Below are 72,089 nucleotides of genomic sequence, written 5' to 3'. Positions count from 1 at the left end.
TACCTCTGTCACAAAAAGTGCAATAAAATTCTAAATCTCAGCTTTGCCTTAAAGTCACTGGTGGCAAGGATTTAAAAAAATAAAAAAGAAAGAGAAAACCTTCTGATGACCTTTCTTTTGCTGCCATGTTGCTTCAGATCTAAAGGGTGATTAGCAGCCACCTGAAAAACATATGCAAGGAGGGTGGCATAAAGACTCTATTTAACATTGTTGTGAAGCAGCAGGGGACAGAGCTGCAGCTGCAAATGAACCTGTTCTTTGCTCAAGTGAAAGTTTTGGCACAAAGATCAATACAGTGAGACCACAAATGAATTGCAGTTATGCTAATATAATATGGGAGGATTAATGCAAATTTTTCTTGTTTAAAACTAGGTTTTGGAGCCCAGTGTTTAAAAATGGTCTCCTTAATAAGATGCCTGGATTCCATCTGGACACCGATATCAGCATTTTAGAGGCAGAAAGCAGACATTTATGCCTTGGTTCTCGTTTCAATGTGAGGTCGTACCATTCTCTTCTGAAGACTGGATTCTCTGTGCAGTGATGGCTGGAGCTAACTAACTTTTTATTGTGTCCAAGCCACAAACAAGAAGCAACAGTGGTAAAAAACACTTTTGTTAGCAGCACCCAGAGAACACTCTCCTCTTGCAGTGTCAGCTGAGATAGAACTAAATGAAAGGAGTCAAAGTTAGTCAACAGAAAATGTCTTGTTAAAAAAATCTGATTTTGTTCTTTCAGAAGAACAGTTCTTTCTGATGAAATTATTTGTACTTAGAGGTAATGTATCTAATGCTCCTACACAATATAAATAAGGTATATGTTACCATGGATAAAAGTCAGGTACCTAACAAATAGTGAATTTGGGGATGTTGCTAGGGTTTGACATTGGGAATTGACAGCCTGTCTAAACTATTGAACATTTTCATAGATCATCAGAATACCATAAATATAAACTCAACCGTTGATTAATTGCAGAATACTAAATTATGGTAAGCTAATTACATACAGAGATTTGGGTTACTTGTTCCATTCAAATAAAATATGCTTTAATAAAATTAAATCTGAAACTATGTATGCCTTGGTTCTCGTTTCAATGTGAGGTCGTACCATTCTCTTCTGAAGACTGGATTCTCTGTGCAGTGATGGCTGGAGCTAACTAACTTTTTATTGTGTCCAAGCCACAAACAAGAAGCAACAGTGGTAAAAAACACTTTTGTTAGCAGCACCCAGAGAACACTCTCCTCTTGCAGTGTCAGCTGAGATAGAACTAAATGAAAGGAGTCAAAGTTAGTCAACAGAAAATGTCTTGTTAAAAAAATCTGATTTTGTTCTTTCAGAAGAACAGTTCTTTCTGATGAAATTATTTGTACTTAGAGGTAATGTATCTAATGCTCCTACACAATATAAATAAGGTATATGTTACCATGGATAAAAGTCAGGTACCTAACAAATAGTGAATTTGGGGATGTTGCTAGGGTTTGACATTGGGAATTGACAGCCTGTCTAAACTATTGAACATTTTCATAGATCATCAGAATACCATAAATATAAACTCAACCGTTGATTAATTGCAGAATACTAAATTATGGTAAGCTAATTACATACAGAGATTTGGGTTACTTGTTCCATTCAAATAAAATATGCTTTAATAAAATTAAATCTGAAACTATGTACTTAGGATAGAAGTTCAGGCATTTGATAAAGAGTGAGAAAATGTCTCCTTCAATGATGTGGCTCTGAGAAAGTGCTAGGGGTCATGGTGAGTGAGCAATCCGGTATCAGTTTCCAAATATGTTCTGTAGCAACAACAAAAAAGACTAAATGTGATCTGCTAGTATATGAACAGGGTAGAGGAGTGTATGGAGGTGAATTATCTCTGCCTACAGCATTGGATGGATTGTTACTGAAATATTTCTATATTCTGAAAGTCTCTGTTATTTGAAGGTTGTCTAAAAGCTGGAGTGTATGCAAAAAATACCCATGAAGCAGTGGACCAAAGACATGCAAAAAATTCCATGTGTAACAAAGTTGGAGGCTGGTTTGTTGAAAGGTGACTTGATCAGAGTGTACACAGAGAAAATACCACAAGTTAAATGTCTGTTTAATGCCTCAAGGGGAAGGATAATAGAATCTGATTCCTGGAAGTTGAAAGGGGCACAATGAAGTGAGAAAGAACAGTAGAGAACATGGGGTGCTGGGACACACCATTGCAGTACTTGTGAGTTTGTGTCTCAAAACTATTCAAAACTTTTCTCTATTCAAAAGTAGAATAGAGAACCTTCCTTTGAAGATGAGACTAAAAGTGCCTGGCATATTTAATTTAAGGATGTATGTTTGAGCAGAGGATATAAAAGAGTGTACTAGGGCTTGAAGAACTTTATATGGATATGAACTGGTCATAGGTAAGTGCAGGCTGGAGATGGGTGAAAAGTTTCTAATTATTATAGCAGTAAGGTCCTAAAACATCCTTTCATTAAGAGCAACAGGGATACTCTGGGGAGACTGTTTAGTTTATTCGGACAATTTTGTAATACAGTGGCCCACAGTAATGGATGTTGGACTTACTTAAACATGGAGGTTCTTTTCACTTGTATGTTCCAACGAAGCACAACAGAAGAGGTCAGGCTGGATGGAGCTTTTAATCTTTACACTCTGCAATTTAGTATGATGGAGTGTTTCCTGTGCACACACTTCCTGACAAAGACAAATGGCTGTGTTGCAGTCTTCCATTAATTTTCATCAGGACAATACCCCTTTTTGTAGCGTTTCATTCCTGTGTGTTTTGAAGACTAGACCATGAGAGGAGAGGGCACTCAAAACACTGTAGTCTGAGACTCAACATTGCTAAAATGCAGACAAATTATTGCAATGGTTCTGAAATTTTTAAAAACTGAAATGTAGTAAAAATATGCAGTCAGAAAGTATTCTTGCAAACATCATGGCTATCAAAAGACTTCGACAAAGGTAAATAACTGTAAATTTCTATGTGTACCTGAATGATCCAAATGTCTAATATCAAAAAGCAAGGCTGGCATGCAAATAAACATTTTCACATGAATTCTAGTTTTTGGTTTTGATACAGCAGAAATATCTACAGAAACTGCCCTCTTCCTCTATTTCGACATTCTTATTTAAACTCCAGCTTGAGATCAAACTCAGAGATTACTATAGATTATATCAGTTAACTATGCATTTTCCCCCCATCATTTAAACAGTTGGTCCAAATTTAAGCATGTGCTTAATTTAATGAAATTCTTTCCTTGTCATTTTCAAAAAAGAGTTCTCTCAAAACAAAATCTGTCTGTTTTCGTCTGTGACACAGGTTAAAATCTACATCTTCTCTAAGACTTAAATGCTCCTTCTGCTACCTGGAGGTCTAGTTTAATACCACTGGCTTTTCAAATGTCATGCTCAAAATATGCTTTAACTTTCTAATGATGAGTGAATACTGTTGGAGGTAAGCCATCAGTGTAGCACTAACCATAGGTTTGACTTAGCCAATTAACACACTTCTATATTCAGCACCTCCACCCCCAAGAATATGGTGATCATTTATACTAGCCTGTGCCTCACATATGAGGCTGTCAGAATTTATTTCCTATATCTCAAGTCTGTAAATTGTTTGAAGAGTATTATACCACTAGAATCATCCCTAGAACTAAAATTATTTCACTGAAGTGTAGTCATAATAGGAAAATACCATTATGTGGAAACACAAGAAGATGCTTGCATTAACCTTTTGAGTGGCCAGGGAGATGTCTAAAGGCCTTGGGCAGGATACAGTTTAATGGGCAGATTAGGCAAAAACACATCATCATGAGGATATGACAATGAATACAGAACTCCTGTAAAAAAATGTGAAGATCATATCTCAAATAGAAAATGCTTAAAACTTGTTTTCTACAGATTTAGAAAATCCACAGTTTGAGTGGATTTCTTGTTCATCTTACAGCATCTCAGCTTTAATTATAATGAAGCTGATGACCTTTGTGATGTCCTGATAGTCTCCAAAATGCAAATCTTCAAACAGAAATGCTGAAAGAATAATAAGTGAGAACTTCCGCTTCTTTTTCTCAGCATTGGTTCTAAAGCCCAGGCATCTAATTTAAATATTTAATTTACACCCTCAATGTTAACTGTCCTTTCCTTTTGCATGTTACAGGTAGCAGACTTATTCTGCTGTTCCACAGAGGCTAAAAAAGTTTGCAAAAAACCAAAGCTGAATCTTTCGAATATTAAAAAACATATATAAAGGCTGCAGAGTGTACAGACATAGTTTCTTGTGTAAGAAAATCCTTCAGGTCTTAATATGTCACAGTAACCCTATGAGGAAGGTATGGAGGAACTTTTATTTCATTTTGAAGTGGATACTTAGATTCACAAAGATGTCAAGTTGGTGAATTTCAGTTTAAACTGGTTATATCTAAGAACCTGAATACATTTGAAAGCTTGGAGCAGAAAGACTTGTGTACTAGAAGCCTGCAGAAGAATACAGGTGCTCCACCTGTGTCTCCTAAGAGACACCTCACACCTAATTGATTTCTTTTTTACGTCTGCTAGTAGGAGTAGAAAATTGTGCTTAGTATGGTCAGTTTTCAAAATGCTTGCTTGACTAAAATTAATTAGATATCACAGCATCCTCAGAATAACTTACTGTTCTCTGTTTATTAGCTAGTAAACTGAAAGGAGGGACTGAAATTACTTTGCCAAAGCCACACATCAAGTCAAGATTAGAACTTGTATTTCCACGTTCTCAATTTTGTGCTGTAACAGTCTGATTATACTGCCGGTAGTTTATCACCTTGCCAGTGCAGTATTGCTCCCCTAGGTCTCCTTCTTCCTAATAGTGGTTAACTTTCAGACCATGTTAAATGCTCACTGGAAATGCGGATGAGGGGGATTGGCCAAAACTGTTACTCTGACTTTTTTTAAAGAGTTTTTAAAGCTAACATATTTTTTTTATTCTGTGGATGCCTAGAGCTAGGCACCATTATACACCCAAATTAGGGTAGACTTGAATTCTTCAGATTTAAGTACCAGAATGCTTAATTAAATCACCAGAGGAATTGTTGGTGAGCATCCCTGAAAACCAAGACACTTTTATTTAGCTGTTTGAAGGTGGGCACTTAAATCTAAAACTCATGACCTGACTTTTACGTGATAAAACTCATTATCAAGTGAGAAAATAGTTTTCTATACAGTATGTTTCAGAGTAGTGCTGGGGGATTTTCTTTTTTTAAAGAAGAAAAGACAGATTTCCAATATAGGGTGCCATGTTCTTAAATCTAGTGAACTAAGAATAAATGTGAGTTTTTTTCTTAGACTAATTTAGTTTGTCCCTAGACTTGGTAGGCAATACAAGATGCCTGTTCTTATGAGAGCAAGGAATATATCTGAGAAGAATTCTTCTAGACAAAATGAGGCCATTTGTTAACACTTTCCCCAGAAAACTGCTGTAATCTTTATCAGTAATGGCGACTGGCTTTTGCTATGTACTAGAGCTGACCCACTCCTAGTACAGCAGTTCAGTAGAAAGGAAGCAAACACATGAAGGTAACGGAAGTTCAAATATGCAATTATAGCCCCTATGTGTTAATTAAGAGGAAAGATAATGCTAAATGGAAACAACAAGGCAGATTTGGGGCCAAATGGAAGGTTTCTGCCCTGTATGTTCTTCCAAAAACTGAGAACTAGCAACTCAAAGTTTTAATGCAGAAGCAGTGCTAGAATATCATAGGTGGGCCCTCAACTGTGATGGGCTGACAAGAAAAGAATAAGCACTCTTGAAATCATTAAATAAAATCCTAATAAAATTCTCACACACCTTAGGTCTGTGGAATGACAGCATTAACTGTCATCCCTGTGCCTCCTGCCATCAGGATGTCCAGTTAAAGACCTGTCAGCTTGTCTTTCACAAAACTGACATCACAAAGCATCAGGTTAAGGATGTGCTTTTTACTTGTCCTTCAGTTTTTTTCAAGAGGCAGTTATGAGAAAAGGAGATTGTTACATGTATTTATCTGCCCCAACCACCCCAGGCACTATTGCTGAAAAAAAAAAACAAAAAGAGGAAGAAATGAGTAAAAGCATGGTCACACTCATTAGGCAATTAGTCCTGTGACAAATCAGGGCAAGCGCCCAGGGTCAACTGCACAAAAGCTGGGGAAAAAGAGAGACTTGCACGCACAAATTGAGTGCCAGGTATTGCAGGAATAAAAAAGAGCTTATGCCGTGTTTACAGGACCATATGAAGTCTCTGCATTGCTAACTCTTCCTTCCTCTGGGCTACGTAAGGTCAGCTGTGCTTAAGAGGGATTAAAGTGGTGGTTAGACCTCTCCACTGTGCCTCCGCTGCAGTGCATTTCCCCGTCAGTGGCGCTGGCAGCCTGGTGATGTGCCGTCGGCCCCCGTCAGCCCGCGCCCCAGGGACCGCTCTGTGTGTGGAGGCAGCGGGAGGCGTGAGCGGCAGCCCTGCTGACTGATCCGAAACCAGGGACAGCGGTTGCCAGGCCAATTTCATGATGTCAAAATGGGATTTTGTCAAAGACGATGAAGATCTGGGATAAAACCTGCTCTGTTTCACTAGGACATCAGACCAAAGCCAGCACAGCAGAGCACACAGACTCACTGGTGTGCATTTACCAGTGCAGGTAATAACTTTTCCATTAGTGTACCCTTGGCATAGGCACGAGTAGGGGAGATGCTGTCCACCATAATCCAGCTTTTTCCATCATCCCCTTGCAAGCAGGATTCCAACCATAAACAGCTATAAGCACAGCATATAAAGCAGCCCTGTAATTACAGTGACTTAGTGGTCCTTTGCAGTGTGAATATAATCAATTGTGGGCACACAGCAATACATCCCCACTGCATGCAAAGTGAGACAGGAGGCTGTGGTACGTGGCAGCAGATTGTGGCTGCCCCAAGGATATTTTTGTTTTTCCAAGCTTCTTCCTGCCCAGGATGATGGCTAGTGAGCTCTTTGCACCGTCCATTACAGAAATGGCTTATTTCTCAGTGTTATTGAAATACTTGACGAAAAAGGAAAATCTAATTAGCTAAAGGTTCCTTCGTCTGCCCTGTGTTTTAAATAATCTTGCACACAGGGATTTCACCTGTTTTCCCAGCCTTTGCTAATACAGTCTGATTAGATATGAAAGCAGCAAATTCAGTGATTAGATATACCAGTTAAATGAAATCACATCAATATCTCTGCATCCCTTTTAGGCTTACTTACTGTCATACCTGAATAGATGTGGCTGGATATTGCAGCAAACGAACATCCAGATAATATTTTACATCCAAGGTTTCATTCTAAGGCATCTGCTTATTCAGTAAGGCATCAGAATTAGATATTTGACTTATGACACATTTTGATAGGCTAAATTTTGAGCTAAAATAAGTCAGCACATTTCCATGTTACTCATGGACCATGGACCAAAACTGACTTGAACAAGTAGAGAACCTATCCCACTGCTTTTTCAGGCCTTGCAGTAAGTTGCTTATGAAAAAGCTCCTAGCCAAGAATTATTCATACAAATCGGAAAATAACTTCAAACATAAAATAAATCAGACAGAATAGAAATCGCTCTGCTCAGTGAACACAATGCTGAATTCATCATTTCTGAGGGAAACTTGCTTTAGCTAGAATTGTCTGCCCAAGTGCTATCTTTGCCGGGTAGCAATATCATTGCCCCAGTCCAATAGCTGTCCAGGGCATTCTTCTAGGTGCTGGGAGATGTAGATTCAATTTCAAATACACTGAGGAAGACTGTCGGGGCTGACAGGTTCCTTTTGGCTTCAAACCAGTCCAAAGGTATTACAGCCCCAGCAGTGTCTCCCTGTGACACAGCCAGCTGGAGCAGGCAGCAGCTGGACAGGTTCCCACATGGTCCCTGAATAACCTATGGGTTGGTTTCAGGGTGCTGGATTAAATGGCTGGGTGTGTTATGGTTGACTTACAGCTAAAATGGGAACTTACACTCTTTTACTGGGATGCTGAGGCATTTTACAAAAAAATCAGGATTGACTCTTATTTTGTCAGGACGTTTGGCAACTCTGCTTGCAGCAGCTGGCTCATAGGATTTGTCCCCTAATGGACTGTTCACAAGTGCCCAGCTTCTACTAAAATCTAGGTCATTCGTTCTTGCCATTGGTTGTTTCTGTCCAACCTGCCTTTCAAGGCCTTTGTAGCATTATTTCCAGATTATTAAAATTCCAAAAATCTACTTTTCTTAAAATTAGCTATAATTACTTCAGTTGGTTCAGAGTAACTTCACCAAGGTAACAGAACTAAGATAATTTGAACAAGCAGGTTTCTCATTTGCAGACTAACCTCTCCTTCCTCTGACTATCACTTCACTGAAGTGAATCAATGACTTTTGACTTCCACCACCACAAATATTCCATTTTTAAGCCAAGCACATTTATTATGTCTATTTAAACACCAAGCACACACTTATCTGAAGCCAATAGCACTTTCTGCTTATTGTGAATTCTAGCATGCAGAGAAAATCCAACCACTGAGAAAACAAATTATTTCATGGAGGGCTATCTGATCTCTCAAGAAATAAATGCTGTATCTCTTCGTTCTGCTTTTGTGTCTATGTCTAGTGCTCATGCCATTTATAAGGTGAACTCTCTATTTCTATACGACTAGGCTTCTTCTTTATTCCTTGTTTCTGATGTCTTATTACAAGGTGTCAGTTAAAATTCTCTTAAAAATCAGAAACTCATCCCATATGTGACCTTTTGTTATATTCAGTGACAAAGACACCTGCCGTCTGACCGTGTCATCTAGGCATTTGTCGCTGTCAGCTTGGGATTCCAAAAAGGTTTCCATTTTCTTTGAAACACTGCCCTTCTCACTTTTGCAGTGAACCAATGCCTTGAGAGACCAGCATGGGCTATTGACACCTTCACAGTCACCATAGATCAAAATTGTAAATGTTTTTTTGCAAATCAAATACTGAATCAAATACTGCAGCTGTCTCATGAAATTCTACCTCCTTGGGAGAAAATCTACTGATCTTTCAAAAAGCAGAGAGCCAAATCCTCTTCTTGAGTAAATCAAGAGATCTGTCAGCTCAACAGGTGTTACTAGATGGAATTTTCTGGCCTACATTATGCGGGAGGTCAGACTAGAATGGTCTAATAGGCTTTTTTCACCTTAAAACGTCTCTACAAGCCATTTCAGTGGAATCACCTGAAATTACATCAGTTGAGGTTCTGACCCATTTCTTTCTTTCGTCCTTTTTTTCTGGGGCAGGAATGTTTTCTATGCCTGTAACTCCACTTATTAACCTTATTTTTTTTCCTTCTTGGAGGAAAAAGGAAGGTTCCCCATACTCAGATACACTAAGTTTAATTATTCCCCAAAGATCAGTAGTTTTTTGAAAGGAACAGATAAATGAAAAGGTCACAAATTCATCCTGTATTGGCTCTCCTGAATGCACACAGTGTGCCTAACACCTTCTGGAAACTCTCATTGTATACTCAGTTTAGTATGTTACACACATTTTGTCTCAGCATTTCTTTTATTCAGTTTATCACATTATTCTGTTCTCAGTTACAAAACTGTGTGATCTTGAAATGGTTTATAATGGGATATTTAGATTTTTTTTTAACATGCTTAAGTATTTCAAGTGCACTAAGAATTCTGAATCTAGCAGTGGCTAGACTAACACAGTTATTCACAAAACATTTGAAAATAATTTCTTCACTCTGTAGACCTCCAGAGACGAACGCATGCACACAAAAAGTAAAAAAAATGGAATAAAATTGAAGTCAACATTTAAAAATACAATTTAAGATTAAAAAAAAAAGTTAATGCTACAGTTGTCGCCTAAACAAATAGCACAAATTCTGTAAAGTCAGAGTTAAAGTTGAATGTAAAAGAAATGGAAGGTATAGAAATGCACAGTTAAGGCATCCAGACAATCTTAATGTGTGGCAGTGTAATAAGATAAATATGCATTAAAATCAATCATCTGCTTTGTTATTGGTCCCAACTTGTATTAATTTGACTTAGCAGACCTATTAAATTTTTTTTCCTTTTTTTTATTTTCATTATGTCACTCTAGGGTAGAATTAAAGTTATTTTGATATCTTATCTGTAAAAAGTCTGATTTACCATGTTTGGTTTTTTTTTTTGCATCAGAGTAAAATAATTCATCAAGCACAAAGAGCAGATGAGAAGTCACTGAAAGGAAAAGACAATTGTATGGAGCAAAGAGCAGAGCATGGGAACGAATACATGATACTGTGCACTGATCAACTTCCCCTTGTCTTCTCTCCCCAGGATAACAAAATCAAACACCTTTATGGACACTGGTCAGAGATAATCTAAATATCTTCATCTTCACCAAGGAATTATGAAATTAATACCTAGTATATAAGATATGCGTAAAATGACTACTTAATTTAAATTTTTACTGCTTAAGTACTGACTAGAGGGTTGTGATTTAGACAGCTTGCAATTTCAGAATCAAAGTAAATAACTTAATTAAATATTACATTACAGCCTCTGGGGAACATTGCCTACATTTTAAGCAGAAAGGGGAAAAAAGTTTGAACATATTAATGAGCAGGTGCAAAGATTTATGCCTTTACTAAAAGAAACAGTAAACATTGCTATGATCAGATAAATCTTTTTTATCTAGAAGCATTAAGAACAGGACACATGCATCCATTATATCTAAATTTTTAATAACTCTTGGTATATTTCACCTTTATTCATGCAAATGCCTTTTCTTCTTGCTGTATTGTAAACTTCAAGGTATAGTTTTTAGCTAGTTGCCACCTGTTGTACAGTAACACACACCATTTATTTGGACTATATTGCAAAAAAATACTGCAGTTCAGCTCACAGATAAGTTAGAATTATGTTAAACAAATCATTTGTGTTTCCCTGGTTGATTTTGCATCAGTAGTTCAACAGCAATTTGCTCTTTTACTAGCTAAACAAAATTTTTGTCACCAGGTGCAATCTTAGCTCTTTGGGCTTATAAATAATAAGTTTCTGGACTGTAATATATATAAATATTTTACCAGTTAGAGAGCTTATTCTCCTTTTTAAAGTAAATTTTGGAATTAAGTTGGTACAAAAAACATTATCTGGTATGAAGAAATTCTGTACGTATATAGATTGCTGTTCAGACTTTAGTGTCCTTATTAAAATACATGGGGGTTCTTTCCTTCCAGGGGTAAAAGAGACACAAACAATTGCATAATAAATCTCAACATTGTAGATGTAAACTTATTTTTTTCCTTAAATCATATGAATGTGCAGGATGTCACATCTTACTCCAGGCCTTATTTTAATTCTTTGACTGTTTTGAGTATATCACCATGGTGAGTTAAACTTAAGCAACTATACTGTAACTGAATTCTCACTGGTGATCAACTGTGGTGGTTGTTTAGTCACAACAACAGCAACTGCTCAAAAGAGGGAAGCTTAAACCATAATTATTATTCTTTTTGTTTTTCTTCATTCTGTTCTTAGTCTTTCCTTAAGAAATATATCCCCTCTGGTCTGAAAACCTATTCTCCATGTCCTCTGGTTTGAATATTGCAGGTGCCCTGAAAATAAATTAGTTTAAGGAGAAAAAAAAAACAAGTCCAAAATCATTGATAGCATAGTCAAGCATCTCTTGCTACTTTACCTCAGAGGCCCTTTTTAATTTTTAATATGCTTACTGCTGTTCCTGGTCTTTTGGACTACAGTGCTGTTAGTAAAGAAAAATGCCATTTGGTATTAAAGGAATGCAAGGAATAAGCAAACAAAGGAACAAAATGGCCTTTTATGAAATAACTGTAAGGCTTTCCAGCATAACACTGGAAAATAATTTGCAAAACCATTTTTCCTACTCCTTAAAGAACCTGAGTGGAAATTCTCGGTGTGTGCACTGCACACTGAATTCTGAATGTATATAAATGTGCATTTTTCATGTATAAGTATTCATTTGCCAACTTGTCTCTGTGTTGCAATACTAAGGTACTATTTAATTGTAGATAGGTAGCAATGAAAAAAATTCTCTCTCTTATTTTAGTTACAATGCAACTGCAAACATCTGTCATGAATAATGATCATGATCTAGGGCCTCTCATGATGTGAATGAACAGTTTTACAGTTAATATTATAATGATTCACTTTCAGATAGTTCTTTGCATCCCTGATGACCCACTATAAAATCACTAGACACAAGTTTGTAGTTTTAAAGATGATTACTACCAAAATACGGGTGTATAATTCTGCGTATGACCCAAGAAGAAATCTTTTTAGGAACCCAGAAAGGAGAACATTTGTTCTTTCATGTGGAGGTAGTGTTTAGGCATCCCTGTTGTGACCAAGTATCTGACCATGATGTGCAAATGAAGAGCAAAGACCTGTTATTTACCCCAAAACTCCTACAGTCTAAGGACAGCCCTCACAGCCTTACCAACTTCCCTGCGGAAGGGAAAAACTTACTCCTGAGACATGGATAGCTTGATATAAAATGGGAATATATTGTCTTCCTCTGTTAATTCTAAGAAATATAAATATGCTGTCTAAGAACCTTTATTTTATTAATTCTTATCGTCATTTAAGTACAGGAATTACAGAACCTTTGTTCTCTGACACTGAGATAACCTTGGAAAATCACCTTACCTATCAGTTTTCTCATCCATTGTCTGTCTTTAGAGAGTAAGGTTTTTTGTTTCTTAGTGTTTGAGGGTGATAAGTGAAACTGGCAGGTAAAACTCCTAGCTCAGTGCAACCTTTGTCTTAGGTTGGATCAAAAATATCCATTATCATTCCACTTACTACCACTAAGACATGCAGTGAAAACTCTGTGTGCCAATAAATACGGAGGCCAGTACTTTCACAGTGGTCTTGACATTATAGCAACAGCGACATTATAGCAACCCATAAGCCAGGCGCATCTAGAACTTCAAGACATCTTGAATTTCAAGAGTGCCATCATCTGCACTTAAGAGTCATTCAAATTTAAATCATGTTTAATTTCTTACATTGTTTCCCTTTGGTCTGTGGCAAAAAAAAATGGATTGCATCTGAGAGTACACACTACATGGCTGGGTAGTAACGAACTTTGATCCATCTAATAGATTTGTGAAGGACTCTGGGTTTGCCAGCCCAAGTGCCAACAGTATTTCAGTGGAAGCTTTGAACTTGCACATCATGCTTTTGTCATTTATTTCGGCTGTTGTGTGGGTTTGGTACCCACAACAGTCATTTCCTCACAGTTGGTATCTTCTAGTGATCTGCAAATGCTACTTAAAATCACTGACAGCATCTTCCTTTGTCTGCAAAGCCTCCTGGTTTTGGGTACCAGTTTTCTTTTGTTGTTGTTGAAACATATTTTGCTCCCACCTCCCTCACATTGACTATGTAAAGAGGCACATCTGCTTTTGTTTATTATGCCATTCATGTCAGCTGTGTTTTGCTGTACATTTTCTTTCCTTGGCTACCTCCCAGCCTTTGTGTTCACAAAGGGGAGTCGAACAGAACCTGCATTGAGCCAATTACCGCCCTGTCTTGGGGACTCAGCCGGCAATACAGCCGCAGTACATGGAGCATTGTACAATCCTGAGAAATGTCAGCCATTCCTTCTCCAGGACAGAAGAAATTGCCAGTACAATGAATAAGTGTTTTAGCAGACACCAGAATATTCTGAAGTAATTTTCTTGACTGACTTTTCCCAGTTCCTGTCATGAAGAGTAAAAAGATAAATTCCTATAAAAATTATTCAGGCCCCTTCAGTGGGATCAGCTCAGTGCCTGTCCAAAGCAGGAATGTATTAACTGTACACCAGGGTAAGTTCCTGGTCCACACAGAACAAACATCAGTGCTGCATCATTTGGGGTCATATTTATCTGCTGAACTTCTTCACCACACAGTGTTTTTCCAGTTTGCTCAGAACACAGGTAAAAGTGTCACGAATGGGTGATTTAGAACGCTTAAGGAGTCACTGCAAAGGTATCAGCAAAAGTGGTTTTAATATGATGTTGTATAAGTGTGACTTATCAAAGTTCGAGGGCAAGGTTCACTCTATTAATTACTGCATGGAAGAAGCATACAAGGGAAAACTGAGTTACACTTGAGTTAGAATGATTCACAGAGAGACTGGAGATGCAAAGAGTAAGGAAGACCCTCCTGTTGAGTCACAAGGTTCAGAGTAGACCCCCTTGCTTTCTAAACTGATGGAGCTTACGTGCGGCTAGGTCCAATCTTAGTCTCAGACTTGGTCAACGGTTTATGTCTAAGGGATTGCACATGCAAAGTATATATAAGGTTTCATTAGCATCAATTCAGCACGCGATCAAAGTTACCAAGACAAAATCAAAGTTACTATACTGCAAAGTTATGCGTGACATCAGTTGCTTACCAAAGATTTGTCATTGGTGAAAGGTCTGTCTGCCTTGAGGAGCAAGCTTGAGAGGTGTCCCAGCTCAAGGGGAGATCACTGCCATGCAGCCATGCTGCCTAGCAGGGAGAGCTCAAAGAAGGCTCACTTAGGCTGGCATATTTATAGGATAAAGTGGTTGGCTTGTAGTCAAGTTACACGCAATAGAAAAGGTATGCAGGAGACTCCTTGTACCCACAACTTTCTTTGTTCCTTGATAAATGAGTCTTGGAAAAACCACCTGCTATTCATGTGTTAATCGCATGATCAGTGTTCCAAGCTCATATGCATCGATGGTCACTGTGTCACTCTGCTCCTTTGCGGGTTTTCAGAGAACAGATTGGAACACGAGGAGTTCATGGCCCAGCTACGGCTCAGGCCTTTACCTCTTCCGCAGCCTGCACCAAACCACCTCCAGTATGGTCAAGGGGTTGAGCACATCCATCACATACAGCCACGATACCTTCAGCTGTCATTGCTGTCAGGCATCACAAACTTGCAGGATCAAGCCCAGTTTGCACACAGGCAGCTCTCTGCAGAGAAGATGGTGGCAATGACTCACTACCTGCCACTCTTGGCACCCACACAGCATGTCACGGTCAAACGTGCACTCAGGCAAAAGCAGATGTTACCTGGCAGAAGGGAGAAGAGGGGAGGGCCCTAAAGCAACTCGTAGTGCTGGGCTCCTTTCCTGTTGTACCGCACCTGTGGCACCTGCCCCATGACATCTCACTGGCATATGACAAGGATGGCCATGACAGGTCCTACCACCCAGGCACTGCACCCAAGCCCTGAAACATCGGAGACAAGTTGTGTGACTGTTACAGTGTATTCATCCAAAGCCTGCTTCTTCCAGGTAAATGGGGGTGCGACTTGACTGCTTATTAGAAAAATAATTTTCCATGCACTGGTCTTTGCTGCAGGAAAGGGAGAGTGGTACCGTGCACTCTACTGACCTGCTAGCAGAGAGGGCCAATGTCATCTTTCAAGCACATGCTTGTGCAATGCTGCCAGGCCAAAGCATGCCTGGTGTTCAAATCGCCTAAATGAAGAAGTTAGAAATGTTAAAAAACTGACATCAAACAGTGGAAGGAAAAATTCATCTGATCACTTTTTATATTGCAAGTGTATTTTATATGCATTTTAAATGGATTACTAACTGCTTAATAGGGGTTAGCAGTTAGGTTTACAGATGTGAACATGTAAAATTATACGTGGAGGATAAAATATGGAAAGCCTTAAGCTCTGATTACAGCTGTAACCAGCTGGATCTGTAGCAGTATGAAAAACCTGAATTCTCATTTCACATCAGCAGTTTAAAGGAACCATGTATGCATGCATTTGACCATGTGGCTGCCTGCACCTGTCTTCAAAAAGTGGAGGTGTCTTTTTCACCTGGCTCACAACACGGCCAGGTAGTTGTCTGGGTTATGTGTGTGCCTGCAAAACCTGCACCACGTTATTCAGTTGTGCCAACAAAAAGAAAATGTGGAGCTCACACCAGGGATCTGATGGACTAACATGAAAACTTCACATAAACCCATGTCATTTTAGATTTCAGGTAGTTTCAATTTCATACTTATTGTAAAAAGAAAACAAAATTGTCTTCTAATACTTAGTCAACATTCTTATAAATGTCTTTCTACCAAAACAGTTTGAACTTTTTGTGGCTACAGTTAGAAATGCTGATGTGTCTTTAATAACAAGTGTCCAGACATTCAAGATTTTAACATCAGATGATCCCATGTCATGTAACTTCCTATTCTTAGCACCTTCCTTTCTTTATGTTTTGTGAGCCACACAAGGAACTGCACTGGTATCCCTATGGTCTCCAGTGTACAGAAGTCATCAGAAAAGACATGGCAAGATACAAACATAAAACATATGCAGACATACTCCAGAGATGCAATGGCTCACAGCTAGGTAGCAACACAAAAGAGGATTAGAAGGTTTCACACAAGGTTCAAGAAGTTCAGCAAATCTGGCTGTACAGAAGAGTGGAAAAAAAAACCCGCTGCACACGATGTTTCAGTTCCAGACAGCGACTGTAATTATCATAATGAATAAGCCATAGGTAAATGCATAACATCTCCCCAAGTGCTTAGAAAATATCCTGGGCCAGGGATTTCTCATTAGAATCAAGAAGTGCAGGTACAAGTAATAAAGATGATTTTATCAGAGGAAATGCTATTTCCTGTTAGGTACTTACAGCATCTCCACAACATTAATCCCAGCCTATTGACAGGGTCCACTCTACATTAAAATCAGCAGCCTGGCAATTAGAAAAAAAATGCTGTGTTGGCTTGCAAAGAAAATGTGATTTGTGAAGCTCTCAAGGTTTCAGTCCAGGAGTTTTGTTTTAAATGTGCTGCCTCCAACACTTTGAATACTCAGATGAAAACAAAGTGCTCCTCTAATGTGACATGTCATTTTGCATAGTGTTCTATTGGGTCCATTGCTCTTATTATTGTCTTTCTAGGGATAATACCAGTGCCTGCTTGAGATTTGGAAGATTAGCATTAATGGGATAGAAAAGAAGAGGGCAGCTGTTTCATGATGGCATTTAGACAGATGATCTGTCTGCTGCTTAATCCATGTATCACCTACATAGCCACTCAGCATAAGGCAACCTGGTAAAGAAGTTTATGTGAGAAAAACCCTCCAAATCTAAGAGTGGCTGCTTATCATGCTCCCTCTCCTGCACACAGAGAAAAATTACTGTTGTGTAATTTCACTAGCCATACTGGCAGCTTTCTTCAGCCACTTGCTGTAGGATAAAGTTTGGCTCTAAAACTGCAGTGTCTACACTCATGTTTAATAAATTCTGTGATAGTAAATTCTCAGGTTTGTGAGGCAGAGAAAAGGCCTTTCTGGTTAGGCACTCACACTTTGGGGTACTTATTTCCGATGACTCATAGCAGCTTGTGAGATTCTCTTGTTGTGATAGGCATAGTCACAATAATTGTGATACCAAATTGTGATAGCTGTGAAAAGCTCCCTAGGGAGTCAAAAGCTCAAATACGATTTCATTTTAGTTGGGTCTGTAAATCTCAGGAGCCCTCTGTAATCTCAGTCTCTCTCTTATGAATTTATCATGAAGTCTGCTGTCTCTTGCTTATCACTATTGCCGGGTGTGATCAAGTTCTGTAGACAAAAAGCATCTTGTAATCAAGTAATGCTCAGATTTTGTTGTGGTTGTGGTTTTTTTTTTTTTGTTTTTCTATTTGTCTTAATGAAACCATTTCAACAGAAAACTTTAAGCAACCATAGGGCAAAAATGTAACCAGATCAGAAGTCAAACAGCATAAACAAGGTTATTTAGGGCAAAGTAGAGGTCAGTAAAGGAATGGAACGATAGGAGTTTTCACTGAAGTGGAAAACTCTTAATTATACAGCAGATTTCCAGGAAAGGAGACTGGAAGCTATAATTTCTCTGCATTCAGTGCTTTAGGTCCTGTACCAACCCAACATTGCCATGCTTTGTATCTTTTCAGAATACAGAATTTCACCTGCAGAGAAAGCATGTAACCTGGATTGACTAAAGTGTGGGGCTGCACACAGAGACCACTCGTTCCTTCTTAACTCCTTGCAACCTTTTTGCGAGAATTGCTGCACTTCAAAAACCTGTGTACCTCTCTTAAAATCCCCAGCCCTCTTCCTTTTTACTACTTAATCAAGGGGACAGAATATACTAATGAATAAGAATTGTGAGCCTAATGAGTAAGAATTGTGTTTTCCTTTCTGTAATGATTCGTTTACTTGCAGCACGTTATTCAGCTACTGCACGGCTTTGTACACAGGGCTCCTGGCAAGGAAAAACCCTGGTAAACAAGGCAAACAAAACCAGGCTTCATGCTGTGTGGAAACCAACTTGTTTATGTTGGTACGCTTAGTAGATATTTTCTTTAAAGCATACCTTTGGTTTAACAGGATTTAAAATTCTGTGTATGATGACATTCTCCTCTCATTTCTTGTGCTTTTGTTAAATTTTAAGAAGTTGCTTGAATAATGCATGATATCATATGAAGCACAGAGTAAATTTGTTAATCAATGAGTATGAAATTAGAGATGAAAATAAGATAAAAACACCTTTTCAGTCATGAACTCCATATCCCTGTCAGAAGGGGCTTTTTTCCCTGTAATTGTCAGCACTTTGTCCTGTTCCCTTTTCAATGTAGTAAGCACTGGGAATTTCATCATTGCATTTGTGGGAATGAATTGGAATTTATTCTTCATATAAAACCTGCATTTTTCCATGTTTTTTGTTCAGTATTTATATTAGATCTCTTTTGGATATGCCTCCACAAACAACATTTCCTACAGCTTATTCTGTAGAAATGTGTCCACTCTTCCATTGGCATTAAATCCCTCCAAATGTAATCTGAATCTGCTATTTATGGTTCAGAAATCTGTGGGAGTTTTGCTTCTATACAGTGAGATCTGCTAAATAATTAAAATTTAAAATGCTTTTCAGAGAAGCCTTTTTGAATCACATCTGTTACTTCTTGTAGGAATCGTCCCTCGCAGATGTTACTTTTTTTTCTTGTTTCTTTTAGGGTGCTAATGACATCTTAATCCTATTCCAGCTACTGTTAATAAAGCAAATCTTCATTATAAGCTTGTCAAGTCGCAGAAGGACAACCATTACAAGAGGCCAGAAGTGGCAGATGCTCTGTCCCCAACTTCCGGTGGAAGTCCCGCCCCGCCAGCTGTCGGTGTCCCACTTGCCGCCGAAGTCCTGCCTTCCCATCTCCTCCATCTCTTTTCCCCTAGGGGCTGCCATTTTGTAAAACATCATAACCCACGTGTTCGCAAACTGCCCTCTAATTGTCTGGCAGCTGCCCCTTCCAGTTTACCTGGAAGTACATCAGAACAGGAAGCTCCTGCCTGCGATGTACATGGAAGCCACCATTTTTGACACTGTCTTCCCCCACGTGTTTTTGTACTGCTCTGTGATTGACTGGCTGACATTTTTTGAACCCATCATACCGGCATGATCTCAGAGTACCCTCTCATTGCCCATTTCCTTTGGATCAGGAAGTGCTTATATATAAATATAAATATTTTTATGTATATTTATAAACACCCAGGCAACACCATCTGTGAATATGGAAAATCAGAACAAAATGCCATCTTTAGAAGAATATACGTGTGAAGACAATAAGGAAAAGCCTCAAAAGGATTCCCAAGAAAGACCACATGAACCAGAAGAACCATACCATAGGCCTGTGAATTGGAAACTGTATTTTGAGGTAATGCTGTGATCTGTTCATGTTCTTGTCCAGGCCTGCTGCAGTCGAAGAAAGGAGAACAGGTGTAGAAGGAAAAGTGGAAGTGGTGTTTGAGGGGAAGAAAAAGGCTGCAGAAGCCTGACCAGCGATCAACATCACTCACACTCTGTGGCCATTCTCCGGGAAAGATGGCTCTGGCCCCTGCTGAGTGCCTCCCCGCACTGCTGGGGCACCACCTTCTCACTTCTTCTTCACTGTCCTGTCCACCCACAGCACATCCTGCTTCTACCGACATCCCTTCCCCGTGCTGGGTCCTGCCTGGCTGCCCCAGACAGCCCCACACTGTCCAAGGGCATGCCCCTTCCCCGAGCGAAAACCCTGATCCCAGACAGCCGGGACTTGTCCTTCAGCCTCCATCACAGAGACGCCGATCTGAGGTGGGTTTCTGTGGAAAGGATGGACTGGGTGGTTATTTTGAAACCAGCCTGAGACAAGTGGCTTCAATTTCAGGCTTTGGTGCAGATTTCTTGTATGTCTTCTGGGTATCCTTCTGGTTCCAATGACATCCCTGCAGGTTAGCTGAGGGGAGCCCTGGTTGGTGTGCTCTTTTTTACATGGGTATCTGTTTGGAAAGCCTATTCCCCCAGCACAGACACCACCTGTAAGTACTTCAATAAGGAAAAGCAGGTGTCTAATTCAGGCCTCTATCTACCTCTGAGCCCAGGCGCCAGCACTCCTTTGTGTACCAAATATGCCAGTTTATTTGATGTAGGCTGGCTCCTTGCACCTGACAGCAGAACAGTGTAGGTCCCTGCTGCCATTGATTTTTTCCTGTTATGTTATTTACAGGCCATCCATCTTTCACCCAGCACTTGGGTATTTGCACATAGTGGACACTGGAGAGACCTCCAGCCTTTGGTGGTGAAAGTTTCTCGAATTTTTGCCAGACCTCAGCATTCATTTCTGTAATTCTACAGCAGTCCCGGATCTGTCTGGGTTGTTTTATTCTGTGCTGCTGTAGTAAGCACCAGAGGCTGCAGGCGCTGCATAAGCTACAATGTAGTGCAAACATGGTTTTGTGAGGAACATGAGAAAAGTACTGAAATAAAAAACATTTTCTGCTTCATTTTAAAGACAATCCTCCCCTGCCCTTGTGGCTGTCTCATCCACACTCACCTAAACATTCTCTATATCAAGGAATGTGTCATAACAATTTATTGAAAGTGTCTACCACATTGCAAATTTTAATCTTATCTGCAGTCTTTGGATTCTACTGAAGTGGTGATTATATATTATTTGTAGATCCTTATCTCAGGAGATAAAAGAGCTCAATACACCAAACAAGAAATATCCCTCATAACACTAGTAGGTGGACTGCAGGTCTGTATGTCAGATGAGGAGAGCAAAGCTGCCAGGTGTGATTCAATTCTACGATGAAAAATGCATCCTGTATTTTAACTCTGCAGGCTAAAGCTGTGTTTAGTCCTATGGTTGTCAGCCTGTGGAAGCTGGGGGAGGGAAGGTTTAATGTTCTTTAAGAGGCACTGAAATCAAATGAAATTGCCATAGAAAAATCCGAGAAGAACTTTTGGACTTTATTTCCATTTCCCCCAAATAGGTGAGATAAAAAATAGGCTTAATTCAGGGAATTTAAGCAAAAGGATAAAAGTAATTATTGAAACAAAAACTGTCATCAGTTCCAGCAGAACAGAGCATCTGCTCAAGATGGATATAAAATGGAGATTAAGAGATGATGAGAAAAATCTGAAGAACAAATTATCAAAGCAAGTGAGAAAATACAAATTACTTTAAGGCTATGAAGACATTAGGAAAGTGAGTGAATCATTACAAGTCAAGGCTGTCACAGAGGAGATCAGGAGAGGACATGCTGGAATGATAAGGGAAAATGTCTTTCTTCTCACCTTATTCATGGCTATTTTAAACAAGAAGTGGTGTAGCTAAGTAGTGTAATTAAACTCAGACAAAGCAATTGAACAAGGCAGCATTAATCCACTGGTTTTGCAGGAAGCACAGGGCAGTCACTAAACTACTAATAATAGCCATTACTAATATCAGCTTCTTGTGGGACTAAGGGTCCCAAGGGACAAGATCCTTCCTTATCCTCACAGCCTAGCTGCAGTGCAAGGATTACTGTCAGCAGACTAATGTCCTCTTTGACTTAGGCAGAAGAGGGAACAATTTGGTACTGGCTTATATTTGAAGAAGAGTGTTTTTATGAAAAGCTTTATTTCAGAAAGAATAGACTTAAACATCCTTCTATATCTCCGATATTTCCATATCCACCATTTTCTCCTTTAAGTACTTTTTCTACTCTAGAAGCTCTCACTACAGTCATGTAAAACTATAGAAATTGCTCAGTACAAAACCCTGGATGACATACATTCTTTCACCCAGCTATTCTCCTTTTTGACTTCTCTGTTCTTCTTGCCTCCTTCCCCTTCCCTGAGCAGCCACTTAAGCAATAATCCTCTTCTAACTCTCTGTCTCTACAAAAAAAGGATACCTTTTATTACTTACTGTCCAGGTAAAGAAAACCAAATACAACACGACAGTGAAATGTAACAAAGATGCCATAGCTTGTCTTGCCATTATGAGATGCCTCTGGTAACCAGAGTGTACTTAGTCGGGCTCATCTGAGTCAAAATGGCACCTGCATTAATTAGCATGTTTTGGAGAGCTTTTTGAAAGATATGGTTATGAGCACTATGGCCACTGTGGAAACCAGAGCAATTAAATATGTCTTTAGACTGCTTTCTGCCAACCCCTTTCATCTGTGCTCCTCAGACAAGGACAAGGAGCAGGTCATGAGTTGGTTAAGTTTTTCTTCCAGCCTGCCCCCTCATGCCCTTCTGCCTCCCTGCTGCATGGGCAAAAGCATGTTTGCACGACCAGGATGTGTAGTTCCTTCTGTGGGACCTGTGCATGTCTCACCACAGTGACAAATGTTTGCATGGCCCACCTCCTGGTCAGCTGCAGTCTGCAAGTCTAGGAATTCCCGAGGCACGTGCAATGTCAATGACAGACAGATGTAAGACAGAAGAAATGACTTTAATGAAAAACACGGAGACCTTTAAAATATTTTTATACGTTTACCTGATGCTACAGTCTCTGTGGTTTTTGGTGTTTTGTTTGTTTTTTAATTGTGAATATCCACAGTTTAATTGGGAAGGTGGAAATATTACTGAGGATAATATCTGTAATACCCATCATACAGTTATGGGCACATCACTTTCTAAAAGTACTTTTGTGTGTCTCCATTAGATTGCGAAGAAGGTAACTAGTAGAATTAGGCTCGCCCTTATGTGTTTATTAAGATAAGCTTGTTGCTAAAAATTACCTCCTGGTGAATAATAATGCAGTACTATGAAATAAATTGAGAAGATATTCAAATTTTTAATCTCCAAGGTGACTATGGCATAAGATACCAGCTATTTTTGACGAGTAAATCGAGGCTTTTTTAACCCGCTGGAACTCATTGAAAATGTTGAAAGCAGTAGTGGGTGAAGGAGCATGGATGAGTATAATGTGTTTAAAATTGCAAACAAAAGACTCTGGCTGAAGGTCTTCACAAGAGACTATTAAAAAACTTTGGTGGTCAGAGGTCACATCCTGCCATGGATTAAAAGTGGTTAAAAGATAGACAATGAAGTAAAAATAAATAACCAGTTTTTCAGAAGAAAAAAAGGTTAATAGTGAGTTGCCCCAGAGCTCAGCATTAGGAACTACCATTCTGTTATGAAATATGTGTACAAACAACCTGGAGGAAGGAATTGGAGCATTAGTTGCACAGCAATTGCACAGTTATTTTATCAGAAGAAGATTGGAGAAGCCTAGACATTTTCAAGAGAGGAAACACCTTAGATCAGAAAGGATTAGTAGGTAAACCATTAAACTGTGAAGCAGGAGGTACTGGTTCCAGTGTGTAACAGGAGAAGAATGGGTGAAAGTATGTCAGTTAACATTGCCAATATGCATTTATGTTTTTTTAAACTGATTGCACAAATCTGCTTGTTCTGAGGAAATTTATTTGGAAATATGATTTAGTGTTAGGATTTAATTTCTGGTGTAATTCAGGGACCTAAGCAGACAAGCAAATAGCCTGGTGATCGAAGTGCCTACCTAGTTTGTAGGCATTCTGTCCCTCATTTGAATTTTCCTTTGTCTTTGTTTCACAAGAAGATGAACAAGTCATAAGATGACTTTTTTAATTAATATTTTGTGTTGTGTGTATAATGCTGGCTACAATTTGTTGTAAGAGACTTTTCACAGTCTTGGTTTCATTATAGTACAAAGTCGATTTTTGAAAATTTGGGAAGTCTCAACTTGTGCTAATGAGACAGAGATAAATGTAGTCTTTGATGAGCAATTTCCAGCATTGTGTTTATGTCTAAGTCCCAGGAGGCATCTAAAATCCTGCATTCATCTTTGGTCACCTACTTTCAAGAAATATTCATTTTTATAGCAAGAGTTTTAGGGAGGGTTTTTAGCATGAGTAACTGGAATAAGTCTGTACTGTTGCAGAACGTACACTTGAGAGCTAGTCTTAACCTGGATCATTCTCTGATCTCTTTCATTGTATGGCTACATTAATGCATGCACACTCCGAAAAGAGAGGAGGGCTGTTTGCCTCTTTTAAAACCTGTGGTGATTTCTGCTGAATTGGAGTATAATGAACCTAGACCTTAGACCAGAAGCAAATAACTGAGGAGGGATATGACTGCTGTCTATAAATGCACAAGAAAGGCAAATGCCAGGAAGGGAAAGACCTATTAAAACTACTGCTACAGGTAAGAGTTGTCATAAGAACTAATCGTATCTGACCAAATTTAGACTAATAATTAGAAGACAGTTTCTGGCAGGCAGAACAACGGAGTTCTGGACTAGACTTTTTGGATGGATAACAGAACATTGGAACATTGTGCTTGTTCCATGGTTGGTGCTGATATTATGGATATTGCCTATTCTGTTTAAATGACTATGGTTGTATTGTACTTTGGGTCAGACAGTATCCTCGGAGAAAGGGGCATAATGCATATTCCCTGTGGGCGCTTGCACACTCTTAGGTTTGGAAATCATGCTAGAGGTCTGAGATGGAAAGCATGTGCTGAGGACAGAGCATGGAGGGAGCCTGCAACCTCAGCAGAAACAGTGAGGATGCTTAGAAGACACTGCAGGAGGGAGCAAGCCCCAGACTGAATCTGGGAGGTGATGGACAGGAGACTTTCCTGGGAACCCTTTTTTAAGATTGGGTGAAACTTCTTCAAACCAGGAAACCACTGAAAGTTACTGAGAAGGAGAGAAAGACTGATTCAGGAAGGGCGCAGTGTCAGAGGAGTTATATACGGATGGATAACAGAACATTGGAACATTGTGTTTAATAGAACATTGGAACGATTCTATGATTTGATTCTATGATATGTGTGTGTATGTGTGCACATACATGTGTTTATGCCTGTGGAATCTGTACTGAGCACTTTCATCTGCCTCACCCATAGTATCTATATTTTTCTAGTTAAAGAGGAAGTGAGGAACATCTTGTATTGCATTCACCTTAAGATCATAGAATCATAGAATCTTTAAGGTTGGAAAGGACCTCTGAGACCACCAAGTCCAACCGTTAACCTAACTGCCTGGTCCACCTCTAAACCATGTCCCTAAGCACCACATCCACACATTTCTTGAATACTTCCAGGGACTGTGATTGCACCACTTCCCTGGGCAGTCTGTTCCAATGCCTAACCACTCTCTCCGTGAAGAAATTTATCCTAATATCTAATCTAAATCTCCCCGGGCACAACTTGAGCCCATTTCCTCTCATCCTGTTGCTTGCTACCTGGGAGAAGAGACCAACCCCCACCTCGCTACAACCTCCTGTCAGGTAGTTGTAGAGAGCAATAAGGTCTCCCCTCAGCCTCCTCTTCTCCAGGCTAAACAACGCCAGCTCCCTCAGCTGCTCCTCATAAGACTTGTTCTCTAGACCCTTCACCAGCTTCATTGCCCTTCTTTGGACACGCTCCAGCACCTCGATGTCCTTCTTGTAGTGAGGGGCCCAAAACTGAACACAGTACTCGAGGTGCGGCCTCACCAGTGCCGAGGACAGGGGCACTATCACCTCCCTGGTCCTGCTGGCCACACTATTTCTGGTACAAGCCAGGATGCCATTGGCCCTCTTGGCCACCTGAGCACACTGCTGGCTCATGTTCAGGCATCTGTCAACCAACACCCCCAGGTCCTTTTCAGCCAGGCAGCTCTCCAGGCACTGCTCCCCCAGCCTGTAGCGTTGCATGGGGTTGTTGTGACCCAAGTGTGGGACCCGGCACTCAGCATGCGATTCCTTCATGCTTTGGATTTCTTCGGATCTGGCCATGCATCCAAAAGACGCATGAGGAAAATCATTCACACTTGATTTCTGAGTGTTTTTAACAGGCTGTGTGCAACCTCGCTTCCACACAGAAAGTCTTTCCTTGAGCTTATTTTGTGTGGGACAAGATAAACATTCCTCACTTACTGTGCCAGGTCTTGTACTTTTCTGTTTTGGATCAGCAGTTTTATGACATTAGGTCTTTACAAAGGATTATCGTTTACTATATGTTTTATCACTTGCATCAAAAGAGGTCAATAAAGGTTTTGAGATGTTATGATAATTAAAGTGATTGAAATGTTCCAGAGCTAGTGATATTTCTACTAGTATGCTGTCAAAGTCAGAGAGGTAAATAACTAAAAAGGGGAGGATGTAAAATAACAATTTAATGTAATTACGTCAATTAGTGGTATAAAAAGTCCTTCACTTGACTCCCATTTGATGCTGATCACTGGCTCTCCAAAATAAACTAAAAAGCTTGATAGAAAAATTCCTAAGAGCTCAGATGAACAATACAGCTCTTCAAAATACATAAATATGAAAAAAGGTTAACACTTATGGTGTGTAGGCCTCAGTTACTACAAAGACTATAAATACGTTGTATTCTGTTTGCTCTGAGTAATCCCATGCACTTCAGTATAGTTACAAGTAGATCACTGAAAAAGCATACCAGTCTTGGGAGGAAAGGGTTTTATTTTGAAGCGATGCGGGAATTTTAAACAATGGGTGCTGTAAATAAAGATGCAAAGATGTGAAAAAGACAAAAGTGTTCAATAAAATGGAGATTGTTCAGATGTTTAGGAAATTAGCTGTGGTTAAGCATTACTCTTTCCCTGTGGACAACCCTACCTACTATTCCTTTTGGACTGTAATCCACACAGTACAGTATCAGAAGAGGCTAAAGAGCAATGAACACCCACTGAGCTTTAGCTGTGTGATGTCTCAAATCTCTCAGAGGAAAAAAGAAACCAATGTGTCATGAAGCCATTCCCTTGGCAGGGAGTTAATGCCTGGTGCACCGGGGACAAAATACTTGACTAAAGAAGTATCCAGCTGACCAATACACTGTCGAAATTTTCAAGCCTTACTGAGGAGACAGGCACCTAGCCCCGCAGAGGGACTGGCTGTAAGGGAGGGAGAGAGCAGTGTCGAGGCGTTTGAGGTATCTGTTGAGCTGGCTGCCTTGGATTGTAAATGTGTTACCAGGATCCTCCCCTTGCATGCTCCCTTCCCACTCCTCTTCTGTGATTCCTCTTTGCTCTCCCCCCACCCCACATGCTTTTTAGTAATTCTTTTAGACATCTCAATACTATATGTACAGCGGAAAAGTGCTCTATTCCCTTTTTCATGCCAGTAAACAGCAGAGCTGGAGAGGGGGCAGATGCTTGGCAAAATCACATTCCCCTTTTGTTTAAAGTGGCTTATTCCTCTTTCATACTGCTGTTGATCTTGTGCCAGGTATTGACTACAGAGGGGAAAATTCAGCTTTTACAACAGCAATTGGGAACTTGTCTTGAGGGAGGCATTACCAGCAACACAAAAAATAGAGAAAACATCTACTTCTCTTTCCTTTAGTGACTGGATGCAGAGCAGCTGGATCCTGTTGTTTCTCATCTCCTAGTGTCTAGGATACTGAAACAAAGGTTTCAGCACTCAAGCACCCTGGCAAAAAGTTAAGGGGATACTTTTTCTAATATTTATATAGAAACTGTGAAACTTCCTACAACAAGTTAAAAGCTTTGCAACATTTCTTAAGGATTTGGTAATTTGGGTAATAATGGTATCTGCAATTTCAGAGACAAATAAGAGCTCATCTCTGGCAAATGTTCTGAGGAAAATGAGACTACACTGGGATTTCAATAGGTCTGAAGTGTCACTATATTCAAAAGCTTATTTGGGAATAAAGCCCAGTATAGGTTAAAGGAAGCCTTGCAAAGCACGACTTAACCTCTGAACAATCAGAGGGTAGCTTGGGCCTTTGCAGAGCAGAGATCCTGCAAGCAGAGGTTGTTCACAAGCAATATTTTTTAAAAATATTAAAAACCTACACTGGGAAAAATAGCTCTTACCTTCCTTTTGATTTTCAACTGGGTGTGTCTTCTCCTGCCTTTGTTCTTGTCTCTTTCCTCCTCCTTTGCACTTCAGCCTCACCGCTTCAACCTCTTTCTCTCCCTGTCCTCCTAAGATGCAGACTCAGCTCTGCCATGAGGTCTGTGCTAGATGTATTGTTTTTCCCATGTCAAGCCTAAATAGGTGAAGACACTTGCCTTCCCCTCCTCTAAGTATGAAATCATCTCTGTAGGAGTAGCTGTCAAAACACAGGCTCACTACTAAAGTGCCTTCTCAGAGAGTAATAGAGTTGTTTTCTCTTAATATAATTATTGAAAAGGAGCTACGCAAGCATTAAAAAATTGCTATCTACTGTGGCTATTGGACAACCTACAGGAAAGGAGGGATGGCCCCTCTCTGAGTACAACTTCCTCAAAGCTTCTGTTGTCATTAAGGACATATGCCCTCCTCCTAGTTGGTCACCTTGCTGCTGGCCCTGCCTTAGAAAGTTGTCAGGAGGCCTTTGGAGAGTACTAGCTGTGGGGATTAAAATGAGGTGATAATATCTTTTCTCCTCTCAGCCCAATAAATATTCAGAAAAAGAGATGTCCTCATTTCTCTGTTTATTGGCTTGATTTGTTAAAGTAATAAAAATCTGGTTTGGCTTATTAAGAATAGAAGAGAAGATGATTACAAAGAATCATAAGAGATGAAACATTGAACTTCTGTTAAGGTAAAATTGGAAACCAGGAAGGGCTGAAGAATCTGAGAGTGTCAACACAGCGGAGGAATTATTCCGGCAAACACAAGTTTGTGTACTCAGTTCTTTCAGTGTGTTTATTTATTGCTGATATTCTTGTGCAGTAAAGTAGTTTCATATCACTGCTGCCTAGTCATTTTTCTTCAGGAATGTATGAAGCAGAATGACTTTTGCTGAACCATTTAAATGGGTGATTGCTACAGAGTATTGCTAGGGGTCTGCATTGCAGTGGGACACTGTGAGCTTTATGGTATGTTACGTTATGGTATGTTATGGTATGCAATAATAATATATGGGCTCTTTTCCCCCCAGCCTATTTGTTTAATGAAAATAATTAAAATACAGATGATCTAGTTGAAGTTATATCTTACTTGGCAGGTGTAAGAGCCTCGTAGTAGCACTGAGATACTGGTAACTGATGACTTCAATGTACTGTACTAAAACTAGTACACCAATGGCTTTGTTTTTCATTTGTTTTGTGTGGGACAACTAGTCACTTAACCAATCCATTACTTCTTATGTTGATTGAGCAGTTTGATATGACTTTTCCTTTTATCAGTCTCCTTGAGCTGATAAACAGGCTTGCTCACAATAAAGGAAGGATTTCCTGCTTTATTGTAGTGACTAATTCTCTGTCTGTGGAGTTGACAGCAACTTCTTCATGCTAGGAAATGAAGTAGACAGAAATCCCTAGGGCATCCTATAGCATTTCTACAACGGGCCACATTAAAAGTTCTGCTTCCAAAAGTTGCAATGTCATCTCATCCTGTGAGAATCTTGTAAACAGGAGGCTTTGGTGTCTTTTCAGAAGACGTCAAAAAACGATATGGAATGATGTAAAAAAATCCAGTTCTGAGAATTATTTATATGGGTAATGCCTGGAACACTCCCCAGCCTCCCAAGCCTTTCCAACCCCACATCAACTTCTTTGTGCACCTCTGTGCTTACGACCACCTCTTTAGTTCTGTCTTCACTCACTTGTTCCAGTCTTTCAACAAAATTCCATGTGGTAGGTGGGCAGGTGGTAAGCCACAGATATTTCTTGTCCTCTGTTTTTCTTTCCTTATTTTTTTCTTCACAGAGTTTAGTTTCAGTAAATACCCCTCCCTTTCACAGCAAACCTATGGATAAGTAACCAACCCAGTGATGAGTTTGTCATCATGTTCCTCATTTCAGTCCAACTCTCACTCATCACTTCTGGGTCCATGAAGAATTTTCTCATCTCTGTCCATACAGCAAGAGCTTGTACCAGTAGTTTCTTATTTCCAATGGAAAGCTGTGGGTTCCCACCTGGAACATAATTATTCACTGAGATAAGAAGGCACCAGTCCCTGTCCTAAGGAATGCACAGTCTAAGTTAATGCTGAGGCTTGGATTACTGGTGATGAGTGTTTGGGGCTAGAGAAGGAAGCTGAAATAACAGTAAATAGCATGGAGACCAGCACACAGATTTGTACCTGCCCATCACTTGTCATGTGGAAATGTTTCTGACTGGTGTTGCAGAAGAAATGAGAGTTGGTTGAGGGTGTAGGATTTAGGATTCATTGAGATAAGGGAGATCTGTGTTTAGGTAGAGTGTAAGGAAGCTTGGGAATGCCTGAATGGCATCACTGGGGCAATTTTGATACACATCATATCACAGGTCTGCTTCAGTCTGTTTCCAATTCCTTTACTACATGCAAGTGGAAATCTAGATAACCTTTTTCTTCTTTACACATATATCTGAGTGTTAAGAAAAAAAATCCTACTAAGCTCTTAGATTTGATGATACAATGGACTGTTATTCCTGTAAGGTGATTGCATATTGCAGATGAAATGTACCTCAGTCCTAAAGACAGGCATAGAGCCTGTGAACTGCTCTAGTCCCAGGAAAGATCTCAAGGTATGGATCGACAGCTAAAGGAGAGCCTAGGCCTTCTACTGACTTTCTGCATGGGGTAAATTGCAACATGTGCAAAAAATTGTAGCCTTTGATCCATTTCAGTTATGTTGCCTTTCTGTTTGAGTGAGCATCTCCTCTTATTTTGCTTGGGGTTTTTTTGTTTGGTTGTTTTTGGTTTTTTTTAATACCGAAATTGATTTTTTTTCTTTTGGCATGCACAACATTTTGCTTTTTTCTAAACCAAGAAGTCCTAACTTTTCCTTTAGGCCTTGGTGTTGGAATTGTCTTCCCATGTCCACTTCTAAAGAACTTATTTTTCTGCTGCATCTTTTGCCAAGGTAGAAAGAACAAAGCTGAATACAGTCTACCTAGGAAGGCTGAAAACTTCATAGGCGTATACTACAACATTCCTCTGAAACACTTGCTGCTGACCACTAGGAGATAGAGTACCTCAGGTGTGATCCAGTATGGCAATTGCCATGTTCCTATAGAATTTTCAGATTTAAAGGATTCTTTGCCTATCTGTAGTCTTCAGGGATATACTTCTAAGTGCAGCTAGACAAACAAATACATACATAAGTTGACCCTCCCTTTCTCCTGTTAAGGGACCACTTTTGCTTTCAGCACATATAAAGATCTGTGGAACATCACAGAGAGCCACACAGGTTAATTGTAGATAGTGTCTTCAAAAGGTTTTTCATGATCTGCTTGTTTTGCCAGTCTGTGAATGTTACCTGAATCACAGCACCTTGTTTCTACTTTTTGACTCAATGACCATGAAAAGATTAACACAAACAAAAGGTGGGAAAATAATGAATAAATGTGGAAAATATAAACACGAAAAATCTTAACTGATGCAAATATCTGTGAATATTTTAGAGCTGTAGGCACTCAGAGATGCATTTATTACCTGACTGAATTTGAATAAAGATTTGCAAGCAACTGTTTTTCTTCAATAGCTCATCCCTCTAACCTTTTGGGGAAAGAAGTGAAGCAGAACAAAGGACCTCCTGAAGTGAGGTTTTCTGACAGCTTTAGCTGATTTTAGGAAGCTTTTGAGCAGCACATATTGGCATCATGCAGTAAGAGGAAACCAAACATATGTGCTTTGGAACATATGTCTCAGATCTGAAGAGAGTTGCTCTACACCATAAATCATATCCTGGCAGAAATCAGAATGAAAGCTAGAAATAAACAATTTCAGAAGGAAAAGAATAGTGCTTCAGAAGTTAAACTTATGTATCAGTTGTTCAGTAGCCAAATTTAAAACTACTTAATGAGTGATGACTCATTAAGTGCCTTAGGAAAGCTGGAATCTTATTGAAGTAATTTCTTTAATGGAAGAAAGATGGTGCTATTATAAAATGTGACAGATAACAATATCTTTGGGGAGGGGAGAAAGAGTCGGCAACCAAATTACTTGACTTTGCATAAGAAATTGCTGGCTCACATTATGAATTCATAAATATAAAGTTGCAGGGGGGCTACCTCATTAAATCAAATAAAAGCAGTGGGGGGAAAAAAGAAAAGCATTGAGAATCACTTTCCCTAGTTCAGGCCCATGGGAAAAACAGAACCATGTGAGGTGGAACACATTCCGCATTCTAGTTTTTGCTTTCTTTACATGTATGTTAATAATTTAAATAATTTTGAATGCATAAAATCAAAATTTCAGTATTAGACAAAACTGGCAAATAATTTATCAACTGCAGAATAAATATTTGCCTTTAACTGAAAGGAATTTTTCTGCATTCTGCAACAATAACCCAACCACTGGGGCTGATAACAAAATTACCTGACTTCTTTAAGCCAGTTCTCTGGAATAATCTAATATTCTGGTATTTACATTATTAATTTGTTTATTCTCACAATTCATTTTTATATAATTGACTGAAAACTACCTAGCTAGCTCTTTTTCTCCCTCTTTCTTAACTGTTGTACTGATCTGCATCTCTGTTTTAATATATGTACATATATGCACACATGCAAGGACTCATGGCTCTATTCCCATCTCAATACACCTCTTTCCTGGTATACCCTGTCTTATTTTATAACACTGGATTGTAAGCTCCTGCCTTACTGTGGATTACACTGTGTGACCCTGATGAACACTGGAAAATTGAACTCAATGAGACAGCTTGTATTCAGTGAGACTGCTTACCAACTCACTAACACTAAGCATGTGCACAAATCATCACAAGACTTAGCACAAAAAAAAATACAAGAAAGAAAGGAAGAGAGAGGAAAAATTGTGACGGATGTTTCAACATCAGTCATGTATCTGTATAAATGATATGTTGGGAGAAGGAGATGACCATCACCCATGGCTATCGCAGTTGAAATTTGCAAAAAATTTGTAATTTTTTTCCTAACAGTAAAGTTAGGATTTTTTAAATTTTTATTATTTTATTTTTCTTTCTGCCGTGGATTTTCTTGTGCTAGTGGCAGGCTGCTTGTGGAAGGACGTGTTGAATGTTGCAGGAGACTGAAGACCTCTGCACCACTGAGCACTGTAGCAGTCCAGGCAGTAGCAGTCCAAGCCTACCCTCATCCCTGTTTAACCCTGAACTGGAGAATTAACCTCTTAGCATCTCCTAGCTGTATCCCAGTTTGTGGGCAGCTTTGCGCCTGGCCTCTATGTTGAGATTGTAAGAAAGATGCTCATTCCACTGATTTTTCCTCTGCTACTGCTTTTTGTATATAGTAGATGCAGTGATAAATACATGCAGATATGAGCCTGCATCCACTAGCATCTGGGTTGAGGCCACCAAATCTGATCATCATTACAAGTCATTGGGTTGCTTCTTCATCACTACCATAGAGTTAAAAGCTTCATTTTCCTCTAAGGCAAGAGTGAGTTGCAGTTCAGTTTGATTCTTTGCTGCCTCTAGTACATGCATGGGAAAGGTGGAAGATGTAAATGACAGAAAGATTAATGACTGAGCATAGATGATCTTTTAAAGCTTTCAGCTATTAGTATGCTTTCAAACTTCCTATTATGTTTCAGATAAATGATTCAGGTTTTTTTCAGCTGCAGTCACAAGAGCAGGCTGCTTTTTTGATCCTTGCTGGCTTCCATGTAAAAACTCCAGGCATTTCTGTGGACATGTATTCCTCTTGTGTTTGTTCTGTCTAGAATGATATTTTTCCCAACTGGGCAGTAGAGGATATCAAAGGGAGCTTAGGCCCAATGTTATGTCAGGCTGGCAGCCAGTCGTGTGATGCTGCATTTCAGTGCCTGTGAGATGGATGGCAAATTACTGACCCTTTTCTGAAATGGCACTGGCAATAGCAGAAGGACCAGAAGTGGCTACATATCTCTTTTAACAAAGCAGCAGGGCCTAAGGTGGATGAAGCCCAAAGGCATTGTTAGAGCCAGCTTGCTCTTATTGCAATTTGCCATGAGGTTGGATGTCTTTCAGAGTAAGCTTCTTTCCAGACTAACAGCAGACAGGCAACAGGTTGCAGAAACTGTGGTGGAGAAAAAGAACAAAACACAGAAACAACGTCATAGTGAGGCTGGTGTAGTGGCAGAATCTCAGCCGATTACTGAGTGGGGTTCAATGATGTTCTTCAGGGGATGCTCTAAAAGATATTTAGATATATGCCTTCAGTTCCTCATAAGCAGGTTCCTGCTGTGGCAGTGAGGGATGGTTGAAGTTACAGTAATTACAAAAATGATACATGAAATCCTGAATGTTTCTGCAGTTACATGGGTGCTGCTGGTGGTGATGCTGTGGAAGTGAGATACAATACAGAAATTGGTCAACAGATGCAAGAGAGAAACATGTACACCTCCAAAAGTCAACATACAAGCCTGGCATCATAGTGCTTGTCCAAATGTTTCCTTCTGTTATCCTCTGTCTCAGACCATATTTATTTTCTATATACATTTCACTCTGCAGACTTTCCCAGAATTTATATTCCTCCAAATCATTCCTTATCTGTTAATGACATTACCTTGCCATCTTGGGACTTTTACTTACTGCTAGCAACGTGAACTGTGTATTATGTTGATTCATTTGTACTCTGGACATTGGAAGAATAACTAAAGATTAACACAGCAAAATGGGAGAGTAATCTATGGTGTTACAAAACCAGCGCCAGCTTTTTGCTCAAAAATACATAATTTGCTTATTTATTGTTTGTCTTCTGTTAGTAGTTAGCTAGTGGTTAACATATCAACACTTGTAAGCCAAATACAGTGTGGTTACAATATATCATTCCTTCTCCCTCCTTTAATATTTTCTTTTAAATACTAAGGTTCCAACTTATGCATGCTGGCTGATTCATACCTAAAATTTCAATAAATATTAAATAAAAATTAAAAAATAACTGAGGAAATAATTCCAAACTAAATTATGTAATGCTATGTAAATCTTGGGCAAAGGAATGTCCTACATCCTTCAGAAATAATCACACTACTTGTGTAAATGACTGATGAGGGTTTGGATGCTGTTTCTAGACAGTGGACTAAAGTAGCCTCTGGGGCCCAGAAAAGTTTCCAAGCAGTTGAATATTCATAAGGAACTTGATTGTTCTGCTGAACAGATGTAGTGGTGTAGCTGTCTAAAAGCCAATGGCTTTAGAGTCCATGCCGCACAATGACGTTTACATTTTTGTGCTAGTCTACAGACACATGATTCCCTGAGGCTGTATCATCTGCGTGCAGATTTTGCTGAGTTTTAGGAAGTAAGTTCTGACTATGGGTTTGTTTTTCTTTTCCATCATAAATTTCAAAACTTGTCAGAGACACGGAGTGTAAAATAAATCTACCATGGAGATGGCCAGGAGTCCAAAGAGCCCCATAGAAAGCTCTATAAAGATTGGAATGTCACAGTTTTGCACAGGAGGTAGAAGAGCACATCAGGACTTCACCACAGCAACACAAGATAACCAAGAGACAATGTATGTAAATTAAGTCTTTTAATGATAAAAACACCCATCTAAAAACAGAAATCTCCATTAAAATGATGGTAAGATCTATAGTGAAACACCCTTTTGGATTTGCCAGCCTGCATGGAAAGGAAGAAACATTTGCTCATAACAAAACCAAGACATCCTCTCAACAAGCCTGTTTTATTCCTCCTGAGACAGATTACTGATGTATCCCAATGGAGGTGTCACTTCTTCAGAACTGAGAATAAACTAGGAGGTTTATAGAACAACATATTTAGAGTAATATGTTAATAATAGTCTGCTACATTCTCAGAATATTTGCACAGAACACCTCTGAGTGCACTAAGGTGCAAATGAATATGAATAAATGTTGAGAAGGCTGCCCTTCAAAACTCCTATTGTCAATTTGGCAACTATTCTAGATCAAGCTGAATCATATGCAATTCGATGAAGTTACCCTCTCTGCGCAAAAGGAGCAGATGACCTCAGTTCTGAACTAAGACCTAACTCCATCTTCCTAAGATGCCAGGAGTTTTCAGGTCTATTCTGCTGCTCTGACTTTTTAACTGCTGGTTGTGGTTTAACCCCAGATGGCAACTAAGCACCACACAGCCACTCGCTCACTCTCCCCTGCAGTGGGATGTGAGGAAAAGAATTGGAAAAGTGAGAAAACACATGGGTTGAAATAAAGGCAGTTTAATAAGCAAAGCAAAAGCTGTGCACGCAAGCTAAGCAAAGCAAGGCATTTATTCACTGCTTCCCATCGGCAGGCAGGTGTTCAGCCATCTCCAGGAAAGCAGGGCTCCATCACGCCTAACGGTTACTTGGGAAGACAAATGCCATCACTCCAAATGTCCCCCCCTTCCTTCTTCTCCCAACTTTATATGCTGAGAATGATGCCATATGGTGTGGAATATCCCTGTGGTCAGTTGGGGTCAGCTGTCCCAGCTGTGTCCCCTCCCAGCTTCTTGTGCACCCCCAGCCTGCTCGCTGGCAGGGTGGGGTGAGGAGCAGAAAAGGCCTTGACTCTGTGTAAGCACTGCTCAGCAGTGACGAAAACATCCCTGTGTTATCATCAACACTGCTTCCAGCACAAATCCAAAACAGAGCTCCATGCTAGCTACTATGAAGAAAATTAACTCTACCCCAGCCAAAACCAGAACACTGCTACAGGACTTCAGCACGGGAATACCCAGGCTACTGTTCCAATCAATTTACTTTTTAAATGGAAACAAAATAAAACAGGCAGTAGAAGGGATATTCTTGCTGTGACCAGGCAGACATCATTGGGATTTCTGAACTGTGCCTCAGCTGCAGATGCTATGCTGATTATTTTTCTACAGTTAAAGAACAATATATTTGAAGAATTTTTATTTTCTCTATCTAATGGCAAATGAGAAAATACCCACAATAATTTTGTAATTATTGTAGTAAAACTTAAGGAGACACTAAAGCACAGTATCTTCGACTGAGAATAATACTTTAAGTGTTCGGGTAATATAACATTAAATATTAACTTAGAGTCATGTTACATGACTAAGTATAAAATGGCTGAGCAATGAATTTTTTCAACACTGAAAAATGAATTTTTTCAACACTTTTCTAGAAGACTAGAAAACACTAAGTATATTTATGTCACATAGAGGGAAGAGTCTGGGAAAGATGATGAAAAGTAAGTTCATTAAATCTAACAACAGTATTAAGACATGTTTGTGGCAATGTTCACGGAGAGTTTAAAGCTGTATTTGGAGAATGAAAATGATCTAATAAGTATGAGTCAGCCTGGGTTTGGGAAGAAGAAATTATGACAAACAATTCTGATTACATTTTTAAATGGAATAATGATTGGCTTACATAGAGGGAAACCTGGTAGACATTTTATAGATGGATTTTCAGCAAAGCTTTCAACAAGGTTTCACATGATGGATTACTGCATAAAGCCTTCTAAATATGGATTAGGTAATGAATGCTTAAGATGGCTAAGGAATTGCTTAGCAGATAAAAATGGAAGAATTAAAAGTGCATTTTGCTCACCAAAACTAGGATCTTTCATGGGAGTCCTTCTAGTGTCTTCAGCAGGACTTATATCAGGACTGTCATGTGAAGCAGAGGCACACAGGACCCTTCACTGATGGCTGTGTGCCTTCATATTGATAATTCAGATGGTGCTGTAATACAGGAGAGAGACATTTTCAAATAGCTGACATGGGCTGCTATAATACCACATGGTGGATTATAATTCAAGGGGCTCTGAAGCAGATGTGGACACAGTAGTAATTCCACATTGTGCAGGGCAGAGGTATCGGTGTGGATCTCCAGAGAGGTTCATAACCCCCGTGCGGTGTGATTCACAGGCTACTGAGCCAGTGAGCTCAGTGGACAGCTACAGGGATAGGGCTGTACTGTGTTGGGCTCTGGACTTACCCAGTGGTCAGCTAATTTGTACGTCGTGTGTCCTCAGCATGCTGCATCTTCTTTTGCAGAATTGCTTTGCTGGGTGAGCAGGGTGGCCTCAGGGGGAGAGTTTGCAGGTTAACGGGCCAGATCCATGTCAGGTGTCAAATGATGGCACCCTTCAATGGAACAGCACTGTTTTTTATCAGTTTTTGCCAAGAGCGCATAGAGAGGGAATAGCTTACATCAGCAAATGAACTAATATGAGACAACCAGGAATCTGAATCCAATATAAATGGACAATTCACATAGGAGTTGTAGGACTGCATTTTAAGAAATATGTACTGCTCTCCATTTAAAGCTTAGGCCAGCAGGCTGTATCTCTGCTTCTTCAATTAGATCTCTCTGGGAAAAGGTGTTCTATTTTGAATTTAGCTCTGGCATGCAGGAGAAAGATGAACACTTTAAAACACTATATCTAAAGCTCATCAGAATAGATCATTACCTTCCAATACAGCTAAGGGAACTAATTCATAGAGAACTGAAACAATTTGCCCCACAGATCCACTACAGTGTTGGGAATAGAATTAATGTCTTATAAAGCCTAGTACAATGCCCCATTCACTACTCTAATTAGAAAATTATATCAGTTTAAGAACGATGAATGATATAGGCTTGAAGATGACAACAGAAGTATGCACATTTGGCATATTGCCCCATCTCCAGAATGCAACTGAGCTTGTGAGAACTGGTGTGACTTTGATTTGCAAAAAGAAATTTAAGTGATGGCACAATGTGTTTGAGCTACCTAAGGACTGGTGCAACTCTTGAAGTTTTGAAGAGATCTGAAAGAAATGTTAAATTATCACTCTAATCTGTTCCATAGTTCTTACATAGACATAGGAAGAAACTGTCTTTGCCCTTTTGAACTTATATTTTGAAATGCTGCAAAATTCAAGGGAAATATGTGGGAGTGTCAGAATTCCTGTGGTTTTCCTTATGTATTTCTGAGCACATTGGCATGCCATGGGACTTAAGCAGGTTTTTTTAAAAAGAGTTAATTTTACCTAAAACGTGTCTCCTGGTTAATCTTCTTGTTTATCTTGTTCATTTACTTCTTTAAAGGTGTCGGGTAGTTTGGGGATAGTTTTGATCTGAAAGCATGTTTCAGTCTATTAAAATACTTCATATTTAGGACAGATTTTTTTTTTTAAATCTGAAATCTAACATTTCCTAAAATATAAAACAAGGATTAGTGGGAGTAGAGATGGGTGGCAAATGGGCAGGTAAGCACCATTATTGTATTGATTTAGGGAAAATTTGTCCAGAACATCAAAGTACACTAATTTAGATCCAAAGTAGTGGTGCATGGGAACAACTAAGGCTATTTGCAGAGAAAATAACCTGGGAAATATTGTCATAATACATGATAATGAAGTGTCACTTTATTTCCCTCTTATAACAACAGTGGCAACACTGCACAGTTTGCCGCTGGTTTTTTTTGGTGAACAGAGTCAGTTTGTTTGATTTAAAAAGCAAAGACTTGAGTCTGTAAATACAAAGCTCATAGAAGACTCAATTCAATATATAGATCCAAACCCCACAGATACCTTCTAACATAAATCCTTTGATTTAGCCCGTACATCTTTTCAGGTATTGATGGTGATAGAAAGATGCCTTTCATAGGGACGAATAAGATTACACCAGATTCATTCCAATGATATCCAAACTGGTCATGAGTTTAGGAAAAATATTTTAACTGTAAGAATGGTCTGGCACTGGATGAGGTACCCATAGAGGTTGTGTAATCTCTATCCTTGGAGATTTTCAAAACTAACAGGGCCAAGGCCCTGAGCAACCCTGTCTAGCCTTCAAGGTAGCCCTGCTTGGATAAAGAGGTCCCTTCTAACATTAATCTTTCTGTGATTCTGTGACACCTGGATTTATTTTTTTTTTTTTCAAACATATCAACATCTTTGATTCAGTTAAGAATAAAACAATCATAAAAACATTTGTCGGATAATTTTGACTGACAAATTTCCTCAGGCTTGTACATTTTAAAAGTATTTTGAGGTATTTCTTGGGTTTTGGAGGGCAGTAGCCATTTTTGGGTTCTCTTTTAGTTTGACATTGAAGGGTTATGAGTTATAATATGATCAGTAAATAGTCAAACCTACCTTTTAAAGCTTTGAGCTAACTGAACGGTTGCTTTGGATATGATGACTTTCAGTGGAATGATTGTAATGTCACTGCTTTGCAGTAGCAAAGCCCTGAGCTGAGCCATAGATAGCGCTACCCCCAGCAAAAAACTGGTGATGCTGTGAATGTGAGCGCTGAATAATGAACTGGCAATGAAAACATAACAGCCCATGGCCAATGGCATGTCTCCCACAATATGTTCCTCTGCAATGGGTAAGGCTGTACATATTTCAATTTCTACTTTAAAATGCTCATTCCCTATTTTCCCATCTTTCTCCTCCTCAAAAATCTTCCCAATAATCTCAAAACCATTTTTGAATAATTGCATCAATTTAAAGGAAATGAACACTGAGCATCAAATAGCAAAAATTAAGTTTTTCAAGTCAAATAACTATAGAATCATCTATGAGACTCCAATGTTTGAATCCCCACAGACATGAACTTTAATAGAATCTCTTGCCAAATTGTAGTAGTGATGAAAGCTTTAAATTATATTCAGTTTTCATCAGGTAGCAATAAATATAGTGCAACACTGTATGTTGACCTTGCAAAGGCATCTGATAGAACAGATTGTAGTCAGATGTAGGTATTTTCTTGAAAACTGTAGCAAACTAGATGTGGAAGAGGCAATGCTATAGCATATACTCCCCTCTCTAGATTTTGAACAGATTGAAAGGGAATAGAGTCAACATTCAAATGTTTCTTTATTGTCATGCATATTAAAAGCCCAGGGTAAAATTTTGCATTTTTATTCCTGACTGTGTATATAGATAGCAGTATTCTCCATCCAAATGTGTAATATGAAATCTTGTCTGCATCAGTCATTTTGAAATAATTGCTTTAATTTGGGGCTGTGGCTGAAAGTGAACACAAGGTTGGTGTTATCTCCTAGCAGCCACTTTTTGAACAATTTCCTTTTTTCCAGCTTGACAAATAACAAATGCTTGGTGGTAACTTTAAATTTAAAATTCATTGCCAACCAGCTGATAAGAAACATATCAAATATTGGATTCAGCTATATAAATAAGCATATCCAGAAGAACAAAGACGATTCCAATGACTTTCATTTGTTGTACTGCCTTGGTTATCAAATTTCCCACTAATCAAAACTTGCATTTCTGTCATGTCCCCGACAGCTTTACATATCATATTTATTTATCATACACCTCTGTTTATCAAAGTTCTGTTTATAACATCTCTCATGTGGAGGAATGATATTCTGCATACACAAATGCAGCTGATATCTGAGATTTTGACTTGCACTCCTGTGTTTTTTAAGCCAAGATTTAAAGGATGAACAAAAATTGCTATTGTCTGCTAGCACGAAAACAAAATGCCTTTGCTTACCCTGAGAGATTATGAGCAACGATGGAAGAGCTTGTAATGCTATGTGCTTAGAAATCCCATTTGGTGAGTGCTAGAGAGCTAAGAAACTAACAAAGAAATTTGATTGCCCACACAGAATAGATGCTGAGCTTGGAAACAAAATTTGGGACTTGATTTTTAGACTGACTCAGTGCCATTGGAAGGATTAACTGTATCTTTGTCATCTTTGTCTCTTCCTTTTGTTTCTCTGAGCTCTCATGTCTTGTGCTTTCTTATATCTTAGGACACTCTTCTCAGTCCTTGCCCAGTCTCAAATGAGGCTCACAGGAGAGTATTCACCATAGTGACCAACAAGGCAACTGGGTTTGGATTCCTGTGGCTTTATGGGCACTGATGTAATAGGCCCTTCATAAAAAGAATTTAGTTTTAGTGACAGAAACAAGACAATTAAGGGAAAAGCACTTAAAAGCAAAAATTGGTACACAGGTTTTTCTTGCCTTGGTTTGCTTCAAGGAGGCCAACTGAAGGCCTCATTGTGCAAGCTTTTAATTCTCACTTTGTGTCTCCAAAATCTATGTGTCCTGCTGAAGCGGCGTGCCTTTTCAGTCTTCTCAGCTCTTTTGATTCTCCCTCTTCCTCTGCCCCATCACACCTGAACATACAAACACAGACAAGGACTGAGTTGTTCTTAGGAAAAACAGCCTGTCATCTGCTTGGGATCTCCATTCACACTGCACCACGTGACTCTAGGCTCCATACAGTAGAACAAAACCCATCATTTCCACCACAAACAGCTTTAGGTAGAGAAAGCAGATGTGTACACACAGTGAGAACATCAGAAGGCAAAAATGAGTTAGTACTGGTCAGCACGATATGCAGTGTGGAATTCATATCGAAAGAGTTAAATTTTTAGTTATTAAACTAAGTTATTAAACTTAGTTATTATTTTAGTTATTAAACTATGACTAAGTTCAGTCATCTTTCTAATGTCTATACTGGATTGAAAGTGATCAAAGACCATTCCTTAATGGAATGAGTCATTTTCCATCAGTCTTCTATACTGGGACTTGCACTTTCAAATGAAAGTTAGGTTCCCAAAGGTAGTGAAAATAAATGAGAAACAAATGCTTTATTTCTTTGGCCACTTTGAAAATGTGACTAAGTTCATTAAAATGAAAAAAAAAAAGAAAAAAAAAAGAGAGGTTTAGAATTTATGCTTTAAATAAAGTTAAAGCATTTGCAACTATCTTGCTCAATCACTGGAAGTTCTAAACTTAAAAAGGGATAATCTAGAAAGCTCAAAATAAGTGTCTGACAGGGCTGACTGTTCTTTTTCAGAGTCAAAGCGTTACTTAGATTTCTCATCTCTCTTCTTAGGTAAAATCTGCAGTTATAAACAAAAAGTGTCTGGTACTGGAACTGGCAGATGTCTCTAATGTCTGCAAACAAGCCTTGCTTACACAGTTTGGCAAGCCTGGGTGTTGAAAGTGAATTTGATTGTGAAGATGGCAAGAAGACTTTGTGGAGGAGCTCAGGGAGTTCCTATGTGAGAAGGAAGTTGTATGGCAAGGATTGTGACATTGATAACATGGGGACGGAGCTATCGCGCAGGAAGTCAGTGAGGACATCCCCACTCTTGCAGACAAGGCAGTGGGGTATTTAGTGCTGACATGCATCCAAGCCTCATTTTTTACATCTCCTCCAAATGTTTCTCTTTTGTAATGCAGTATTCTCAGAAAGATGTTCAGGGGTTTGTCCTGTTGCAGAGACTTACTCGTATGCTGCCCACCAAGGGGTATCCAGCCTGAGGAAAGAGCAGTAGCTTCTACTTATGTAACACATTTTTAGTAGAATTTCTGTGCTGATGAATTATTTACATGATTACAACTGAAAGCAATAGCAGATGTCTTGTTACTTTTATGCAGAGATGGATCTGAGTCAGTATTAAATTTCAGTGATTCTTGATCAGCCCTAAACACAGGCTGAAAAAGAGTATTCTAGTAAACAGACATTTATTGCTGCTTAGAGTAGATTCCTCAGGCAATTTATAGTAATTGGGGGTATCTGCAGATCTTAATGTGGGCCGATGCTGAACCTGAAATCCTTATTTTCATATACGATTTTGTAGAACTACAGTTCCTGGAAGACCTAGTTATATAATCCAGGACTCCCACTTTTCTAGTGGAACGTGACGTGGCCAAAGCCTAAAATATGGCATAATAATTTCAGCTGTGGAAGTTGCATTTAAAAGCTTGCTTCATTCTTTTAAACTCTTTTGGTTGCTGGTTTCCATGTATTAATGGATATTACTCATTTTAGTAGGTGACTGTATATTTTTAATTTTCCAATTCCAGGTTTAAGATGGTAGATGTTTTACCCTAAGTTAGCCCATGAACATGCCTCTTCCAAATTTATTCTCAAAAGCAATTTTCCAGACATTTTCTTTCTTTGTTAAGAATGATCTCTAATAATCAAAGCCTTTTTTCATTCTTAAAGGTATCTTAAATTCATCATAATTTCCTAAGACAAGAGACATTTCTTTTCCTTGTTTAGCCTTTCTCTTGTTCAGGATAATTGCTGATCAAACAAAAATTTTAAGGAGCCTTCACTTACAGCAAACTCTTTAGCTTTGTAGCACTTCTCTTTTTTTTGCTACTTTATTTCATCCTTTTCTGCTCATACTAGATGCTGTAAAACCATAGCAAACAAATTACGGCTTATAATGAACTTCTCTTGCCTGATAATTTTGTTTTATGAATAAGCAAAGCACTGATAGGCTGATCTGCTGCAGAGGAGAGGTAGTAAAAATCAGCGAGTGAGAAGCTCTTGCTAACTTTTATGGCACATGTATTCACTTAACAGGTCATTGAACTAAGAATCTGGGTTTATTCTAAATCAGACGCTACTTTATTTTACTCAGCCTTATACAACTGTTCTATAAAACACTACAGATAAAATAGGAAGAAACAGGCAAGTACAAAACAGGAGAAGAAACAGTACTCAAAGAGTAGTGATGAGTTGTCATTTTCTAACTATAATTTTCCTGAAAGCTACTACATTGATACCTTTCCAGAGGCCAGTGATGTTTAGTATTTTCATAACCGTTTGTTTGACTGAATTAAAAACATGCTGTTAAAATTGCATAAGATCTGGAGCTGATAAAGGAAATTAAGGACTAGGTCAGAACTGGAGGAATGGTCCCCAAAACAGAAGGAAACTCAACAGGCTCAAGTGAAAGACAGTGAACTTAGGCAGGGAGAATGAACTGATCAAGCACAAAACAGGCAGCAACATACTAGGTATCAATTCATCAAATAAGGCCCATCAATTCATCAAAGGGGGGTAGAATAAGGTGAATACATGTAATGATGTCATTTTATTGTAAGCAAGGTAAGTCCCATGCTGAGATGTATAAGCAGAAGGGATAACAGCCTGCTGGAACTGTGAAGCAATGTTTTTTCACTTTCCATGCTGATAAGAATATCTGGAGTAGTATGTCCAGCTTTGGACACTGTGCCTCAAGAAAGATATGGACCAATTTAAAAGAAGATAGCAATGAGAACAGGCAGAGGTGTAGAAAACATGAGCTAAGAGACAAGGATGAAATAAATGGAGAAGATTAACGAAGAGAAAATAGGGAACAGAAGGCACAAGTCTTAGAAAATGCAAGAATATTGCAAAGAGGGAGAAAATTATCCATTTTCCATGCCCTGGATGGATGGGCAAGAAGTGTTGGCTTAAACTGTAAAAACTGGGAAAATCTTTCCAATAGTAAAAACAGCCAGTCACTGAAACAGGTGGAATGAGAATCTCCATTGTTGGAAATCTTTGCAGACAGGGCAGGAAAACACCTGGTGGGGACGGGTGTGTACTGACAGGCTACTGTGCTGGGGAGCAAGGGATGGCCTTGGCTGCCTTCTGAGTCCTTTCTTGCGGCAGTTTCCCATGATTTTGTGAAAAGGCAGGAGTTGGAATACGTGTGCAATTGTGAGGAGGAACTGTGAAGTTCCTATGAGATCAAGGGCATAGTTTATTCAGCATTGCATGGTGCAGGACTTTATGCAACTTTCCTTGGAAAATAGTATAAAATACAGCCATGCAGCTAGTAGCATGACTCAAGAGCTTCCCACTGGGATGACTGTGGAGTGTTTTATGGACTCAGAGAAAAAACTGTGAGGGGAGCAGCGACTGACTCTTGAGCTGACAGTGCCATCTGTGGAGCTGCGACAAACTGCTCTGGATGGTGACTCAGCCTAAAAGGAAACATGGACAGACTCAAGACTTTGCCAAGCTTATTAGGGGAAAGAGACCACTTAGTAGATGTGACACCTTTTAGTCAGGGAGTGAATATTTTCTGAGTTCCTACCAAAACTTGCATCACCTTGGATACAGTTTATAGATTTCTTTTTCACTGCCAACTGAGCCTGTCACTTCCTAAGCCCGAGTCAGGGTTGCTGTTAGCTGCAGGTTTGGTGGCTGGCTGTGGCTGGTTTGTGCTAGCTTTTTTGCAGAAAGGGCTCTGAACTGTTTGCCAGCAGCTCACTTGTTTTCCCAAACTCTGAAGAATCTTGCTTGCTCTGGTCCTGCTGGAAAGTCTGAGAATTCACATGTGAATGAAGATCAAAGAGGAATGGGTCTGTTACTGGACAGAAGTGCAAAAGCCAGAAGGGCTTCAGAAGAGCAAAGGGAGAATAGCGGTCCTGCATAATGTCATTTCAGTAGCCCTTTCCTTTGCGCGTTATTTCCCCATCCAGCACAGATAACATAGCATACAAAGGCTCTCATCAAAAAAACCTTTCCAGATGATCGTACCCCAAAGTGGCTCATCTATTTCTGGACTTGACTGTAACTGCTGGATTAGTTGAGCAATCCAGACGCAGCCAAAACCAGCTGAGTTGTCACTGTGCTACATTCCCCAGCAATGCAGTATTTTCCACTGCTACTCTCAATCTCCCATTTGTAAAACTCAGCCTTTAGGAGCTGGATTGGAAAGCAACCTCTGTGGCACTAAATTGATCTGACCAGGGATTGTGCTCTGTGATTCCAAGCAGCATGGCAATGGATCACCTCCATATGCTCAGGCTCGCTCCCTTTATCCCCAAAACAATGTGCCCACGTCCAAATTGCCTACTGGAAACAATCCTTGGCATCTGGTATCTCCTGAGCTGTGCCTGGGTGTTGTCTGGGCAGTACTACTTGGCATGGGCCAAAACCATGCAAGAGGCTCTGCTAACAGTTAAAAGAGAACAGATGATTGCAGACCATTGCCAGTGTCTGTGCCTTGGCCCAGTTTTATTTACTTGTATTGATGTAGCCTAAGAGAAGCTCTGCTAACAAAATGATCGTTATGTACAATACAGTAGGTCTGATTAAACCCATATGGGAATTATTTTCAAGGGACCAGAGATGCTGCTTGCATAGGTCATCATATGTGGCTTCCAGAAGACAGACCATCAGATGTGGAATGACCAGATATTGACTAATCACTTCACTATTTGCTTTAGGTGAGAAGAAATTTTGCAGGTAAGTTTGCAGTCACATCACATCTCTGACCAAGCTCTTGGTATGGCTGTATGAGTTCCTGTATCAACACAGGGCAGGCACCTGGACTGCATGACTGGAGCAAGTGTGGAATGACCCCTTCCAGTGGAAACACAGATTTTGATCAGTTTAAGGCAAGCACGACATGTCAGTCTCAGAACGCTGTGTGCTGTTATCTCCCCTGAAGATCTACTTTTGCCCTGTCTCCTGTAAGAGACCAGCCAGCTGATATGCTTGCATATATTCATTTTTTTAAATCTCTAAGCATGAAAGCAATGAGACTCTTAGGTTGAATGACGTTAGGTATATACTTAAATGCTTGCCTAATTAATAACACTTATTTTATTTGGAAACTGTGATAACATGTATATTTTATCTGTAATTATAAAAATTAAAAGTGGAAATATCACACCCAGTGTTCTAAGACCAATTTATGCTGTGTCTTGGTTTTGAATTCATTTTTAGATTTCTCTTTCAAAGTATCAACTCCTAACGTTGTTGAGGCCCTCTATTTGTCAGTAGAGGGCTTAGTAAACTTGTGTGTCCATTTTAGTAACATAAGTAACCAAAAAAGAGTAATAAGCTACTAAAATAAAGGTTAGCCAGCTAATTAATGAGGAAAAAGTTTCAATCCTCTGCTTCCAATCCATAGTTGGCATGCTAGCTTTTTTCACTACATATTTGCCCATACTGTACTTTCTGGCTTAGGTAGGCATAGTAATAGAAATTACGAAAAGCAGCATGTGTGGTTTTTTGGATTCTTTTGACTGTGTGCATTTCTCAAAAATATCAGGTGACTATTTTGACATGTCGCAAACCTGCTTCCTTTTACTCTGCTTTTAAATCAATGTCTGCTATGAAGCCAATTTAGTCAACAGAATTTTATTGCCTTCCAGGGAATTTGGGTTTCACCCTGAAAGCTAAAATAAAATACAGTTCCTTTAAATAACAACAAGAAGAAAGAAGTTGTTTTGTGGCTTTGCATTTCTGCCAGGTCTTCTAGTATACTAGTCTCCTTCATCTTTCAAGACTGTAAAACATGGCATGTGGGGAGAAAAAAAGGATAAAGGTAGCAAACATTTGTCAAAACAGTACTAAAAAATGTTAATAATGCTCATCAATGGATTTTAGATAGAAATAACTAGATTTTTTTTTGCACAAGAAAGAAGCCTACTGCAGAATCCCACATAGGTAATTTCCTTGTAAAGTTCAGTAAATGTTATAGTGTTTAAACCCAAACATAAAAACACAGAGAAGGAAGAAACTCTCTAGTATCAATAAGCCTTCTAATGTGTCACAGGGCAAACTAAAACAGATTTTTTTTTTTTTAATATTCAATTTAGAATGATCTTCATGAAACTCAAGCTATAGTGGTAAATTCATGGTGCCAGCAGGTCTGTCACCATAGCACCATAGCACACACAGTATCTTCCACAATTTCATGGTGATAACAGGATATTTAGGATTTCCGTAGACATGTCCAAATCACAAAACCCCATTGCCATTGGTAGAGGTAGCTTGTGGTACAGAGGCATCCAGTGAGCAGTAGTGGGTCAGGACTGTACAGAGGATCCAGATTCACCTGTCTCTGAAGGATTAACAGTCTAATCCAACCATAACCAGGCCTGAGATGGCCTTGGTGTCACTCTCAGATTCTTGATGGACATGTCATCAAATGGATGTGGAGCTGAAAAATAACCCTGTTCCTCTGAGTTATAGATGAGGCAAGATTTCATTCAGCAATATATTTTGCCATTTCCCTGGCTGAACATAGCAGTACTTTGGATTTCATTTTCAGGATTGGTGAACCTAGCAGTTTTCATGAGCACACAGATCTAGCGAGAAGTGGAGAGCTGAGGTGCCCTATAACTTAATAACATCATCTCGAGATGATGGGAGAATTGTATGACACAGGCTGACAAGAGACACTAAATTGAAAACCGTATGTCTGACACTTCATTTTCCTTGGAGATTTGCAACTTGTACATGGTCTATGACCATTCACTGCTGAGAAATTTCTTGGCATTGCTGACATATCGTTGGAAGGTAGGGGCAAAATGCCATTCTTTACTTTCAATGTTTTTCCCCAGTTAGAACCATTGCTACTTTCTTTTCAGAAAATAAGTAAAAGACCTTATTCAACTGCTTTCATGTTGATATTAAATTGATAAATAATAAAACAAATGTTATTACTGTAGCATGCTGAAACTTGCACCATGTGCTACGTTTTCAGTATTCCTCTGGTGGCCTGAGAAGAGAAAGTTGGTGGATACCATCTGAGACATGAGTTTAAGTACTGATGAGCAGAACTGGCAGTGGCCTTGGCAAACCAAGACCCTACTTGCTGTCAATATTTTTGGAAACAGTGAAGAGATTAAGTCTTCTGAGGTATGCTTTGTAAGATGATAAGTGGTTTGGGACATGTTCAAGATTTCTTCTCAGCAATGAGGGCAAACATAGGATTCTCCAACACACAAATTCCCTGGTTTCAAAACTGGGATGTGGGTAGTGAAGTTGATTGGAAACAGAGATTATCCAAATGTTGCTTCAAGAGAATGGCTGGGTCTTTCAGGAAGGAGACTGCTCGTGCCCTCTGAAGCTATTCAGCAGTAAAAGAGGTTCCAGGGAGGGCAATTGTGGTGTAGAAGATGGTCTTGTGGATAGCTTGTACCTCGTGTAGAGGCTGTGGTGAGGGACAGGGATGAGCCAGCCACCTTCCATAAAGGACAGAAGAACATTCTTAGGAGCCCGCCACTTGGTGAGGCAGTGAATGGCTGGAAGCAAGACCCTACAATGGGCTGGGGAAGGAGCAAGCTCAAACCTTTCTATTTATGTTGCATTGGATTTTATTGCTTTGAGCTTTCTTGATTTAAAAAGATATTTTTCTAGCTTTTATTATATAATACCTAGTAGTTTTTAGTTGGATGAAACCTACTAGGGAGAGAAAAGGGTGTGTTTGCTCTCTAAAGCCTCCCGATCTCCTTTGGGATCTCAGTATAAGGGACAGGTTTAAGCCTATTCACATCATTGCTGTGACTGACTTGGGCTCTTGTCACACAGACATATTGAACACAGACAAGAGCTGACATCATGAAAAATGAAAGGCAATGGGCAAAGTGACAAAGATCCCTGAAACCAAATGATGTACAAGGGAAGTGGGGAGGGTAGAGGTGCTGCTGTGGAGGGATGAAAAGATAAGTTCATATAGCAAAGCAATAAGCCAGTGAAAGTAATCTTTGTGGTAGCACCCTGAGTTTCTTAGAGGTGGGAAAATATTTTATCCATCAAGACCAGTGAAAAGTGGTGGACCAGCCCAGAAGTGTTGAGCTTAAATTGCATCTGAGTTAGATAGGGGGATGTCTTCCTATTGGTCAGGACAGTGAAGCACTGGAAAAGATTTCCCAGGAAGGTTACGGGGTGTGTGTCACCCAGAACAGATTAGGAAAGCATCTGTTAGGAATAAAATAGATATATTTGATCCTGATTAAGGATTGGGTAGAGCAGGGCAGACTACCTGACCTCTTGCAGCTCTGATTTGTTGATTTCAGCACAGGAGGATAAGAGTTTGGATGGAAAGATGGTGCTGTGTGGACAGATAAGAAAACCTGAAACTTAGACATTTTCTGCAGTACAAAATCTCAGTTATGACTCACAAGTTAATGATGCTGAGACTGGAATACCCCTTCTGAGCTCCAGCAAGGATGAGATATTGGGATTTTCTCAGTGCTGGCAGGTAGAGATAGGGGACCCAGCCTGGGCATTGTCTAGGTTTGAATTAGAGAAGAATTCAAACTGTAACCAACAGAATTGGAAAGGTAGGAGAAGATGTCAAGATGCAGCAACAGCTAGAGAGAGAAATGGAGAAATTCTGGGATTTTAAGATGGCAGAGAGATTAGGAAAAAGATGAAGAGAGGTAATCAGGGTGTTCACAAAGGGAAAATATCAAGAACTGGGGGAGTGGGCATGGGGTTAAGAAGAGGATATAGAAGAATGACTATAGGGAAGTGAAGATCACCAAATTCTCTGTCCTTTATAGGAGAAGAAGAAAGAAGGCAGGGTAAAGAAAGAAGGACGTATTCCCATGACTGCAGTTTCTGAAGGCTGCCTTCTCATGTCAGTCTTCACTGGGACTGCTTGGAGTTTCTTACTGAAAAAAGCACATTATGATCTGACCTGCGAAGGGTTCTGTTAACATAATGGACTACTCAGGAAGGCAACTACAAAAATTTTTTATCAGAAGGCAGAAAGTGTTGTTTTGTGGTTCAGAAGTGATACAGGCTTCTGTAAAAGCAGGCCTAAAGCAGCTGCTTTTGATGTCAGCTACGACTATCAAGCCTGGTTTTTATATTGATGTTGTGATACCGTTGGAGGAACACTCAGTCTGGTTTTGTAGAAGCCCTTTCACAATCCTGTAAGGTCGAAGAAATCACATGACAATACTTGTGCTGGCATGAGCATTCATCTTGCAGATCTGCCATGAGCTGTTAAGGGCGTATTTAAATCAGACACGTTCAAGCCCAGCATTTAACATTGCTGTAATTCTGTTGGAAGTATCTCCAAAGGCTTTTGTTTTGTTGTTGTTTTGTTTTTTTTTTCTAGTGAAAAGAGTTTTTGATTTAAATGTTCCCCTCACAGCATGTGTAACCAAACATTACCACCAAATGCACAGGGAAGAGAGACACAGATAAACTTGTGAGACTCCTTTTGTAGGAAGTAAATGAGTTTGCTGGATGCAAACAGTCACCCGCGAACTCCCCCAGCCCCACGGCCTGCTCTGCATGGGTGGAACCCTCTGTGCAGCACTGCTGAAGTAAATGAGCTCTGTATGAGCACAAGGTTGCCTGAAGGACAAGGTCCTAATACTTGAGAGAACTAAAGCAGGTTTTTAAAATCCGTCTGGCACACTAAGCAGCTTTTGCAGAGCCGGGAAGGCTATGTGGGCTTTTGTTTTTGTTTTGCAAATGGGGGTTGTGAACTCCATAATTCTCTAAGAAAATTGTTTATTATTGCGTGGAACTGGTTTCAGCTATGCACATGCAAAATCCCCTTTCTGCCCATGCTTGGAGGGAACCCATGGCTTTTCTACCTCTGCAAGCCTGGCTGAGGGTTCCACAGAAGCAGGTTAGATAGAGCAGGATGATATGCACCTTTCTCCCTGTTTAGTTTCCTCAGATACTCCTAAGAGGCACATATGTTTTGCTGAGCACTTGCCACTTCTATTTATGCTCTGCAATTCAGTAGGAATTACTGTAAGAATCCTTCTCCTGGGGAACTTGGCCTTAACCTTTTGTTAGGTTAAGTATGGATTTGCAAAGCAAGTTGTTTTACACTCTTCAGATAATCACTGATGTTCGAAATACGGGAAACAGGGTACACTGAAAATCAGAGGGAACCTCTTCTATGAAGTGTTTGGTTCTCCTGTATGTACTTCAGTGTTCAAGGAGCGAAAACATTTATTAGAAAAGAGATGAACTTTGGAGTGGAATCAAGCAGAGAATCTTTAGACATCCCTGGCTAAAATTTGCCCAGTTCATAACTCTGCTGAGAAGCTGTATCAGTGCGTTACAATTCCAGTGGTACACTCACACTGTACAGCCCAGGGCACCTCAATAGCACACTGGTTATGTTTACACTGCTGAACTACAGAGTGAAGGAAAGTGACCTTGAACACTGAAACCCAACTGCTTTGTCACTCCTTGTCTCTGTTTTGGAGACCGCTTCAGCTGACGCTCTCCAAGGCAAAGGCTCCTCCAGGTTTCACTCCCCGCACCCCCAGGAGCATGGTGTACGCTTGGTGTCATGCTGCAGTACACCAGTCTGGTGGACTACTGTGGACCCCTCATAGATGTCATCTGAGACACTTGTAGTGGAAAAAGCATACAACGTACTAACTCTGTCTTAGCTTCAGAGGGGCACCACAGACTCAGAGGAGATTGAGAGCCAAATGCTATGTGGTGGGGATCTGGCTACTGTACTCGGGAGAGGCTTCGCTTCAGACCTCTTGAAGCAGAGAAGATGCTGATCAGTCCTTTAGAAACAAGCCTTGACTGGGACATGCTTTTCCTTATCAGTGCAGATATAGCTGTTAGTTTGGTCACAACACTGTGCTATCAGATTCAATTGCCTTTTATATTGGAATTGCCTCAGATCTGCCCAGCAGAGAAGATGAGCAGAGAAATTCAAGCCTGTGGGCATCCTTATGTCCAAGTCATCACGGACAGGGCTACAATGTCCATTAGTATTTTGTTCCCTAATGCTTCCTGTTATGAGACCATGGTTTTAATTGTGGATAACTTTGCCAGATTATTCAGGACTAAGTTTTGCATGCCAGTATCCTGAAGATTTTAGCCAACATGGTTACATTGTGTTGCCCATTTTCCTCAAAGTCTGGTGTTATTGTTATTGGAAAGATATTATTCATATTTTCTTTGAAAAAGGGAAATTGGGGAGGGGGGGAGTGGAAAGAGTTGTATTTCATTTATTTCAGTGAAAGAGCAATGTTTTAAGAGGGACTGGATATAAATGAAAACTTTCTGGCTGCAAATCCGGGGATTTCTGACCATTACAGGAGCAAATTTCTGAAACAACATTCAGACAGGGTCATAATTTAAATTGTTTCATGTTTATAGAAATAATTATTTATACAAGGAATTACAGTAGAAATTATTATAATTATGCAAAGATCTGTTATATGATTACTTATAATAGGAGACTTGATTAAGTGGCTCAGGACAGACCTTCTAAGCATTTGTTTGTATTTTCCAGTCCTTTCTTCTACGTTAATATAGTTCACCTTTATAGCTGTACAGTTTCATCCATTCTTGGGTCTTGACATGGTTTAATTATTCTAGTAGTATTCTAGTCCCCAAGACAAAAGGTTTTCTTATTTACTTCCAAGAGTAGACCTAACTGGAAAATTAAATTCTTTTCTTTTCTGGTCATTTCTGTTTAAACAAAGACAGACAGATGACAGACACCCTTGATTTTGCCTTTACGTTTTTCTGCAGTTTTAAATTAAGACCACAACTTTGCATTCCATTGTGTGAACATCAGCAAATACTGTGTGTTTTCTTCGCAGCTCACATTTTGAAAGTATATTAACTTGTTTTGGGACTGCTACTTGAGAAATAGACTTCCAGCAAAATCATGATGTATTCTGTTTAATGAACTTCAAGGAGCTCAGAATCATAGATCCAAACTGCTCTCAATAAAAAGAGAAACATTAACAAGTGTCTCAATCAATTCAGTGTCTTACATTTATGCAAAGTAAAGAAAAATAGAAAGGCAAACCTTTCCCCACCTCCCCTGGAAGAGTACTGTACAGTAATGCAGCTCTATGGGGGCAACTCTTTTTTAACTCTTCACCCCTGTTTTGAACCCAGTTTTGTTTCAGCATTAGGAAGATTAATTGGGAGAGATCAAAGAGGTCTTCTAGGGTCAGCTAAATGGTATTTGCTTGCCCTCTTGGCTGGCCTTAGGCTTATCAGACTTGAGCAAGAAGGATCACGTCACCAGGAGCTCTATAACACCGATGTTCTAGTGCCACTGTATGCTGCACCTTTATGCATTCAAAAGTTGATGCTGATACTGCCACTTCAAAGGCTCCATTTCGCTTGAGGGGATTCTATCTTTAAAGCGCTCGACATCAGTGGGAGGATTTTCACGTCATGTCACATCCCACTTTTGAAGTTTCTTGTTAATAGGGGTCGCCTTTGAAGACTTCCCACTCCTGAGAGGTTCTTCTCCCAGTTCTTCTTGTTGTGGGGATGTCTCTCACAAGATCTTTTTAGCATTCCTCCTGAGGATTTTCTGTCTTTCGGAACAACCCTTAAGAGCTTCTTATTGTTTAGGCCTGGGCCTTTAGAAGAGTTTTGATATCCCTTAACAAGTCCCTGCTTGTGGGCCACATCATGCAGTCTCTGCTCAGGACTGAGTTCACTGTAACTAACTCATCTGCGTAAGATGAGCATGACCTGGATGAAGCTTTTCTTTATGAGTGGATTTCATCCTTCTCCCAATAATTTAGTCTATTTAAAGAGAAAATTTTATATATCTATTGCAAAAATGAAAACACACTGCTTGTTATAATTACCATTTTTATTAGTGATGGACAATTCCATTTTTATGAAATCAGAAACTAAGTCATGCTTAAATCCTGCACCTTTTTGGAAGAAAGTCACATTAACTTTGCTTTCTTTGATTCCTTTCCTCCCAATGTTTCACTTTCTTGCTTAGACTGGAAAATACCATGCCTTTTAGTATTACAGGCCTTACTGAAAACAAAAAGTACCAGAAAACTTACTTGAAAGTCTGTTCTCATGAGATTCGGAAACCCCAGAGGTCTACATAAGACTATTGAGCACTTGCATGAACCAAGACTTTGAGCTTTTTGAGTTCTTCATATGACTTAGTATGAGCATTGTCAGATGAATAATTTCAGAATGTTGGTGCATGATTTGAGAGTCTACTCTAATTTCCAGATCCTTTATATTTTTGGTGGCTAAACATTAAACAAGTCTTTTTTAAAAAAATCTAATTTTTTGGTTTTTAAAGTTTTGTATGTTCAAGAAACAGGAAAACATGGATTTTAAAAAAGTTTAAAAATATATGTAAATTACATAAATTTATAAGAAGTGCAGGCATTCTCCTCATCCCAATTTGACTTAGGAATGTGCTTTTAGAATTCTCCATTGTCAAATATCATTCTTGTTGTATGTGTGGTTTTGGGTTTGGTTTTGACCTGTTTGTTGACCTGCCTGACATTGTTACCTTGGACAATATGTGAATGGTGGAAGAGAAGCTATTGTGGAAAGCCACAAAGAGAGAAGATGTTACAGAAACATTATGCAAATCAGGCCAAAAAAAATGAAAATGCTTTTGGAAATCTTAATGGCGAAGCAAATAGTTACATCTGTGTGGGAATAAATACGATCTGGTTTCCAGCAGGTTTGTATCTTGTGACTGATTCACTTGTTAACTGAGAAAAAGGACAGCAGGTGCAGTCTGAAGACCTTGGAGGACCTTGACTGAGACCTGGATCAATGACGGACATTTCACTACTGAGGCGGTATAGGGAGAGAACTTAATGAAGCAGGGAAGAAAGGGGGGTTGGCTGAGATGTGTTTTGAAGTACCTGAGAGAAGAGAGCAAAGTAGCAGCTCGAAGAGTTGCAAAGCAAAGGTGTGCAGAGTTGCTTCAGAGTGAAGGGCTCAGAGGCAGTTAACTGACAAAACTCTTGCAGCTAGGGATGAATTTAGCTCCTTGAACAGGAAACAAATGGAGACAACAGGCAAGAGGAAAAACTTAAAATACTGAGGAAAGAAGGCTGTGTGAATGAGACAAGCAGTGGGCCACTTATCTTCACTTTCAGACAGGAGAGGTCCTCCTTTGGAAGCACACAGCTGAAAGCTTGATGTGAAAGTTTACTTTAAAATTAAAATTAGTCTAAAATTCTGCATTACAGGCATGTCATAAAATAGATTATGTGTAATAACTGGTATTATAAGATTAAAAGTTCATCCATTTGAATAGACTTTCTTTTTAAAATGCATTCAACTTTTTACAGAGAAAATTGTATGTGCTTATTGAAGAGAGAACAAAGCAAGATTACGTGCTACTATATACATCTACTGTACATCTACTACTGCTATATATATCTACTGGCATGTCAAGAAGGTCTTTATTTTTTTCTTAAGATATTAAAAGTTCTGTAAAGAACTATTTTAGTTCGAGGTTTCAAGGTGTTTCTTTTCAACACGCATAAGATGCTTTGAAGAAGAAAACAGAATGAGATGTTTCACTTGGTAGTACAGTAGCAGCTGGTTGTAGTATCCTGGAAAAAGTGTTCCCGGCAAAGAAGGATATTAAAAGCAGAACCCCTACTACTTGGTATACAATTTGGATAAAAGTAACACAAACCATTTTGATTACTATATCATGTTATGTATTGAAATAGATAAGTGCTTAAAGAAAATATTTGTTTTCACAAAACTTCATCGTTTTTCCCTGTAAAATTGTTTCTTTAAAGGGTTCCACCATTGTCTATTCATGTCCAGTTTCCAAAAAAGCTAAAAAAAAAAAAAAGCTAAAAAAAAAAGCTAAAAAAAAAGCTAAAAAAAAGCTAAGGTTGTTCATAATATGGTCATTAATCTGACCAATACTCATGCTGTCTCAGCCTCTGATAGCAAAGCTTATGTTGAAGTATGAATCTCCATTATAATTAGGTTTGTTTAATATCTCTCACTTAAATTCTCAAACACAATTTTCTAGCTCTCCTTTCAAAGATACTACTGTTTTCATCAGTAATGTCAACTGCTAACTAAAAATCAATAAGATTCTTCTCTTGTCTCTGTCTTTTGGAAATCAAGACTCTTCCAATTGCAAGTTACTCACATTCATATTGTATGCAAGAAATGAAGTTTTCTGCTCGTAATGAGAGATTATTGTGATAAATATCAAACATGACTTTGAATGAAATGCAGAGCCATATAAGGAATACTTAGTAAGAGATACCATCTTAAATAACATCAGAATCCTTTCTGAAGCTAAGAAAGAAAAGATAATTTGGAGCAGGAATAGCTAGTTGGAAAAAAAAAAAAACCCTTGCCAAACAATAAAAACCCAAGCATGGCTCCTGACAGTGTTATTTCAAGCAGTAAAATCTACTTCTTTAAGGACCGATTAATCATAGCGCAAAATGCTGCCCAATTTACATAACTGAGCAGCAGAATATAAAAATTGGCTGAGGTAAAGTGAACATTAATTAGGCAGCTCTTGTAAGTAGCAATGAGCTTCTCTGTTCTCCCTGAAATTTTTAGTACGTACCCAGTAATTTCACATGGGATTCGGGATGTCTTGCAGGAATTAGCTGGCACTTGTCTCCCTGTTTCTCATCTCTGTCGTGCCCTTAATAATGCATGTTGCCGGGGACACAGTTCATCTTTGCCAGACCCTGCAGACGAACACTGAGAAGTTGTCCTCTATTAGAAGTTGTAGCTTGCATCTGTCTGAAGCCTGGTATGTGCCCGTGATGATTTAAAGCCCATGCTGCCAGGAGCAAGCTTGACAGTCCCAGGCCCTCAGAGACTGGCCCCATTCTCGGGCGCTCCAGTAGATATGTGCATTTCCAGTACACTGACTGCACCTGGCACTGGGACTGGAGCACGGTGCTCTTTGCTCTCCTGCAGCCTACTTAGATTTTATTTGCCTACGTTTCATTTCAAACAACATGATAAAAAGTCCCATGACATCGTAATTGTTGCTATACATGCCACGGCCACCTGGCATCTCATGGTAACAGTGGAGGGATAACCTTGATTCTTGCATTCTCCAAGGACTGAGCCCCAGCCGTGACACTAACTGGGAACACTGGGACCTCTCTGTACAGGTCAATCAGTAAATCAAATATTTTGCACAGCTATTAGTTCATATTTGCATGGGTTTTTGTTTTGTTTTTTTTTTTAATTAGGGCAATTCATCTCCAAAAACATCTTAAGTTGCATAGTAACATGTTTTCATTTTAGTTCCTTTGAAGGCATTGCAATTAGTGTATCGAGTTACCTAATGAATGATTAGAAGCAAATAATGGCTAACGGTTATTGTTTCTTGCTGAGGCAAACATCACGGCATTGTTTACAGTTGATTGTTGTTTTATCTCGGGGATCGCAAAGGTGAAAGATTGTTCTTTTTTGTTATGAAATGAAAGGTTTAGATTTTGGATTACAGACAAACTGGCAGAAAAAAACCATTACTTTTTAGCAGAAAAAGTAACACGCAGCCAAATTGCTTTAGGTTAACACAAATCATTTGCTGTCCAACACCACCAGAATAAATGTTAGTGCAGGGACCGGATCTTAATTTTTCATGCCAATTTCTGACTAACTCTTTTAGACTGATTTCTTAAATTATTTTTAGCTCTGTCTATAGTTTTACAACCATCAGTAGGAAATTACTGTAAAGACAGTAATTGTGGGGTACAAATTGTTCAGATAGAAAGACAGAATGTTAATATTTATCCTAAAAACTAATAATTGGAAAGCTTTTGTATTAGTGAAAAAAACCCAAAATACTTCTCTTCACTAGTAGCTGGATTATATTACTGTTTTAGAAAAGTAATATCACAAACATTATAAATCTTTGCATTCCATATATGATTCTGTGTCTAGTACTTGAATTTTAGTTTTGCTTTAAAATATACTGTCTAGCAAAAAGTTGCTCTCTGTCAGGATCAGGTAGTAATTTTTTGAATCACTGACAATTTAAAGCTTCAAATTGATTATAAAAATGTCAGCAACAGAAGTTCTGTCCCCAGAATTACAGTATTTGGGTCAAGGCCACAATATACCCCTTGCTTGGGCAGATGCAGTGACATGAGAGACATTTTATTAGTCAATCATTTACTTAACGTAAACTCTTTCTTACCACCTTTTTGTTTCACCCATTGAAAGAAATCTAGAGACACATATGAATCACAGACTGCTGTGCTACATTGGCAGAGAATAATCTTAAAGGCTCACTAAATCAAAGTTCTGTGTAGGCATATGATAAACTTTCATCATGTAGGTTTCTGGATACAGTAGTTATATCACTATAAACGACATATATATTTTGCATAAATATTCATTTACATTTTATTGTTCTTGTTGTATCACCAGTGGGACAAGTGCTTCCAAATGCTTTGGGGGTAAACAATGAAGCAGATATTAAATGGGGTACACAGAAGTCTTCTTTCTCATTAAGGTGTCCAAAGCAACTGGTAAGGGGAATGTGGAGAAAAACCCACAAAAGCGAGGAGCAGATACAAACTGCCAGGCATGCAGATGCTTGTACACATCTGGAAGAGGTTTGATTTCTTCAGACAATCTGTTTGATTGTCTTTACTGCTGAGTTGTTGCCCACAACTGTCTTATTTGCTGTACAGGGCAAAGAAAATAAGATCCAAGTCCTGAAGAAAATTATAGTCTCTCAGTAGCAAGAAAAAAAAAAAGTATGAAAAGATAGGCTAAAGAGATAGAGCACTCCAGCTTGCTGAGGTGACACAAAACTGGTTCCATGATTATGGTATTGTGAATTGTTTATCTTTAGTCAGACTGTAAATCAGAGAAAGATCTCTAAATAAATACTAGGACAAAATTATCTTCCCTCTGTCCCCTTCATTTGCTCTCTTTCTGCTGTGACAATAAACCATGCAATCTAAGCATATTTCTGATACCTGTAATTAACATCTCAAGCTTTTTTAAGAGAAAAAAACCAAAACCAAACAAAAACTATAAATTTCTGTATGCAAATCTCATGTAACCCAGAATAACAACCTTGCAGCTAAATACAATGAAAGTTCACTGTTCTGCTAACAGGCACTACTTGAGGGATCTGCCTTTGGGGTAGATAATAACAAATCCTACGCAAGAACCACATCTTTCATGTATGTATTAAAGCTACTAAACTATAAACAGAACGAGCACTGACTATCCTGGGCAGGAAAGTGCATGATGGCTATTAATTAACAAAGAGAGGGTCTGTCATGTGTCTGCTCATTGCTGGGTGAAATACTGTAAACATGGACATGGCGAGGAGGTCTTGCTGTCTCAGAGGCCTGAGATGACTCTGTTAACAGCCAAGGAACATATCTTGCATGCGTGATGTTTTCCAGGTGATACAAGCAACGTACAAAGTGAGGTATTTTTTTAAGCCAAGGTATTTTTTGTTTGTTTTTGATATGTGGAGCACATACTGCATTGCAGGCAGAGTCTCTGCAGATCTCTGTTGTTGCTACAGTGCGGAGTTTCAAGCTGTGCACTTGGTGTCTGTAATTCTTCCTTCACACTCTGTTTCTGGTTAATAAGTGAAGCACAGAGTCGTTTCCATTTTGCACTGGGTAGACAGTATACCTCTCTCTGCAGCAGTCACGGAAGCAGTAGGGAGCTGGGGAGCACATGGGGGATCGTCAACTGAAGAAAACACCCATCAGTTATGGGGCATGCATCAGCCTTTCTGCTGCGATGCCAACAGCTTCCAGCAGCCATGTCGCAAGTCCTGAAGGACCATACTCAGGGTGATGCTGCAGGAACCTGTCTGCCAGGTGCCACGTTGGCTCCACTCAGATGGAGACCCCTTCCAACACACAAGTCATTTCCCCGAAGGCTGGGAAAAAGACGGGCCCTGAGGGAGGTTTTTAAGAGAAACTGCTTTTCATCTCAGCTGGAGATTATGAAGCTGTTATGTTAAGAGTCTATTAGAAAGGGAAGAATAAAATATGTTTGGGGGGAGTTGTAAAAAAGAGTTTACACATGTAATAACTCACCAGTGCGGAAGCCTGCCAGGGCTGGAGATTGCCTCTTGACCGTCATGGTAAACATGATCTTCCATTAATATGCCTTCTGCTGTCCAAATCCTTTCACAGTTTTGGCCTCTGTAACATCTTGTGACAGTAAGTTCTGCAGTTGAATTTTGAGTCATGCTAACATCAGTTTAAATTTGTTACCAGGTAATTTCACCACACCTCCAAGTTTGGACCTTTCCCATACTGTTCATGGTTTTCCACCATTTCCCTTCCTACCATTGCTTTCACCCCATCTAGCCATGTGCTTTCGAAACTGAGGTTTTGGGTGGAAAAACCTCTGTTTGAAGGCGTGTTACAGGGCTGCATGCCATATCCAGGATGTGTCATACTGTGAATTTATAGAGGAACCCAAAGAGAGAACGTTTTCCCTGTGCCTTTCCTAATAATTTTAAATGTTTCATTTGCCTCTTTGATTGCTGCAGGGCATTGAACTGATGTTTTTAAAAAAGCCTGTCCTCAACGACTTTAAGATCTCTTTCCTGAGTATATAAAACAAAGGAAGTTTTAACAATAGAGAAAAGGAGACAGCAATAATTTATTAAAAACACCACAACAGTAAGTCACCAGTATAAGCATGCAAATAAGCTAAACACTTGCTCCCACATTATCTGCATCCACAGCTTTTTGCTGTTTTGCCACAGAATGTCTCCTGACCAATTTTTTTTTTTTTTTTTTTTTTTTTTTTTGTGAATGCCTTTTTCCCCTTTGGCTTTCCACTGTCCTTGGTGAACAGCTTGTTCCCACCGGCTGATGAAGCCACTGGGAGAAGTCTGTCTCATGCCTTTTGTCCAGTCCTGATGTGTTGTTCCTCCCCTGGGTGAGCCCAAAGGCTGTCGCCCATCCTACCACTGAAATCTCATCTCTCTGTGGGTAAATGAGGGTGGGAGAGGGAAGTGGTGAGAGTCACTATAGCGGTTGACTCAACTTCCTTGCTTCCTCCACATGTATTTGAAAGGCGCAATCTGACACCAAGCTGCCTTTCTCTTATCACTCCACATCTGAGACTTCCAGCTCCTACATCTCATGCAGTGAGCAGCAGCTCTGTTTTCCTCTGGTGATGTGTGAGTGTGAGTTCATCTGGGTTGCCTCTCCCAGTGGTGCCAGTATCTGGTGTCTTCAGCCTTCTCATCTGCTTACAGCATCTGTGCCTCTTGTAAAGCTCGGCTGGTATCAGACCCATGTGCCTACCTAAGTTTGTTTCGTTCCAGTATGGAGATTAAAGATCCTCGTGCAGAGGTGTTACAGCAGGGTTTAGCTCCTCCCTAGATACCTCTTCCCTTTTGTCCCAGCCTGCCCTATCCTATAGTAAGTGAAAATGACTGATGGGTAAACCCCTAATTCATATTGACTATATCTGTGGGTCCAAGCATGTGTCACCCAGCATGCTCCAAGCTCTGGGCCCTAAGCACTCAGATCGAGGATCTGTGTATTGAAATCAGGACATGGGAAACAAGGGGTAAGGAAGAAAGGTCTGGTTCATACCCAAGTCTTGCTCTAATACGAGGGAGGATGAGGTGTGGATGGTGTGTGGATCCAGGTTAGAAAGTCTCCCCAGGTTCCTATCAAGTCCTTTTTTATTGTCTACTAATAGTATAATATGGTTTGATTTCCTTATCTGTACCATCAAAGTTTAAAAGGATTTTAACCAAAGCAGCCCTGCATCAGCATACATACAGCCTTCTGTGCAAACGAACCAGTTTGTTCCCACCTGTCCTCTGGTTCCTGAGGTAGCAGAAGAGTTTTCCCCCATGAGCTTCAGCATCAATATGCCACTGTAAAATGACCTTATGAATAGTATGTTGCCATAATTAATAACAGCATTTCAACTCTGCAAATGCACTAGGTCTGCCTCACAATTCTTCACAGGGGGCTGAAGGGAGAGAGAGAAACACATAAGCTTCTTTTTAGCAAATACCCTTGTTTCTAACACAGCTAGGAGCAGATACATCATTGGCAGCACTTGGCATTCTTGTTTTCAGCATTTTGTTTTCACAGCTTCTTTATTAAATAATGCCTTAACATAGACTCAAGGTGGCCAGCACTAGAGGCACGCAGTTCAAGGCTGCAGGCTTGATTCACACAATGTTTCCCTGTGACGTGACTGGGAGTCCCCACCCCAAAAGTCCTCATAACCTTGATCCTGTCTAAACAGTTCTTACAAGCTGAGGGACAGATGCACAACCCTCCAAAACAATGTGGTTACACAGGGAAGGTGCCATATCCTGCACTGTGTTACTGAAAACAGTCTGTTGTTAGAAATGCTGGGCTTTGATTTACTGGCATAACTATGGACTATTCATTTGTGTTCTGAGAGTGGAAACCAAACAAAATACTGTGTGAGACACATGACACACCAAAACCTGCTGTTTCTGCTGGCTTGGATGGTGTTACTCAGAGCTGAACCACTTGGCCTCCCTTTCCCCTTCTGTTACTGGTAGCACTTAGGTGAAGATGCTGCCTGCTGGGTCTGCAGCTAATTTATGCTCTCACAGAAGAGGAAGTGTACTGCAGTGCACAGAGGCAAAACTCCAAAAACCAGTCTGAAAGTAAAGGCTGATTTCTGATTAACCAAAGCATCCTCTGGCCTGAGCACTCCTAGAGACAAATGTATCCATCCTCCTAGCAGGACATGAGACTGAGGCATAGGACACTGCTCAAGAACTCAGCAGTTTGGTTTTATTTAGATGAATACCTCCCACTGAAATCAATGGCAATAAGTTCTATAAATATCACTGAAGATCAGGGCCATTGAGGCAATCTTAAGAAACCATCCAGTGAATCTTTAAAACTGTTTTCTATTAGAGTTAAGCTGTAACTAATGCTCCATTACGATGGCACACTGGAGTCCTTGGAGAACTTTTTAAGTACCCACTTAAGGGAAGAGCTGCTTAATTCTAGTGTGCAGCGAGTATTTGGGCAGTTCTTGCATTTGTCCCTGGACTCTTGAGTGAGTCATCTAGTCTTATTGTCTGTTCCCACCTGTAAAGTGGGAGAAAGTGCCACAGAGTAAGGTGCTCGGGAGTGCTGAGACACTGTGATGATTATGACAATGAGGGAGGGACATTTTAAGCATCTGGATAAATCGGAGCTAGATGGTACAGGAGGGCAAGCGTGGCATTCGTGCCAGGCGGTATTTGCATAGCAGCCCTTTCCCACACCTTCAGTCTGGAAGTTTAGGTTAGGGATTATTGTTGTCTCCTATTGCCATTCTCTCCAGGTTTAGTGTCCTGTTTCTGAGGAATTATTTAAAACACGAGACTGTGATGTAAAAATTTTAACTCAAGACCACTCATTGTATTGACAGATTTCTTTATTCTGTGTACCAATTAACAGCTCTTTCCAAAACACCTTGTATTTCCAGTTACTGCTAGGCACTCCTGTTTAATTTATTAATTTCTGAGGATCAAGCCAGGTTGAGGGCAAAGACAGAGAGAGGGAGCATACAGATTTTTTACTGAACTGCCTTGTCTTTTAAACTGGAATATCTGCTTACAATGTTAGTTATTCTGTGCAGAACTGGGGGAAATATTCATCTAGGTCTCATATTCATATGCTATGACACACATACAGACATACAAGAATGGTCAAGCCCCACACCCGAGAGGACAACTCACTTGGTTGACTCCCACCTCTTCCAGTGTACAACCTGATGTGTGAGCACTATACCTTAAAGCAGAAAGACCATGGCAAGCTTTGTGTATAGATAGTGTGCCTGAAATGTGTCTCTCTCACAGTGTCCTACTGGAGATCAGCTTGACCACCTCTTCTAGACAATGCCTCTGTCCTCGCAGTGCTCCTTGCCTGATCTCATCCAGTATCTGCCTGAGGTTTGCAAAACATGTGCCCAGGGAACCAAGCTGAAGGTTTCATGCTGTCTCTGCTTATGCACCAAGGCCTTTTCTGCAGTGTGCTCCTGTATAAATACAGGAATTCAGAACAAGTGTTGCGAGCCATGTTCCAGCCTGCATGCCTGGGCCTGCTGATACAGACTTCTATTTGGCTAGCAGCACTAATCAATCAGGCTTCAGGAGTGGACAGAAAGTATTTTCAGCCAGGAGGCTGAGCCATAAAATCTAAAACTCAGCAAGAGCTGCTTATAAATAGGATGAAACAAAGTAGTGAAAACTAATCTTGTGTATCTGCAGGGGTTTTTAGGTTAGATCCTTTTTCAAGATAGAAAACAAAGGTCTATTTCTGCAGCAGTCATGAGGGTTTTTCACTTTGACTTATCACTTGTAAGTGATTTCAGAGGAAAAAAATGAAAGGTTAAAAAAGAAAGAAAGAAAAAAAAAAATCATTCCTGCCTTCTCTTCTTTCTCCTTGCTGCAGCCTCGGTTAGACCATGGCAGCACAAAGAGTCGATGTGGCATTTGGCACAACCAAGATGATTAGGAATCTTGGCAAGGGGAAGCGGGCAGCGAGGTGGTGTTGAGTGTGTGGGGTGCATCCTAAAGAAGATCAGCCACTGATGAAGCAAATTTTTCTTCTGCCAGTAACTGACCTGGTTTGGCGGTTCCTGCCCATTCCTCCTCCCTCCTCAGAAAAGGTTGCTGCCACCACCTCTGTGCTGGATGACAATGAACTCTTTGTGTAGCTGCCATCTAATCATGCCGGTGGAAACCTGGAGGGAGAGCAGGGCAAGGATCTGACAATGGGGGACAAAGGGGAGCATCTTAAACCCAGAAAAGTGAGTCGCCCCGCCTTGGTCATGAAAATGTTGATGTACCATTTGTTTCCCATTCAGCAGCACTAGTTCTTGTTAATGGGAGGGACCAGCTGATGAAACTGGCCTTGCTTGTATGATCAGGGAGTACCTTCAAGAGCTGTGATCCACCCACAAGTTGGGCATAAACATTGTGGTTTATAGCCTTTTCTGTAGCACATTCAAAAGTATGAAGACGGCGACGTTAGCTGTGTGGGAAACTGGACAGGTAGTAGATGGGCTGGTAATAACAGCGCTCAGGAAATAGAGCTCAGCCTGGCAGCACTTCTCCAGGAGCCTCCAGAAATCTCAGCAAGACAGGGCTTCTAGGGAATGTCAGCAAAAGGGAGATTATGTCCCTCAAAAATAATTGGTGTTTGTTCAATAGCTTCCAAGTGAATTTCAGATTCAGTTCCATGCTATTATTAAACATGAAATAGGTGCTAATGCAAAGGAAGGAGGAAGCAGCTATACGTACAGTTACTGTGCCAGCATTTTCTAACCTTTTGAAATATTTTACACTAGATGTCTAATGCTGGCAGTGTCCAGGAGAGAAAGGGAAGGAGGGTGCAGAGGAAGAATGATGTTTGCCTTGGCATTGGCTCTTCCATCAGCATCAGCAGTGGCTGAAGTGTGCATGTTACTCTACAAAAGAAATAGAGATCAAAGAGTGACGGAAGCATTTGAGGGAAAATAAACTTAGCTATCAGTTCCACCCCCCTTCCTGTCCTCAGAAGATTTTGATTAGGCTGCTGTCTGACAAGCCTGAAGGAAGGGCCTTTGCTGTTCATCTCAGCCTTATGGATTTCTGCCAGGTTTCTGGTCACATTTATACTGACTTGTCCCTAGGAGGATAGAAAAAAATGTCCTATTTTTAGCAAACATGAAGATCTAGCATATGGCCTGCAGTCTATCATCCTGAGCCCTGGATGCCACGTTGCATAAATGGAGCAGGGTTATTCAGGATCACTGCCTGGATGGGAAGACCTCCAAGGACAATCTCTGTGGTGTCGGTGTTTGAGGTGGTGATGTTCTTTCTTCTGAGTCTGTGCGTCATCTTGGTTAATGACACTAAAATCTTTCACGTGAAGCAAAAGTCATGGTCCTCACTACTTTTGGTCAGGTTTCAAGTTTTACAGCATCTGCAACAATTTTTCAAAAGGGTGCCTCTGCCTCCTCAGATAATGGTACATTATGGCCATACCTTCTGAAAAGCTGTCTATGCAGTGTGCTCATTTCTTTTGAAAATCTCGTCACTTACTTGGTATCTTGTTGTGAATTCTTTGGCCAGTCTGACTCTAAAGGATATGAGAAGTTTTAGGAAAAACAGTGATATGGACCATAAAATGATCTGTCTTTATAAATGCTTTAACTATATCCACCCTTGTAACTTTGCCATTCTACTACTTCTTGAATGTGTTACCAGAAAACAAGGGCACTGCAAATCCATAGGTTATTACTGCCATAAAATTAGAGTATTATCATGCAGAAGCTGTGGCCTGTTCAGGAGCTGAAGGGTGGTGCATAGATGGACTGAAGTGCTCTATGCTGATCTAGGTGCCTTCTCCTTTGACCTGAATGCTTTTTTCTTAGTAGACCCAGAAGTCCAAGATTCACCAACCCACAGTGGTTGGATGTGACACTAGACCAGTAACTTCTAACTGTATCATCATCCACAGACTATCTGGATGGCATCTATTTGTTCAGGATAAAATGTCTGTCATGTAGACTCATCCTCTAGTTTAGTTATTTGAGGCCTCCTTCTTCAGATGTTGGGGAGATGCTGATGTATCTCAGGCCATCTTGTCCTAAAATTTGCCTATTCCTAAAATAGCCAATATATGAATTTTGCTCTGGAAGTGACTACTGATTATGAAGATAGTCTGTTATGACTAGTTTGGGTTAAAATGTCTTCTTCAAAGATCTTTGTGTTTTCAGTGCAAATGATAAGGTTAGATGAAGTAAATTTCATTTTCTTACCATATAAGTCCTGCAAACTCTGAGTTTGGAACCATCTTGAGGTATTTATGAGCAAAAACTTCCCAAGCATTACCTAGTTTGGAGAGAAAGATTATGATAAATGGATATTCATAAATATTTGTTAAGAATTTCTGCATTCCTAAGAGAAATGTAACAAATGAAGCAGTGCTGTTTTTTTTTTTCTTTCTTTTCAGCATGTTCTCCTCTTTCCATGTTAGGGAAAGAAACATCCCTATTTCTTCCCAATAGGCCCCTTTACAAAAGTCTTTCAGCTGCATACTATGACATTCCATAGCTACTGGGTAGGGTGAATTCAACTTAATAACACAGAAGTTCACTTTCTCACAAGCTGCAAAATGATGCTTCTTTTTTTTCCCGGTATAGAAACTCTCACAGTGCCCGAGCCCGAGTTTCCTAAAAATGCTGTTTTGGTTGGGTTTTTTTTGTTTTCATTAGAAGGGACTTTTTTCTTTCTTTGAGGGCTCTGGGAAGTTTTCTGTTTACTTCTTCGTTTGGTTCATGGATGTGTGCAATCCTGTTCTGTCTACAACTTTCCTGCATAAACCTAACACAAATAGTTACACAGTGCCTATGTTTACACTGATAGTGAGACACTGGCCTCAATCTGCCACCTGTATATACAGTATGTACTGTACACCCTGTACGTGCTATAAATACTGTACAAACAGCTTCAGTTGACCCCAGCAGCTGTCCAGCCCCATCCGGGAAGTCTGCTGAGCTGCAGGGTTTGCTCTTAAGTCTTCCCACCAGGCCTGTCTGTGCCTACGTTGTGTTCAGAACACATCCCAGAAGAAGATACAAGACCAGTTCTGAGAAGGACTTAGCACAATGGAGATTACTGCAATGTAAATACCTTTTATAAATGAGGGAAGAGAGAATTAACAGCTTGATCTGGGTGAGGACAGTTGTCAAAGTTGATCTGAAACAGGTAGACCAATAGATTGGTAGACCTGCCTTTAAGGCAATCTGCACAGGCTTTCAAACATTAACACCTTAGCGTTGCTCTCAGAGAGGCTTCACTCTCTGCTTAACATCAGGGGTGTATACTAAGAATTTATTATCAGAAAAATACAGTGTGTCTTAGAGATGGAGACACTCCTAAATACCTGAGTTAACCTCAAGTGAGATGCGCCTAAATACAATAATGGAGCCCATCAAGGCACCTTATGGTGACCATATCTGCTCTGAGCTTTTTTGTTAAGGCCTCCCTGTAATCTGGAGCATTTTCAAACTTCTCCCTTGCAAACTCTACACTCCTTCTTAGTTCCCCCAGTGCCCTGATGCTTCCTTTCAGCACCAGCAAATGCTGTTTTCTTCCTTCTTTTGTCTGACTCTTCAGCAAACTCTCATTATCCCTCCTTGCTTTTCCACAAACCCTGAAAGGCAACTGGGTGGCAAGTAGTTATTGTAGATGCCCATCATGGGGCCCATTGGTTCTGCCAGATATTCCCATGCCCCTTTGATGTTGAAGTCTAATTCCTTGTGCGAGGGGGGCTCCACTCCCCAGAGCACATTGTGCATCCCAGAGAGAACAAGCTCTGATTGTGCTGCCAGTCAAAGCACAGCGGAGATGCTGCTGGGGCTGATAATGGGAGATACAAAGGTGGCTGAGATCACAGGCTAAGGAGGGGAGGGAGAGAAAGACAGACAAACCGTATTGGAGTTCAGTGGTTGAGAAGAATAGCCAGGCTCAATTGGAGGATGGTGGAACAGAAAAGGAGTTTCCATAGAGGTGGTGGAAAAGAAAAGGAATGGCATTTTATCAGTTCAGTAAAGGGCTGGGATTTTTCTTTGAGCGTTGACAGACCTTCTGTTTTTTGAACTGGTTCATTGGCTTCTAGCCCAACATTTATGCTCCAAGGCAAGCTACTGCTTGCAGTGCTTTTGAGGCAGAGGGAGCATGTTAGAAATACTGGCTTTTTAGGATTATCAGATGACTTCGGTATGGGTAAAAATTAAGAATTTCTCTCTTTCTTTTTCTCTTTTTTCTTTCCCCTTCTTCTCCTCCCTCTCTTTCTAAGGGTAAGCAGCTGCATTTAGTTAGCTAAAAATCAAACAAGTTTTTTTTCCTGTTTTAGAAAATGTTTCCAGCTGGGGAAAGGCCTTTGAACACAGGCAAGGCCACCAGCCGTTACAGGGACAGAGTGGAATAAGGGATTATGAAAAGGTTACTGATGAGTTGAGGGACTTGTATTTAGAAACAAAATGAGATGAGAAATTCCTTGAAAACTAATTTTTTTAAAAATAAATTCAGTGGACTTTTCCTAGCTTTTCATTGTCATTCTTTCCATGCTCTGTATTCATTACACAATGTGTTTCTGTGTAATTGTATGCCATTAACCAGGTGTACTGTGAATAGCTATGTTGACTTTCAGGTCCATTGACCATTATCCAACAATAAGGATATGGCACATACACCATACTGCGCAATTAATAGAAACCTGAGCTGTAAAACTAGGCTTCAGATTTAAACCTCTGCTTTTTGGAGGTGACAAGGTTTGAGATTCTCTTCTTATCAGCATTTAAAAGGACTGAGAATGAGGCAATTAGCTACAATTGAGCACATATAAAGAGGGTGGAAAAGATGAGTGCAGGCTCTCTTTGATGAAATATAACAAACTTGTTTCAATAAGACAGAGTTTAAAAGGTAGATGATAAAGAGTTGGAGGGAATAACAACCCTCCAGAAAAAAAGTTATTTGAAGACTCAGGTTTTATTTTCAGTTCTTTCCTTAGCTGTTTCCACAATGCTCTAGAAATCACCCCACATGTCTGCACTTTCTAGGTCCTTGGGGTGGCATCTTTAGCCTGACGGCCTGCCCTTATGTCTGAATACATGCAGGGCAGATACCAATGCCAATAGGGATCTCTAATAATGAAGTATGGTATAGAGGTTAATAGGACGAATAATCAATTGTATTCCAGTTCTTACTTTATATTATATACTATATCCCTTTGCCTCCCTTCACCGGTTTTTCTTTGTAATATCATGGTGCCCTTGTTCTTCAGACTCACTTCAGCTCTGTCTTTGGAAATCACCTAGCACAGTTAAAGTAATGGGACAATACGAATAATAAATTCCATAGATATGAAAGGATGTGCTGAACAAATGCATGTACATTTTCTCTCTTTGCATATACTTTCCTTACGCTATGTACTTCAGACTGATCAAATATAACAGAATTCATTGGATAACTTATCCCATAAAAAGAAAAGATATTAATATTGGGAATATTATTCCTTTATCATAGCCACTCACTTTTTAAACTATATTTGAATTACATTATGAATTTTGGCATTGAATTTTCTGGCATTTGCCAGATGATGAATCAAGTCAAAATCTCTTTATTGCAACTAATTTGTGCTGGAATGATCTGTAATGCCATGGCAGAATTGGTTTGTGACATAAATATATGCATCTGCATTTGCATACAAGCATTTCAGTTCTGCCATCTGACACCTCCTTCAGCAGAAAGTTAACTCTGCTTATTCCTTAAAAAATTGACCTATGATGTTTTCAACATTAAACAGATTTGCAGTTGGAGTCCTTGAAAGCACACCTTCCTTTAAAGTAAGCAAAATTCAGCTTCTTCGAAACAACTCTTTGGGGATCTCTGCCACCTCTCTGTTGCCTTCCAGAGTAATTTCTTTATGATGGAGTTGTTACCAGATATTTTGGGTTTAAAGAGTGGTATATTGGATGAGAAATGGCAGGCCCATTTGAAAAAAACAAAACAACACATGAATTTATAAGAGTATGTATATGTAAAAAAGTCACCAACCTTGATAATGCCTCTTTAAAGTTTTACTGTGGTACTTTTGGTGTAGTGCTTTAATTTGTATCTGCACAGTGTCTGCTCTGACAGGTCAGCTCTTACAAGCTATGGTGAGTCAAATCTGAGATTAGTATCTAGTCACTTAATTCTGTGAAGGGCAGTAAATATTACCCATTAAGTGCAGATGAATTAGCAGCACTATTGAAC

This window comes from Nipponia nippon, unplaced genomic scaffold, assembly GCF_047370975.1.
Source record: "Nipponia nippon isolate SJK-2023a ecotype South Korea unplaced genomic scaffold, ASM4737097v1 scaffold_1, whole genome shotgun sequence".
NCBI lineage: Eukaryota > Metazoa > Chordata > Aves > Pelecaniformes > Threskiornithidae > Nipponia > Nipponia nippon.
The sequence above is the reverse complement of the archived record's forward strand: the minus strand, read 5'-3'. Positions refer to the sequence as shown.